Source organism: Carassius carassius, chromosome 29 (assembly GCF_963082965.1).
Source record: "Carassius carassius chromosome 29, fCarCar2.1, whole genome shotgun sequence".
Taxonomy (NCBI): domain Eukaryota; kingdom Metazoa; phylum Chordata; class Actinopteri; order Cypriniformes; family Cyprinidae; genus Carassius; species Carassius carassius.
Genome location: NC_081783.1, coordinates 12,262,572 through 12,334,660, shown reverse-complemented (window position 1 = coordinate 12,334,660; position 72,089 = coordinate 12,262,572). Strand labels below are relative to the sequence as shown.

General features: G+C 37.2%; 1 protein-coding gene and 1 long non-coding RNA gene across 2 annotated transcripts; both read left to right on the top strand.

The window, feature by feature from the left end:
- Positions 1 to 21,084: 21,084 nt before the first annotated feature.
- On the top strand, positions 21,085 to 59,493 carry LOC132109644 (fibroblast growth factor receptor-like 1). The gene is made up of 7 exons (XM_059515900.1): positions 21,085 to 21,326; positions 21,523 to 21,612; positions 44,279 to 44,551; positions 55,447 to 55,539; positions 55,741 to 56,019; positions 57,295 to 57,648; positions 58,200 to 59,493. The coding sequence occupies exons 2-7, from the start codon at positions 21,540 to 21,542 to the stop codon at positions 58,583 to 58,585; spliced, it is 1,458 nt and encodes a 485-aa protein (XP_059371883.1). The 5' UTR covers positions 21,085 to 21,326; positions 21,523 to 21,539; the 3' UTR covers positions 58,586 to 59,493.
- A 2,853-nt stretch (positions 59,494 to 62,346) lies between these two features.
- Positions 62,347 to 63,023, top strand: LOC132110128 (uncharacterized). The gene is made up of 3 exons (XR_009424592.1): positions 62,347 to 62,471; positions 62,573 to 62,637; positions 62,818 to 63,023. It is a non-coding gene; the product is annotated as an uncharacterized LOC132110128 (long non-coding RNA).
- The last annotated feature ends 9,066 nt before the right edge of the window (positions 63,024 to 72,089 follow it).

Sequence of the window (72,089 nt, the reverse complement as noted above, 5' to 3'; positions counted from 1 at the left end):
AAAAAACTTTAATGTCTTGGTAGTGACAAATGGCTTGTTTTATATTTAATTTAATTACATTAATGTTATAAGTTAAGATTTAGGCTACAATAAATATTTTAACTGCTACTATGAAAAAGGAACATTGCTGTAAAAAGCACCTTATCTGTAAAAGTGTTTGCAAACCAAATGTTATTACACTTTTTGTTCATATAGCATTAGGCCTACTTTTACTGTAGATGAAAAAAAGTGGTCAATACACTACTTATGAATGCATCATTAGTCTTGCGCATGACAATGCGATTAATTTCGATTAATCGCAGACAATAATGCGCTTGATCGATATAAAAAAATTAAATAGTTGCCAAGCACTATTAAAAACGAAATCCAGCGTTTATCATGCAGGATGTAATGTATAACGTGTAGGGCCATATGATTTCCGTGTTGTGGAAATCCAGTCATGAAAACAAAATTTACTGTATGAATAGAATGTAATAAAATTAGCCAATTTTTCGAATAATAAATCCAAAGTAGGTCAGTACGCTTGAATCAAAATGCAATATGAACTAGCGTCTGTGAATATTAAGCTGCAAAAAGACTATTTAAAAATGAGTCCTGCATATTCTGCATGTCTCCGTGTATATGATGGGCGCATACATACTGAAGCTATATAAGTACATGAAAACAAAATTGTCATTATATATATATATACACACAGAAAGTTAAAGGTCTCCACGGCCACCCGTCAAAATAAAAGTTTGGTTTAACTTGAAGAAACTGTGACAGAAATATTTTACTAAATGTAATGATAGTACTACTACTAATAATATAATTATTATAGAATTATATTATTATTATTATTTAATTAGAGATGTTTTGATTTTTAAGATCTAATGAAACCATTAAAATGGAGTCCAGAAAGGTAATTGAAAACAGAACTTGGTAAAAAAGGATTGTAAAAATTTAAAAAAGAGAAAAAATAAATGAAAAATAAATAAATAAAAACGAATTTGAGAAGAAAAAAAAATCCATAGGACTTTAATGCCTTAATGTAATTTTTGTTAAACTTTTAATAAATTACTGTTAAATTGTGTAAGTTTCATAATTTCATGATTTTGTTTGTTTGTTTGTTTTTGTTTGTTTGTTTTATTTTTATTATTATTTATAAAAATGTATCTTAACCATAAAAATGGATTTACATAAATCCTATAGCCTGTGACATTATGAATTCAGAATGAGCTGTGAATAAATATAGAAAGACAGAGTTTCACATCTGATATGTCTTACTCGCATTCTCTCACTGAAACATCTATGTTATTGGAAAGTACTTAGTTTTTTTAAAAATGAATGTGGCAGAAGCATTTGTGCGATGACAGATGTTGTGGCAGTATGACTAGAGAAAGTAGGTTTATAAGAAGTGTAAAAAAGAGAACATGCCAACAATGTAATAAAAATGTTTTTGCAAGATCTCTGCTTTTAAGAACAAAAATTCTAAATATATTTTCGAAGACCAAAAAGAAAAAAAAACGATGTTGTTTTGCTAGCTGGCAAGAGTGCTGTGTTGTTCTGTGACTTGGAGATGAATTTTGATTCTGCTGTGCTTTGTGACAGTTAGGTTCACAGCTGAACAATGTAGTTATGTGAGCAAGGTTAATGCGGATCAACCCTGTCAGCTGCTAATGCAGAAATATCGCTGTCTGTTTTTGGAATATTGATTCTCCTCTCTGTCTCTCAGTGATTATCACTCATCACACTTAGTGGCTGTCTTTACAAGTGCACTCCTACTGAGCCTGGCAGGTGACATTTGAAAATTTCTAAAATGTGCATGTGAGGAAACAAACTGCAGCACTTTTGTATGATAGAATATAAAGATACATTTTCAATTACAGCATGCGGGCTGTTAGCTGGATAAACATCTCTCTTGAGTGTCTGCTAGCACATTGGCTAATTAGCTGGTAGCTTGTTTTGGTGGATAGTGCACTTGAGCCCTCATTAAATGGGTCGCAGTTTCAGATCTTCTTACACAGAGGTCTTTTCCATATATTTGACCTCTGTGCAAGAATATGTAAATCTGTTACTGGCAGAAATCGGCTCCGTGCTGACGGCGTGGCTAAAGTTTGGCTTGGGAGTAAGCGTTCTTTGATGTTAATAAACTGTAAGCAGTCTCCCAAGGTCATTTGAGGGATGTTTTGTCCCTTGAGCACATTTATGGTCTAATTAGGTGTTGTTGTTTTTGTTTTTCTTTCTGACAGTCATCAGCAAGAAAACGTTTAAGAGGCGGAAGCCATGAAAGCCACGTTCGCTGACTACCTAGAGACATGAAGGGGCTGACGATGAGACATTTTATCTTTTAACATTACTTGCAAGGCTTTTTTAGAATATAAAGCATAATCATTTTACTTTGATTGTACACCAGGGTAGTCATTACTGTGGCCCTCTGGGAAAGAATTTAAGAACATAACCAGACAACGGCTGAATCATAACCGTTCATACATCAAAAAAATATATAAATAAATAAAATTTCGGAGCTAACAAAAAAATTAAATAAATTTAATTACAAAGATATATAAGAGGCTGAATCACACACAAATGCATGGACTATAAAACAATGAGAATGCACAGTGTACGCAGATTGTCCCGTGTAAACGTAGCAAACAAAATGACAGAAAGGTGCATTATGCTTTTTTTTCTGATAAATAAAAGAGTTTTTTGATGTTTGGTTGGGCTATAAAAATAAATATAAAAAATAAAACATTCTTTATAGGTGCAAACAAACTAAGTGATCTTATTTATATTCACATATATTTATAGTAGTGGTTCTAGCGCTACATTAACAAAGATACACTGAAAAAGAAATCTGGTATAGGATTTACTTACACCACTAAACAGTTTTGCTTTAGAAACTGCTAGTAAATTTCACAATCAATTAAAAAGAATCGCAAGTAACATGTTGAATTAAACATGAAATGTGTAGAAAGACTAAAATATTATTTTCCAATAATCTTTATTTAAAACTACAAAAAGGCGTACAGTGTCCATGTTTTGACAACATCTAAAATGTAAATTCTTGTACGTATGAACATTTTAGAAATATGCAAATGTTTGTGGATCTTAGTTTATTCATTTAAAAGTTATATTTAAAATAAATATAATTGAATTAGATTAAAGCCGTGCAATTTAATACATTTTGATAATTTAACACTGCAGTCAAATGTTTCATGAATTGTAATGTTTTACAGCTTTTACTTTTTGTGATTTTATGGTGATTAAATGAAGCAATAAAAAATGTTTCCCTTTCTTTCTTTCTATCATATACTTGTGAAATAAACAGTTTTCTAAAAACAAGCTAAAGGTTATTTCAAGGATAGATGGTATACAAACAAAGACTATACAGAAAAAGGATATAGACCAACATAACACAGAACTAACCACAACAATGACAAAAAGCTTATAATCAAAATGACACATCATTTGGAAGTGTTGCGTGTTTTAGGGTATTCACTACTTATTTTCGTCTTCCTCTTCCTAATAATAATATCAGCAATAATAAAGGTATTACAGGATTTCTCCATCAGTAAGGCTACCCACACGCTTTCCTTTGTACATCTTTAAAGTTGTACATGAATAAAATAATTGTTTATCGGTATGATAAAATTGTTGGTTTTGGTGTCTATTCATACTTAGAGAAAAAAAATTAGCTATACTTTATATATGAATACCTACAAATAACAATGAGAACATCCTAGAACAAAACACTGATTGCTTGTAAAATGAATCACATCATTGCAAGGCACAAGCACATGTACACGTGCACACAACATGCACATCAATACTCAAATGTATCTGCCACACATATTCAAAATGATTGAGTACTCATATGCACATCACAACAAAGGAGTGTCTCTGAATTGATTAAGGGCTCACCAGCATGAAATAAGAGATTAATTTGGTTTTGAGATGAAAATCACGGTTACCATAATTATGGCAGAGTGAGTAATGGAGTGTGTTGTGATTGGGAATTGCTCCACAGCTGCAGAGTACCTGCCAGATCTCTGTATACTGTCAAATCAACCTAAAAACACAACACACATCATTGCTGCAATTATGAAGTACGATCACTGTTATACATCAAATTATTCACTAATCCCTAAAAGGGAGAATGCGTCCATCATGTTCTTATTGGGTGTTTCCTTATAGACACTTGGTAGCTGAAGTAATCTTTCATCATTAGTGTGAAAAAAAAAACAAGTGTGAAGATTTGTTTGACACTTTACACTGAAGTATTCCAGTTTTAATACACGTTAATATCAATCAACAGCATTTGTGATTTTATGTTGATTACCACAAAAATTACTTTGACAAGTCCATTGTTTTCTTAGAAAAAATGGAAGTATGTAATTTACCCTAATTCCTGTGTTTTATTTTTAGTTTTTTTTTTTTTAGTTTATGGCATCATGTTGTCTTGGTAAAGAAGTTGTAAAAAGACCAAAGATTCTTAGACAAACTGTGAAACAATCACTCAAAATTCACTCTAAATCACAAAACTGACGCAAAAACATCAAAGAGTTCCAGAACTTTAGCCCAAGGTATTATTACTTCTACAAATCATAGACCTCCTAGGGTTAAGGAGGTAAAGTATTCATATCTGAAACCAGCTGAATATTCAAGTGTCTGAAACCAGCTGAATACTTCATTTGGTTTTATATTAGGAGAATCTGGTTCGTTCATTTCATTCTGGAGCTCTAAGGAGTAAAACTAACTTTGGCCTATACAGAAATCAGTGTTTGATTGCTAACAGTACAAATGAGTCAGTGTGACCTTTTTGTAAGTCAGAAGCAATGAATGACAAACACTTGACAGAGCGACACTGAACGGCCGTCGGGGAACAGTCCTGATGAAGGGGAAAGAATCTGATTTATAACTTGATTAGAGAGACTTATTCATCAAAAATCACTTTTATCTTGCCATTTTCCCAGAAAATGAATCGTCATTAAGATAACTGGAATAGAGAGTAAATCATTTCAATCAAATATAAATTTAGGTCGTTTGAGTTGAAATGGGGTGCGAGATATGGTTCGCTAAGTTAGTTTGTGTGTGTGTGTGTGTGTGTGTGTGTTTGTGAGTGCACACACATACAAGAGCATATGTGTGTTATGCATAGAGAGTTCAGGTGCTGAGTAGAAGAGAGGAGGTCACATTGTCCCAATCTAACAGCCATCAGCCTAATGTGCTATGAGACATCATTAAAAACCCATCCTAGAGGCTGTCAATCATACCACTAACGTGAACACGAGGAGGAGAGAGGCTTAGGGAAAGAGAGAAGCTTAGGGAATAGAAAAGAGAAAAGGAAAGTAGTTTCTGAAGGTTAGTCTCCTCCCCTTCACTTCCGGAGAAATGATAGTGTGATGGCTTATGGCTTGAGTGGGCTGATCATCAGTCCATGTGAAAGGCTTAAGCCACCATCAAAGAAACAGACCGTCTTAGTTCTGATCTCTCCATATTCACACAACCGCACAGTAGATGATTTTGTTCAGACCTTTAGAAAAATGTACTTTAGTGATAGCATGGATAAACATTGATGTATCAGATGGGAATGATACCATGCTATTTGATTTATAACATGTTTTAGAATGATTAGAATTAGACTATATTATTATTCTATATTCAGATTACTAACTGAATTTGCATCCATATACAGTAAAAAAAAAGTCATCATTTACTTACCCACTTGTCCATTCAATGATGCCTGTGTTAATTTATTTCTGCTGAACACAAAAGAAGATTTTGAAGAATGTTGATAACCAAACTGCAACTCAAAATGTATTTTTTCGAAGTATTTGGGAACAAAAACGTGGACCAAAGGAAACAAAACTGTTTAGTCCCCAGCATTCTTCAAATTATCTTTGTGCTCCACAGCAGGAAAGAAAGTCATACAGGTATACCATGAGGGTGAATAAATATTACAGAACTTTCCATTTTGGGTGGACTATAGGTTTGTGTCGTCACAACAGAGCAAGAAAAAATGGTACATTGTCTTTTTTTTTTTTTTTACTATATGGGAACCAGAGCTTCTGATGGCCACTGCAGTGACGCAAGGACTTTACCAATCAGCAGCAACTTTCTGTTAGTCAAAGCAACAAATTTGCATGACCTTAGACATGAGCGATCATCTACATTTCTGATTGCATGATTGCCTATTGAAATGAAAATTGAATTGAAATTGAAATTGAAATTACAATAATACAACGTAAATGTGACCTTTGTGGTCCATGTAAAATGTTTCATTAAAGACTCTTTTTTACTGTTGTCTCGTGTGTTGTCTTCAAGTGTAAGAGCTTACTTGCTAGTGATAAAAATGCTGTAAATTCAACAAAAATAAATGTATAATGACACTTTTCACACACCAATTGAAACTGTTTTCATGAAAGTAATATCTATTAAATGTAATCTACAAAGTATTAAATACAGTTAAATATGAAGGGTTTGTGTAATTTGCGCTCTTTTATTAATGGGTAGTGCTTGTTTTGTGTGATCCTTGGCAGGACTTGGAAAACTTGGGCATTTAAAAATAATTAGCTGTCCTTCTCTTTTTAAATGCCTTTGTAATACAGTTCATTAAATTCATTAAAACTGAGTCGGATTCAAAACAAAATGTCTATAAAGGTTTCAACGCTTCATTTTCAAAGCACTTATCACTACTGATAATGCAACACAGTGTGTGTATATGGTCATTTAAACAACAAATTTCTCTATTAAAAAAGAACATTTTAAATACTGGATTGTCTGAGGCCCTCGTTAATTTATAAACCTTTTGTTCTGCTTGGGAAGCATGTTGTAGAGATTCAGTACTAAAAAAGTTTAAGCATAGTAGAGTATATCAACCCTTATACTGCTGACATTGTGGACTATTTGGTTAGTTTGTAGAAGACTTAACAGGATAAAGGGTTTCTAGCACAAAACTTAGTTTTGTTTTGTGCATTGTGAATGCCAAAGATCATGTTTTGTTTATTTGTTGGCTGTTTTTGTGTTATTCCTCCATTGCACTTTCTAACGGTGGTCCTTAATTCAAGTTTTGCTCCCTGTCGTTAAAGTTTATCTTCAGCGTAATAAGATTTATTGAGTGTGTTTTATGTGTGTATGCGTGTAAGTGTGTGTCTGTTATAAGCTGATATTGGTCTCATTTCAGCATGGCTGCTAGGAGATGTCCACACTGTCACCTGTGAATCCCATTAACTTCTTATCATTCAGTGATTAATGTTTGCTTTCAGGCAGTACTGGGATTTTGATATCTGCGTTATCTGCTAAATCGCACAATATGTTGACATCTTCTTTGACATTCTAATAAACAAAGCAATTACATCTCTGTCAATCTATGTATTGCTTATGATGGCATCCAAAATGGTGATTGGTTCTGCTCTCATACTCAAACTGGCATATCATAAAGAACTTTGGAAGTATTTTGTGCAGTGCAGATGCAAGTGTGTGTATGTGTGTGTGGGGGCCAAGAGGCAGAGAAGGATGGAGAGACAGAGACCCTCAGCCATGGACTTTCTGGCATTTTAAAGGTCAACAATGACATCATTGATTAGAATCGTCTGGAGAACGCTCCAAGGCAAAGACGAGAAAATCTATGACGAATACTTGTGCAATGAAAGCCAGAGAATTTACATCATGTACTGAGCACTCACTTCTAAACCTATTACTGTCAGTGTAGATGGATGTGCAAACACTAAACATGAGAGGGATTAGCTACTGTTATGTTTTAACTGGCGAGGCAGAGACGAGAGCTATAATTAGAATGACAATTCCATGAATCACATAGAAATGCTTAGACATAGGAATTCATTAAGCAGGTGATGCAAATTAGCATGCCATAATTAGATGTTTGTCAGTCTAACTGACAGACCTGGTGATAAGTCGCTGCATATTAGATACTAAATGTTACCGCAACTCTCCTTTTAACCGGCATTAAATATTGAATGGAGTGGGAGGAATCAATTCTTACAAAAATTGCAATGATGTTATAAGATGTGGCGCTATATGGAACTTTATTATATACTGTACCACAGTGCAGTGTGGTTTAGTGTAGGGTGATATGATGTCATATGAGTTTAAAACAAATTCATGCTCTGCATTTAACCCATCTAAATTGCACACACACAGCAGTTAACACACATACAGTACATTGTGTACACACGCCCAGAGCAGTGGGCAGCCATTTATGCTGCGGTGCCCAGGGAGCAGTTGGGGGTTCGGTCCCTTGCTCAAGGGCACCTCAGTCGTTGTATTGCCAGCCTGAGACTCAAACCCACAACCTTAGGGTTAGGAGTCAAACTCTCTAACCATTAAGCATGGGGGAGAGAGCTTTAAACATTCTGGAAGATCTCTTAACTGATTTGTGAACTGGGGAGATAGTTCATGTGGACACCAAATTATGTTTATTGCATATATACCCTGTGATTTGAGTGGTTAATGGAAGAAAATGCAAGCTAATACATTTTTCTTAACTACAGATCAAACATGTAATTGCTTTAAAAGGTAAAGATATCTAAAGACCTTCATCTACTTTGTGTGTTTAAGAAACTGCAATCTTGCAATCTTGCTTTGGAAAAGTCAACATACAGTTAAGTAAAAAATAGAGTTTTGCAAAATTGAACTCCTATTTACAATTTATAACCACTTAGAGATTACATTCAAGATAATTTGTTATTATTTCACTGCTGAGATATATGTTCTTGTATGGCTGAAAGTGAAGTTGTATTGTGTTGTTGATGTTGTTAATGCCTAAAATGGTGAAGTTAAATGGAAAGGTGTTTTTTTTTTTAATTAATTAAGTAAAGTAAGGTAAGTAAATTAATTCCAGAAGATTTCAGAAAAATAAATTATGTCACATGAATAAATTATATTTTGAAAATAGCCTACAGTTTATTCAAAAATAAACTGTAATATAATTTTTATTTTAAATTGTAATAATATTTCATAATATTTTTGTCTTCACTGTATTTATTTATTTGTTTTTATTTATTTATTTATTTGATCAAATAAATGCAGCCTTGGTGAGCATACAAGACATTAAAGATAAAAAACAACTTTTAAGCATTAGGGTCTATATATTCTTTCTCTAAACTGGTATGTTTTATACATGCTTGTATGTAATTTCTATATATATAAGATACAGTACCAGGGTAGGTGAATTATCTTTTTCAGTATTCAAATAATAATAATAATAATAATAATAACTCTAATATGTCCACTAAGGCCATTTGTCCAATAATATCTCTTGGTAACACTGTCATTTCAATCATTATTTAAGTGTCAGCATCTAAATATAACTTTTTGGAGGGTCTACTTAAAGAGAGAACCATTACAACTGTATAACTTTCAAACTGTCTGGGGCTGAGTGTGTGTCCACTGTACTCTTAAACTAATTGAATTTTCACTGTAGATGATACAGAGCGCCTGAGAAACACAGACAAAGTAAGAATCTAACCGCTGGAGAAATAAGAAAGAGCTTTCCAGGCATGTCTCACTGCATCATACAGATATATACTGCACAGTTCAGTCATGTCTTTCTCTCTCTCTCTCTCACACACACACACACACACAAACACACACTCTTTCTCTATCTCTCTTTACGCAGGGTAAATTTAATTTTTGGAATGGAGGGGTGTGAGAATAGGCCATGTGAGCGGATAGGGTGATGTCGGGTGAAATGATGCAGAGCGGAAAGGCAGAATGGGATGGGAATTACAGCCGGACTTGGTAATGGGAAGCCTGGAAACAGACCAAGTTAATAAAGCCACCGGCACTCTGGCCCGAGCTCGAGAGTGATTCAGGCAAACTGCCCAATCCAGTCATTAAGCTGATGATACAAATGAGAAGCGAAAAAGGAGTGTGCTCGTGCATGTACGTGATTGTGTATCCTAGCGTTTGTGTGTGTATTAGACAGACACTGCGCAGCAGACTGATTGGTGCCTCTTCAGCGTGAAGAAGAATAGTCTTGATTCTGGCTCTTGTCCTTGTCTTAGCTTGTGCATCTCATGATTAAAACCAATTACACTCTTGAATCCGACTTCCTGCCCAACAACATACACAGTATCAAACTGTTTATATCGTAACGTACATAAATCTCACTCTTTTACAATGAGGAATTCATCTTCAAGTTTTTGTGCACGGGGCTGATAGATTGATTGATTGATTGATTGATTGATTGATTGAGTGATTGATTGGTTGATTGAACTATAAGATGTGTGATTTTCCAGGCTTTATATATATATATATATATATATATATATATATATATATATATATATATATATATATATATATATGTGTGTGTGTTTATTCTAAGCTTTATCATCTGCCACTTTAAATGTTCAAGCTCTTTAAAATTGACTCGATTAGTTCTAAATGTATTTATTGTCAAACTGAGTGACTCGAATGAATCAGCTGAGTGAATTATTCAATGACTCACTTATAAAGACTTGGGCCCAGTTCCCCAATAACGTTCACTCTTAGCGCGCTAAGAAGACATCGAAAGATATATCTTACCAAAGTTGTTGATGTTTCTAAGTGTGTTCCCCGAAGTGTCCCTTAGGAAGCTTCTTAGCATGCTGCCTCTTTCGTCCGACGTTACAAGAGCGCTGTCCAAAGTCAGGGTGCTGAATTAGTTGGCATCGATTGCTCATGAATCGATTTTCCACTTCACATGAAGGTGCATTACAGCGTTAAGAAAGACAACACGTTCTATGCAAATGAAACATTCCTCAAATTATTACAGTAACATTTATTTTAACATAGTTTAAGTTATCAGTAGAATATAGACTATAAATTAAATTATCAAATGGTCAGTAATATGTTCACACGATAGGCTATGTTGTGACGGTTAGACGAACCAGGTATCCCTCACTAATCATCCACCCTCCTTATCCCGTTGTGCCGCTTTTTGACATGGGTTTAACGACTTATGAAAATTATATAATACACTTTTATATTAATGGTAAGGTACTTTACAATCAGAATTTATTGGCAAGCAGCTGCAGATACTTCTGTTTAATGCGGTATTGATTGCAATTGGTTTATGTTTTTGATAAAAAACAACCTATCTACAATGAACAGAGAGAGAGAGAATTAGATACAAAATATGCTGGGGAAGCAACGTAAACAAGGGCACCAAGCTTCTCGTCAGGGAACTTGAAGTTTTGCTGGACCTTGCCACCAAGTCGAAGATCACACTCCTATGGTCCACTATAACCTGCATGTTTATGGTCGCGTATCCCTTTCGCGATATTTCCTCCCGATCAATCACTGATGGATTGGCGATAGGGATGAGTGTGCCATCCACCAGGATGTAATCCCCGGCATGGCGCAGAAGGGCGTTGGTGACTGTGTGGACACACCTCCACACCGAGGTCTTGATTAGGCCGTAGCCCTCTCCCACGACCTCGATGAATCTCTCTGTAGCAAAATAAATAAATAAATAAATAAATAATAATAATTTTTTAAAAAACGTAGCGCTGGGCTTCAGGGCTTAAAGCAGAATTCCACCGCGTTAGCCTGGCAAGCGCAGGTCTGGGAAGGTCCAGCTGCTCCACAATGAGTTGTCTTGGGAGGGGATTTTTTTTAATATAGCCACGTCAGGCAAAATGTTAAAAGGGCTTAAGTTTTGCCGAATAAAAAAACTGACATGGACTAAACGGCTCCGAGTCCAGCTCCGTCTTTTATTCAATACCAGGACATGTTGGATCGCTGCCATAGTTGGTCGCTTACTGGACACCACCATGCTTACCCATTTAAAGATCTTAGCCATTTAGAGCCAAATTGTTTGCCAAATTTTAATTATCAAAAAAATGATTGCCAATTCACTTTGATTACATTACGAAAAAGCCTAGGCCAATTACCACCTTATTAGTTCTGTAACCACATAAAGTCAACTTCATAAATAGGCCTGTATCCATTGCGAACATAATTTATTATGAGTCTTAAAAAATAACAGAAAATCATTGCTGAGCCACAAAATTGTCAACATACCATAGTTTGACTTGTACTTCGCTGCACTGGTTTCTAAAGACTGCTGTACAGTAGCGTCATGAGCTCAAATAACGCTAAGAGAGAGCTACGAATGGTCCAGACCAACCTTACGAAAGTGTGACTTACAGAAGATATACTTAGCATACGAACGTGTCGGGAACCGTGCCATAAGGTTAAGAGAGAGGTTAAGGAATAGGTTTTGGGGAACCGGGCCTTGTTTAATTCCTAAAGGAATCAGTATTTTTGAACATAGCATTTGAGCAGTGACTATTCAGTGACTAACCATAAATGGTCACTTGTTTTTACTTACTGGCGTAACAGTGTGATTTGCAGAAATGTGCAGGGTTTTTTTTTAAGTCAAAATGAGACATTTTAATAACATATTTTGTATTTTTTTTATATAGTGTGCTATCTGCACTGTTAAAAATTTATTGTATTTTTACAGGAAAATCCTGGCAACTAATTGCCGTGAATTTAAAGCAAATAATATACAAGAAACATACTGTTGATTTAATACAATAAAATTCTGTGTTTATACAGCAGTGTTGCTGTGATTACAGTAGCATTAATACAATAAAATGTTGTATTTTGTATTTTTGTCGTACAATCCTCAACAGTGGTGACAATCCCGAAATACAGAATTGCAGCAATGCATGCTGGGAGCCATGAACATGTTTTGTATGCTGGCATGAAACATGTCACCATTGTTGTGTTTCATACGCCAAATGTTGATGTCTGTGAGTTTATAAATAACCTAAAACATGTTTTAAACAAAAAGTTAGCAAAGACAATTTTTATACACTGTTAAACATCAGTGTACGAACCACAACAGTGTTTCAAATTACTTATTTTTAACAGTTGGTTCACTTAAACCATTTTAGTGCAGTCAGTAGGTTGCTATTAAAACAGACTTGCTGATCTGCTTTATATATGCAGAAATGTTTTTTGAAAACAACTGCAACTGCTGCAGAAAAAAAGTATTACAGCAAAAGTTGAGGGTCAAGAGCACAACTGAAGCAAACCCTTATATCTATGATGGTGATCTCAAAAAAACATTTTCAATAAGACATCAACATCTTAACCTCTGTGAATTCTCAATAAGAACTTCTGTAGATGCATGACAGAAATAAAATCATTCTGGTTATTATTACTATAAGTGAAGCTGGTAATGCTGTTTGTGGAGTTGTGGCTGAAGAAAGTTGTAGTTTGTGTTCTTATTTTTCCCTCTTTCTTGCTTGTTCACAGCAGCTGTTTGAATGACTGAGAGAATTTTGCAGGAACATTTTACTAACCTTAAAATAACATTATACTAATATGGAAACTGGACTTTTTCATGTTCAATTCAATTCAATTCAAGTTTATTTGTATAGCGCTTTTTACAATACAAATCGTTACAAAGCAACTTTACAGAAAATTATGTTTCTACAATATTTAGTAGTAGCTAGTAGTTTGTGCACGTTTGACAGGATTTTAGAAAAAAAAATAATAATAATAATAATAATACAAGACGTAGTCAGCTAGACGATGAACTATCAATATTATTAATTAATAGTAATTATACGATGCAGTCACACATGTAGCAATAATTGTTAGTTCTGTTTGTTGATTCAAGGTTAGCATCATCTGGGGTCCTCTGAGGGTCAGCATCATCTCTTCTCAGGTGTTCTGGATCCAGACTGGAGCTTGTGTAAATCCTAGTTACCACGGGATGTAAATCCCATGGCAAAACATAGAAATAAAATAGAGACATCATTAGCATAGCTGCTGATCCAACAAAGTAAAATTAGTTTAACCCAAGCTAAAGAATAAGAAATGCACATTTGATCAGATGCACCTACACTCACAATTTAAAAGATACATTATTCGTATGCTTGGTGAAAGAGATGCGTTTTTAATCTAGATTTAAACAGAGAGAGTGTGTCTGAACCCCGAACATTATCAGGAAGGCTATTCCAGAGTTTGGGAGCCAAATGTGAGAAAGCTCTACCTCCTTTAGTGGACTTTGCTATGCTAGGAACTACCAAAAGTCCAGCATTTTGTGTCCTTAGGGTGCGTGATGGGTTGTAGCGTGGTAGAAGGCTAGTTAGGTACGCAGGAGCTAAACCATTTAGGGCCTTATAGGTAAGTAATGATCATTTGTAACTGATACGGAACTTAATAGGTATGGTATGTTAGAAAGAATATGAAAGTACCAGTTTTATTGCTATCCCACAATGCTTTGTGGTGTCTGTATAACAATGCTTCTACAGTGTAGTTACAATAATATTACAGGACTGTCCTTCAATTTCCCATCATGCATTTGCATTTACAATAAAAAACCATGAATACAGTGTATTGCTGTAAAATGTATTGTAAAATTACATCAATTGCTAACAGTGGTATTATAAAAGCAGAACAGTCTGAGGAGCCATGCCATATAGTAATCATTGTCATGGTTAGAGGCACCTGGTGTGGTGTGTTTGCAGATGAGATAGGACTGTTTTATCTGATAGATGTACACAAACTGGCATCCAGCTTATGATTTTATGCACTGGGGATTTGTGCTCAGTATGGCTATTTGACATTTAGCAGATGCTTTTTATCCAAAGCATTTTTAATGCAAGGAGAGTCCCTCCGGAGCAGCCTGGGGTTAAGTGGGTTCAGCTATGAAAGGGGAGCTCAGCAACTCTTCATGTGACCTTTAGGTTACAAGCTCAGATCTTTAACCACTTCATTGCCTTGTAACAGAAGCCTTTTTGCACCCCAAACATTGTATTGATTCCCTTCCCCATGGCTGTTTTGTTCACCACATGCAATTGTATGCGGATGCATTCAGACATGGTAAACAAAGCTTTCTATTTTCATATTTAGTGCACTATAATTGTGTGTGTGTGTTTGTATCTTTGTGTGTAGGTGTATGTTTGTTCCTAGGAATGATTATATGGCTCTGATCCCAAATAATTTCCTGTTGTGGGCCTGAGACTGTCAGGCAGACTGATGATAACCCAATTAAGTTTCTTTTACATGTTTAGTTTAGTTTATTTGCCCCAGCAGTTGCCTGCCTGTTTATTTCACATTTTGTTAGACTTTAACATACAACATCTACAGACTGCTTAAGTAACTTACTCTACACATGCTGTCAATTAGATGTACAGAATTATGTTGCTTGACACAACCAACACCAAGTTAGTCTTAATTTTACTTGGCTGTACAAACCCATATCGAAGCTAGCTTATTCATTTAGATTTTTTTTTCAGCCATTCCTAATAGAAAATACAACATTTTGAGTGGCATAGTGCTCTCAGACAATGTAAATATGATTTTTCAAAGCTATAATAAAAGTATTTTTTATAAGAAAATGCTATACTTTCCACTTTGAATGTGCTCAATGTGTTACCTGCCAAAACTCCCAATGCATTCTGAGAAAAGACTGATGCCACAATGTTAACCTGTGAGTGATGTGTCAACGCTCACACAACACTGTTAAAGCTAAACTTTGTATCTTGCTGCTGCTGCTTTTGTCTGCATAGTCTTTCTGAAAGCAATTTTTTACTAGCTATGATCTTGAAAATATTTTTATCTTTCTTTGAATCTATGTTGTAAATGTTGTTCAGAGAAAGTTTTAACTCCATTTAAACCAAAAATAATGGGATAAACAGATGCAGTATTGAACAAGTTAAATTACACTTTTGTTACGTGTATGTAAGAGCCTTGCATTTAATGGCAGTGAATTCCAGCAGCTTTATACCTTGAAGTGAAATCAACAGATAACTGATGTTTTTTTGTTTTTTTTTTGTACTTGGTGCATCAGAAATGTTCAAAGGGGAAGCAACACAATGTGCTTTCAAGTATGCAAACCTGGTCTCCACTAGACATCCAAGTGATGGCTAGATCTTGGATCCAAAGGCACCACTGCACAATCATTTGGCCACCAGAAGCTATCAGGAGTGCATGAATTTGGCCAGAGTTTTGCATCATGTTTGTTATATTGCTTCAAGCTATGCAATGAGCCACATCGGCTCATTGGAAAAACATGCCTTATCACATGTCATGTTTCTTATCCAGACATATTATGATTACAGGGGCTCATAATTAATATAGTAACCATAGTGCATAATTTCGAACTTAATATATGTTGATGTTTGTATAAGCAGCTCCATACATATGGCTTTTCTGACATCTAAACTTGCTCAGTAGCTAACCTGATACAGCACTGCAGCGTTCGGTTATGAGTCCGGTTGCACTTTATTTTACAGTACGTGTACTTAAATGTACTTATACTGTTCTTACAGTATATTTATCTAAGAAAGTTCTGGTAATACAGGGTAACTACATGGGGTAGGGTTAGGTTTAGGGGTAGGTTCAGGGTTAGTACCTAGTTATTACATAGTTATTCTAATTACTATAATAAGTACATAGTATGTACATGAGGAACAGGACTGTAAAATAAAGTGCTATGAGTCCTGTGAAACACAAGTTGCTAAAAGACTTGTGCATGCATACTGAAAGGGCGTGGTTACTACAGAAATTATGTTTTTATCTCATGTTCGCTGTTTATTAACAGTATCGGATAGGTTTAGGGTAGGTTTTAGAGTAGGTGGTATGTTATTTTGAAGCTTTTAATACCATTTATAGGACATTTCATTTCTAAATTGTTGTGATATGTATAGCAACCAATTTAATAAAACTGCAACATTCATATTTGTCTTTTTCGAATGAAACTAAAATGCGCTTTTAGCGACACTCATTGGAAGTTCACTTTGAAAGTCACGAAACTTGCGAGAAGCAACAAAATATAATTTTATAAAAATGTGTCCACAAGCATATTTTTTTATTAATTCTAGGATGGCAGACAGATTGGTGGATGCATCTTTTGGTATGTTTTCAGTCTCACGTGACATTTTTTAAGGTGGAAGGAACTTGAGAGTTTAGACCAAGAGATCTCCACATTTTATTGTACATGGCCAACAATTTTGGGGGTTTTAAGTCATTCTTTAGCTCTATTTTCTCTTCATAATAAATGGCTTGAGGTAAAAACAGTTCATTATGTATTTATGATTTACAAAGCTATTAAGCTAGAGGACATTTGGTTCGTTGAGTCTCTGTGTATTGTGTTTCTGCCTTAGAACATACTGGTATAAATGACCAATTGTGTCACAATGGTTCACAAGCCTTTGGAAACCTCAACACAATGCTCCACGTGGACCAACAGTGCCATCTACTGGTGAGATGATAGACTTTAAATTGTAGATAAAGTCACCGTCTGCTGCACAATGTCTTTGCTTATTTTGCCCTGTTACATTGTCTGTTCATAAAAGATATTTATTTTGATTGTGTGTTTTCTTTAATTCACCTCAGTCTTATTGTTTTTTCTCTCTATGTCCATGTGAAGCCCAGTAGTGGAACACTGTCCATTACTGAATAAATTAATGATACGGTGAAAAAATGTTCATGCACAGAGAAGGGAAAAACAAGAGCATTTTTTCCACTTTTTTGGAACAAATGATTGCATATACTGAACATAGACAAAATCCTTGAGGTGTAAGATGAGCAGTGACAAGTGAATTATTACAGAAAAGACTGGATCGTCATGCTGCAGAGCGAATTTTAACATCTGTATCTCACCTCTCACCACTATGCATGTTCAGATGGCCCTCGTCACATTAAAGCAATCAGAACGAGCAGTTAAAATCGGCTAAATGCTACACTTAGTCCCATTATACAAACCAGTCATAATGAGTTTTCATAATGGAAGTGTCAACTGGAGAAAGAAAGTAAAATGGCCCACTTGAGTTATGCCAGCTATCAGGTCAAGCGCATGAAAGCTCTTGAGTTTATAATCACAGCACTAACTCCTGCTGCATGGATTCATGCACATTTGTGTATTTGTTGAGTGTTTTGTCTTTTTTGAATATACAATCATGATTGTATATGCATGAACGATGGAGCAGGAATGCAAGGGGAAGTGATACAATACAGCAAACAAGAGGGCACATGGAAGTTGAAGTTAAGGACAGTTTAAATGTGAGTGAGAAACCTTCTTCAGAAACTGTGGTTCAGAAGTTGAAAAGCAAAATGGAAGGACTTATCAGCCAGCGACTCTCAACATGAGGTAGATCATTGTTATAAGGAAAGGAAGGGTGTATATGGAGGACACAGGAGGGGGTTTGTTGGGGTTGAGAGTAAAGCTCTGTAAAGTTCAGATTTGCCTTCTCCTCTATCTTTCTTCTACTTTCTGAGGGACAGATAGAGACACCTGTCACCTGTGAACCCAGCATGTGATGCTAAGACTATCTAAACTATGAGAGTGGCTTCATCTACCAGAAGTGACATATATTCCACTGTCTTTTTCTTCCAACTTTTAGGTTTTAGGACAACTTTGATGAAAGGTGTTGATGCACTTCAAATGGTGACTGCTGTGTGTGTGTGTGTGTGTGTGTGTGTGTGTGTGTGTGTGTGTGTGTGTGTGTGTGTGTGTGTGTGTGTGTGTGTGTGTGTGTGTGTGTGTGTGTGTGTGTGTGTGTCAAAAATGTCCAAATGCAGTATAAACGTTTTATGTTTCAGTTTGGTTTAAATGATGAACAGCGTATTAGATTCAAGTATTTTCTGTTTGTCTGGACTTTGCTTTTATACATGCCCAGAAACACACTGCAAAGATTTCAATCTTCAAGTCTCTATTATCTGCGCTTCAAATATCTTAACCTGATTTACCCTGCATTCTCTCTCTTCCTAGTGGCTCAAGCGGAGATACGTGATGCTTAGATGTTTTTCATGCTTTTTTCTCTCCTTTGATTTATTTATATTTACAAATAAATGCTTCATTGTGGGAGAGAACATTTCAAACCATCTCATGCCATTAGTAAGTTGTGCACTTTTAAATGGTGCAGAAGCTCCTGTTGTACTCACTGCCAAGGCTACTCATTCGCTACATCACAAAACATTGGCTCACCTAGCTCGCTTAGAAAGATGCCTTTGCCTGATGATTTTCAGCTGCTGCAAACTAAGCTTCTCTCAGGTGGTCTTGGTGGGAACACCGTCCATATTTACCAAGCCTGTGACAAATTGGATCCGTCTGCAATCAAACCTAAAGTTATAAATGCTTTCAAACAGCTCAAATTATTGTGTTCTCTGATAGTTTTGACATTTTCCTTTCAGTGTGTTCAGTGCTGCATTGCCACAGAGTTTCAATCGAACATGTCAGGAGAGCAGACAGTTCCTTTCAGCCAGTGTCTAGTTAGCCTCGTGCGATTTGTGTTACTGAAACACCACTGAAAAGCAGATTAAACACCATTGTAACAACACCAGAAAATAGAAGAGAGTGTCTGTGTATGAGTGTGAGTGTGTATGAGTGTGTTTGTGTGTAAAGTGCTTAGCCATGCAAGCACTTGCTGAGAGTCATAAAACTCCAAATGCAACTTTTGGGTGATCCAAAAAGCAAGAGAAGAAAACTGCATGGGACCAGAGAAGAAATGAGCCAGACTCTCCTATGGCTACAAAGCACTGTTAAATCACCTCCCACCATCAGACTAAAGAGTGGGTGGATGCTGAGGACATCTTCATCCCAGATATCTGAGCAGGACTGCCAGGGGGCCACGGGGGTGGTTGGAGACCTATGTGAGGTTTCTCATCCAGCGCCAGATCGCTCTGGGAATCCGCATCATGTGGATGGGAAGGAGGAGAGGAAACCGTAAGCCCCCCAGGAGCTTCTGCACACCACAGAATCTCATTTTTGATTCATGAAGAGGTTGCAGTGACATCAAATTGCACAGCTACGGAGATAGAAGTGGAACGAACCAGTTGAACATAACAATTCTTGAAAAGCCAGCCACAGCTGTGGCATACCATAAAAGGGCATTTGTGAAAATCCAAACTGCAGTCAAAACACCCTGAATCAGATCAAAAGGATAGTCCACCCAAAATGAAATCGCTGCCATAATTTATTCACCCCTCATGCTGTTCCCAAACTATATGGACTTGTTTCTTCTTCTGTGGAACATAAAGGAAGATAAACAAAAATAAGGAATACACTTGAAGCCAGTGGTCACCAAAATTGGTTGCAATATTCTTCAAAATATCATTGTGTTCAGATTAAAATAAATACAGGTTTGAACAGGCATGAGGGTGAGTAAATAATAACTGCATATTCATTTTTGGGTGAAGTACTGTATACCTTTAATGTTTTTGGTGTTTGTTGTTTAAGTCAATATGTCAAATGATTCAAGTAAGTTGTTTTGCTGTAGCCTACAACCCACAATGGAATAAAGAAAACAATTTTGGTCTTGGCCTGAAACATTAAATACTTTTAACTGTTTTATTTTAGTATCTAAGCTCTTCAGGGCGCTCAAGGAATATAAAATATAATGTATTTGGATGTGAATAGAGTCTTGATGGCGGTTAGAGACATCACACATACTTGGAGCACCATCTAGTGGTTGAGAGCTGTAATAAAATATAAGCTCTGCCTAAGAACATGCTTCAGAGATGGATGTGCTTTTATTAGCATTGAATCAGGTTGAATAAGTAGGCCAAGAAGGGTAAGAAAGTAAAAAAAAAAAAATAACACACAACATGGCTTACCTTTAAATAAATATAAATAATCAGTTGAGTTGAATTTGCATTAAAGGGAAATGTTTTACTAGGAAAACGAGACAAGACTGCCTAACCATCAGACACTGCAAGTTGTTTTTTAACTGATTTGCTGAGATGTTTAAAATGTAGCAAATGCAGAGTTATTAAAAATAAATAAATAAAAGTATTTAGTATGAAAGTCTTTAGCTGGATCGAAATTTGCTGCTTGATTGCAGGTAGTCATAGTATAACAGTGTCATTGGAGAAAAATGTTTTTATTTTGTTTGTACTACTTAAATTATTTAGTAGAAAGAAAGAAAGAAATAAAGAAAGAAAGAAAGAAAGAAAGAAAGAAAGAAAGAAAGAAAGAACTTTCAAAACTGTTTTCTGAGTTTTATTTTTTCTCTAACGGTTATGTATGGATTGCCGTGGCTTTACCCCTGCACAGGTGGAGCAGTGTTGGCATCTGTGCGCATACAGGGGGCGCTCGTGTTTAATTTGTGCCGGTCTCCAGCTGTTGGCGTGGAGGAGCGCTGCTGTGATTCACAGCTGTAGATCTCGAGTTCTCTCCACGGTCAGGGATGCTGACGGGTCATGTCAAGAGAAGAGGCGAGTGGAACCTAAGTACTCCTCAATTTTTCTTCTCCTGGACAGAATACTAAAAAATCGGAAGACGTTTTAAAGAAGACCTGGCTGCTCAAGAGTGTTCGTCTCCATCCTTCTATTAGAAACTGATTAACTCATAGGATTCAATTACTTTCGGCGGACATGTAAGTACTCAATACCCCAGCACTACTTTCATAAGGCTCTATTTACACCTCATTTACTTTGCAAACGAACGCCTAAACGCGACGCGACTAACGAGCTCATGAAGAAAGCTGCTGATGTGTTTTAGTGTATCGCGTCGTAGTTTATAGGCTGTGTAGTATAAGACTCCATCGTTATGATTCTCATGGTTTCTTTTAGTGGCGGGACATCATAAAATGTTTCCAGAGAGAGGAAGCTGGACTTTTTTCACTGGGGTTTTGATCGTGGCGTTATCATGTGAAGCTAGAGGTGAGTCATGTTGTCTATTATCAATCTTTTATTCATTCATTAGGACATAATTAGAGGACGTTTCCTTTGACACATTCCTTTGATACAGAATACGATAGCGGTATAATGCTGATTTTATATTTTTGGCTCACAAATAACATATTTCAGTGTACCTTTTAGAGGATCATTATTTGTATGTTTCACTTTTGCCTCTTGAACTTTTGTTCTGTCTAAACTTCTCTGAACTAAGAAAGAAGAAGTGTCCAAAAGTGTTCAAATATGATCACAAATACATCAATAAATCACATAATGTTTCAGTATTTTAGGGGTTTGAAGGGTTATACACAGGTTTTTAGTGTTTGTTTGTTTGTTTGTTTGTTTGTTTGTTTGTTTGTTTGTTTGTTTGTTTGTTTTTAGGGGGGGGGGCATTTTGTCCTGTAAAAACTTGCAATATAATTTAACCTTAATTGAAAGTATTCAAATACATTTTAATACATTTAAGCAATAATCTGTAGTGATAAATTCAATGTACTTTTTCTTTTACAACACTTAAAACTGACAATAAAATTGTGTGGAAATTATTAGTTAATAAGTATCAATATTAGTTATTGTTATAACTGATTGAATCAAAGATGCTATTGTAGCATTAAAAAAAAAAATTACAGTGCTACTGAACCAATTTTAGTTTGCTACGAGGTCACGACATTAAAAAGTGACCTTTTGCTGCCCAATTTGTTTATTGACTACTTTAAGCACGTCAGGGAATGGGCCGGCCGTGTTTACTGACACAGCAGACTAACCGCAGTCATTCTTTTGAAGTCTCACATCTATATCTGCACTGCGGTGTCTCAGACCAAACAAGAGGTCCCTGTTCCTTGAACTGTAACAGAAATGTAGAGGTACATAATTCAGTGTTCCCTGCCAAGTTGAAATGAAATTTACATAAATCAAAGTCTAACTAATGACACCAACTGTGCAGGAGATTGCGTATCGGAGAGTTGAGTGAGAAAGGTGTGGACCTTCTCCACATGTGCCATCACCCTGCTGGGAGCCCAAAGGACATTTTACTGCCTCTCAAAGGAAATAAATGAGTGTGTTTGAAAGAAAAGCCATTTCTGTGGGTTGTGTAATATCTAAGCTCATCTTGTATTATTGCAGATTAAAATTCCTTTACAATTTATGCTTTGACTCATACTGGGATTCCAGACCTGTTTATCTTTTATGGTGGCTTAGCCATTTATGGTCTCATTTTTGTCACTATTATCAGAAACAACATTATTTGGTCTGGCATAATAAATGCTGGATGAGTTAACTGTGGTATTTACTCTGTTAAAGGTGATTACTATTATTGCGCTGATAAGAATGCCAGGTTATCCCACAAGTCAGAGCCTGACCTCTGCTAAGTAAACAATCCATTGTCTTCTTTGTTTATTGGTCCATTTGTTGACTCTATCCCTCATTGTGTGCTATGAGCACTTCTTGAGGGGTGGGTTCTCAATCTGTGTTGTCCTTGGATTGCTCTTCCTTTTCCCCTATCAGCCATTCTTGAAATTCTGGGCCCCAGTTTCCCCACTATCTGAGTGTTAAAAGTAGGGAATAAAGGAAACAGGAATAAGATATATGGCATTTCAGTAAACTGGCTATACAGTGGTAGCTGAATGAGATGTAGGTCAGTGGATTTTCTAAAACAGTGGCATTCTTTAAGCTGTAATATTCAATAAACAATTAGGAAAAGTTTCAGGAAACTCTTTGTGCTTTAATAGATTTTGTCAGACACAACTGCACTTGGTTCATTTAAGAGAGTTCATTGTTGGGTAAAGTGACTATTATGTTGTGGAGAAACACAATATGGAGCTTAAGGCAAGACAGTTACTGGATATGTTTCTAATGACATTTTGGCACTGTGTGTTAAGATCATTACTGTGTGACAAACACTTGTATCCCTAGAATTCTGGAAGAGCATGAGGTCTGAAATCAATTTATATCATCTTTCATATCAAATTCTTACATTTTAGTCTTTTAAATCAGTTTTTGAATCTATAAATATGAAATGGTAGGGGGGAAATGCAATGATTTGCTAATTTTAAATATATAAGTAAACCACTAGTTGGTGGAAGTATGTGATTGTCTTAATGAGTGAGTCATTGAGTCATTAATTCAAATGATTCATTCAGTTGGCTGGTTCATTCAAGAATGAAGCAAGTGTCTGGCTGCATCCAAAATCAAATACTGTCTTATAGGTATACTTTTCTGAATAAGTATTTACTTCCTGACCACAAAAAGAATATTTTCTATATAGTATGAATGCGTGTAGTATGATTGTAATCTGGAAGTACTACATTCACCATGTTCATCAGTTGCGTCACATTGCTGCCATTTCTGAATCCTCTCCCGTTGCCTGTAGGGATATTGTCCATCGTGTGCACAGTTTAAAATCATGTCGAAAGTTGTAGGTTATGGGTATTTTTGCTTACTCTTGTATTACTTTAAATTTGTACACACTTATTAAATACTGATTTTCTACATAGTATAAAGGCTAGTAGGGATTTTGGATGCATCTCCTGTCTTTATAAATGGGATTTGAACCATTGAAGCTGTATATTCAAAAATGCTGAATCATTCAATAATGGAGCAGTTGCTCAGAGACGCACGACTATTTATGCATTGTAATGAGAACCTAATGAGAATGCATTGTATTTCAAACGAGTCGTTTGTGTAGGTTTTGAAAAGGAATTTCTGTTAAATAAAATATATCCTTTTGAATTGAACTTTGAGCTTTGTAACTTTGCAGATCTTTTTTATGCTCGAACAGCAACATTACAGACCAACTAAAGTTGAAAAAGTGAAAAAATATAATAGGACCCCTTTAATATTTACTACTCATTTTAACTTGCATAAAATCAATGTTACTTTTGCAATCAACCTGCCAAAGTGGCTAATGGGAGTGACCGTGCTACATGCCACTGCTAAAATCCACCCGCATTTGGTGGGTGTTATTGTCAGCATATTTTGATGTAGCAACTGCAGACCATGAATCTATGATGTAAGGCACACAGGAGTGTTTTTGGGAGGCTGTTTGGTTGTTCCTTACTTGTACACATACTTGTTTGTCTTTTTTTAGCAGCATCTTAGTTGATCTATGCTTTAAAAGCCTGCTGAATAGCAGTTTGATTTAATCATTATTAGAATATATTCCTTTGTGTAATTCATATATTTATATAGTGTAATCTATAACTTAGACCAGAGTTCTGTTATTCTGGTATTTCTGTCGTTATCCAAATAAAATGTGAAAATACTTATATTTACATAGAATATTTCAAGAATCTGATCACAGCTTGGATACGTGTGTACACTAGTGTAGGCTGCTTGCTTTAATCTGAAAACCTCACTGGTTTCTATGAGTATGGACAGCTCAGATTGGCATGACCCTCCTCCAGCAATCCTTACACACACAAACACAGCAGTCAGCTCAGACAAAGTGTGAACACAGCAGTTTGAGAAATGCTCTTGCATCCCTGTTCTCTCGTGTGGTCAGAATATTTCCTGTTTCTCACTAACTTTCCTGCTGGTGGAAAGAAGCTGCCTGCTTTCTCCCAAGAAAATGTTTGGGTTCCTGTGGCACGGTGCCTGGCTGTTATGAGCAGCGCAGCTTGACATTTGTCGGTTTTTTTGACGTTTGTTCTGATCTGGCATATGATTGCTGCTGCAGAGCGTATACTTGAAGTTGAAGCGAAACAAACCGTGTCCATGCTAATAAATATAGCTCTGATTTACACACTCTACCGGTTGTAGAGTTCGATGAAAGACAGAAATGTGTATCCAACAGTCGCGGCAGTTACCAGCTGTTTAGAGTGGCACATGTATCAAAGGCCTGGATTGTGTTCTTTAAACAGGTCAGATACGGTAAAACGTGGTATATTTGCAGTCACAGGAACATCAGGAAAAGGGTTTCTTTTTTTCGCTCCTCTCAGATATTTAAATCAGTTCCAGACTCTGGGGTTGTAAACAGGAGATGTTGGCCCTCATGCCCCATTTACCTCAATGATCTACCTTTTAAAGTAGAAATAGCTTTGATAAGAACAGGGAAAACAGGCTTCAGTTATGCAGCTCTCCCTTCAGCTGGTCTCTCAGCAGGTGTCAGGATCTCTGGGTTTATTAGACAGATAATGCAGCTCTGCAGGCGGGCCCTGCTTATCAAACAAATGATAATGGATCAGCTCTGTTGGAGCCATGCTGTGTCTGTGATCTGCCTCTGCAGGACAACAGTAATGCAGGCGTCAGTCTCTGGCTGCTTTGGCCAAGTTACAGAGAAGCCAAATGCAATGGAAAAGCATAGGCTGCTTAATATGCTTTGTATGATTTGTCGGCCTGTGCTTTAGTTTAATGCAGAATATGAATTTGTTGTTTCAAATCTGCATCCCTGTATTATTTCAAAAGGAGAAATTTTTGCAGAATATGAAGGATGAGCTCTGAAGAAATGACAAAAAGCACCATAAAACTTGTAAACCAAACATGTTTCTAATTAAATTTTTATGGGTCTTAAACATAAACGTGCACTAACGTTTGATGCATCTCTGTAAAGTAGCACATCTTTGGTGTAGTTCTTTTATAATGCCTTCTTATAGGTTCTCTATAGAATATTTATTCAAATAACTTAACTTGCATGTTACTATAAGCACATTTATACAGTTTCAGTGAGCTACACTTAGGATTGAGTTGTACATATTCCTGTGTTAGAGAAATTATGTACTTGGCACAGAGTTGAAAATGCCTAAGGATACAAACAGCTGTAACCAGAGCTGCTCTTATCTGCCTGTCTGTCTGTGTGTACTGGAGACAGAGTTATTGTCTGTCTGTCTGTCTGTCTGTCTGTCTGTCTGAAAGAGCTGCAAACTGTATCAGTTAAATGCAGCACACTTGTGAAAAAAAATTAAAACAAATAAAACACGTATGTATATGGAAATGTCACTATTTAGTTCTTTTGAGGGGAACATTATGTGTTTGCATGCATGTGTACATGTGTTTCCAATTTGGCCAAGTTTTAGAGATAATTATGATGTTGACTGAGGTGATTTCACTATTAACACATTTTTCTGCTGAAGTTTGTCTTGCCACAGGAAGTGAGCATTGTTTAGTGTACCTATGTGGCAGCTGAGTTTTTTTTTTTAAAGGATTATTTGGCAAATACCTCTGTCTGCGTGTGTGTATGTGCACACACATGCACATGTGCGTGTGTTCCTTGGCATTGTAAATGCTGAACAAGTTAACCAGCACATTTCAATCGGGAAATAGTGCAGTTGTTAAATTTGAACATGATGTTCATAACATCAGGTCCTGCACTGAGTCCAAACACACACACACACACACACACACACACTAGAACATTAATGTCAGGACATCATGAACCCAGTCTGGCAAAAGCTGATGCTGTATTTTATCCCCTATTTTTTAATCTGAGATGAAAACCAGAACCATTAGCCCATTATTCTCCTCTGAAGTCCGAGGGCTTTTCTTTGTAGTTTGTGATCTATGTTAAACGTGCGCTCACATCACAAAAGCCGTCGGTTTTGTGGGTGAAAAGTCAGTTTACGTAAACAAAGCGGCTAATGAGCTGCATTTGTCGGTGCTGTATTGCGTCGACGCGGCTCTTTGAGTGTCGGTATTTATGGAGGAGGCATTAAAACACAAAGGAGGCGCGCCAAGCCTTTGAACATTTCTTTTTATAATCTGAGTTAAAAAGTTTCAGCGATTGAATAGTTCTGGGAGTTCTGTTTCTTCCCCTTCTTTTCTATGTACCTGTGACATACCGAGCTGGAGTGTTTGCACAGGTGGGAGAGGGCATCTCGATTTAAATGAGAGATTGAGAGCTGCCATCCCACCTTTGTTCTCCCCATTCCCGCGGACTGAGCTTGTCGGAGCATTGTCCTCGTGCAAGACCAGGCCGATGCCTTCGTCATGTGCAATTTGCTGTGTATCGGCGGTTCACTGTTTCGATACAGGAGGCTTCTTGGGAATTTCTTTATCCCTTGTTTAAAAGAAGGATTAGCTTGTGTTTTACAGGATTACAGGTGTCCAACACAACAAGGATCAACTTCAGCTGCGAGAGATGCACTTCACTGTCGAAAAGCGAATCCAAGATCTCATGTTGTGAGCTCTAGCATTCCAGGACAGAAGGGCCTCTTTTCCAATAGATGTTTTTAATGTTCTCTCACACTTATTGCTAACTTGGGTGCACTTTTCCTAGGGTCATTGCTATAGGTCAAAGGTCAGGATGAGGTCAGGAAAAGCACAGAGAGCAGGAATATAAACAAAGATCAGTGGCCTCGCGTTTGTTTCAGCATCTGGGAAATAAAAGCAAAGATAAAAGGAATAGGGTGAACTTTCTGTGTTCTTAGTGTAACGTAGGGTGAGATGTGATTAATAACGCGAGCTCGGCAAATGCGTTGTGTGCAGTCTTGTCTTTTTGTGAACAGCTGTGTCTGCTCTGGCACGCGATTCTGTCAGTGTCATTGCAACAGCAGTAGCTCACGCTGCAAGGCATAATTTAATATATAAACACTCATGAAAAAAGAAAGAAAGGAGAGAAAGCAATAGAGAAAAAAAAGAAGCAGCAAAAAGAGAGCCAAATCAGGATTAGAGGCTTTGCGTGTGATGGCTGTCGGCCGGGATTTTTGACACAAAGGCCGTGCTTAATAAGCAGGTGCTCATTACAGTGCTGGAGACCAGGTTACTCAACATTACCCCCGAAACCCTGCAGAGCTGTGGGTCTATTTACGAGGGCGGGTTTGGCACGCTGCAATGCCCTTCCCTGTGGTCCAAATTTCTGGTGGTCCATATGAGGAGGAAACAAATAGGGAATGCTGTCTTACACAGAAGAAATTGGAGATGCTGTCCTGCATTGGGTTTCTGAGGTTGTTGGATCACATCCTCACTTTGGGGGGGTCTTAAGTACTGAATAATAAAGCAGAAAACTGTCATAATTTTAAAATATTGTAGAAACTTAATTTTCTGTAAAGATGCTTTGCAATGATTTGTATTGTAAAAAGCGCTATACAAATAAACGTGAAGAATTTTAGAGCAAAGATAAATAACCAAGATAAATCTCAGATTAGCTCTGTATCCATAATGAATCGTACTATATAATTGCAGCCCACAATGAAACACCAGTCATGCTTGAATAAGGCATTTTTTTTCTGTATATACGGTAGCAGTCTATGGCTTGAAACCATTGGCTATAATCTAACATCTCCTCCTTGTAGATCATTTGGCTAAACTGCAGACTGGAGCAGCATGGCAGCTTGATGACAGACAGGAACACTTTAGGTGCATTTACAGTCATGGATGCTACTTCTCATCTCCAGCTCTCAAAATATCTCTGTCAGGGTGAGGGTTTGGCGAGCTTGATGAGACTGGGCAGTCTTGAACCAGATTCCCCAGCTGGCAGTTTAAATGTCAGGGGTTCATCTGAGATCCTTGGCATCAGCCCCTTTCTAGCAAATGGACTTAACAGGGTTATTATCGTAAGCTCGAGTAAAGCTATTGTAAATTTAACTAAACTAAACCGGTCCTATTATTATATTATATTATATTATATTATATTATATTATATTATATTATATTATATTATATTATATTATATTATATTATATTATACAGTAAAATAAATTAATTAACTGTTTTTAACATTATTAATGATAAAAATGCAAATCAGCATATTAGAGTGATTTCTGAAGGATCATGTGACACTGATGACTGGAGTTGTGATGCTGAAAATTCATCTTTGCATCACAGGTATAAATTACACTTTAAAATATATTAAAATACAATATATATATATATATATATATATATATATATATATATATGAAGAGTTTGGTTCCAAAATGCAATAAATCCATTTTGATTAATTTGAGTAAAAAAATTGTTTAGCAAGAATGTGGAAAGATGAAAACCACTATTTTCAAACTTTCACATAGCATCTTTAGGTTATAATAACATAAATAATTTAAATCCAAATTTTTATTTTCAAAGATTTATTATAAAATTTTATAATTTTTTCCCCAAAATGCAATAAATCCATGATACTTTTTTTTCTCAAAATGCAATAAATCCATTGAATCAATATGAAAGTTTTTTTTCAGATTGACAGTGATGAAAATGCACTACATAGTAAATTAATCCACATATGACAGCCTCTGAACTTGGTCAATACTAATCTTATATACAGGCACTGAGCTAAAAATACATCCATCAGTCATCATTTCCAAAATTAATTCAACGGGTCATCTTGTTAATGCTATAAATTACAGCAATAAAATAAAATTTCATCATGAACAAGAACAAGAACATGAACAACATCAACATCATATTTCCTCGGACAGCACGCCAAATACGCGTACCATACCTCAGCTAATTATATGTAAGCGTCGACTCGTGAAATGCATCTGAATAATTTATATCTGAAAGCACATTATGGAGATTTACTGGTACTATTAATCACAGAATAGGCTTTACTGACGAGATGCGCAATCAAATGCAATTTATCGTGCAGCCCTTGTTTGTGGATCACAAAGTACAAAGTAAATAAGGAAAACTAGGATGTCGGGTGTATTCAAAGCACTGCCATTAGAGCAGGGCTGTAGTCAAGACCACCTTTGTCGAGTCCAAGACAAGTCCAAGACCAGGACTAGTCGAGTCCAAGTCAAGTCCGAGTCCAAAGAGGTTCGAGTCCAAGACAAGACCGAGTCCAAAAAAGTTCGAGTCCGAGTCAAGACCGAGTCCAGGACAGGAAAAAAAAATCTTATGCATGACATTATCAAGACTTCGGGTTATTATTTGTTGATCTAAAAGCAAAAACAGTGTCACAACACCCAGGATTTTTAAGTATAGACATTCCCCTTGATATCATATAATCTATTAATCTAAAGAAAACAGAATGATGATATATAGTAATACCTCATAATAGCAGTGTTAGAACTGATATACAAACACCAACCCACTTCTGTTACCAATGCTAGGTACTAGTACTGAGCATTTAAGCAACTAAATTACAATATCGCTTCACTGCAGATGTACAGTAGTGTAGAAAAGAAGTGACCAGTATTACAGAGGGGGTACACTCTGTAATACTGGTCACTTCTTTTCTACACTACTGTACATCTGCAGTGAAGCTATATTGTGGTTGGTATATATATATATATATATATATATATATATATATATATGGTTCCCTGAAAAAAATATTGTATTGTATTATATTGTTATTTGGACGTGGGTTAATAGGAAAGACATTGTATTTTCAGAAAACATTCAAGTTTGGTTGTAGAACAACAATGAACACAGTGTAATTTAACATATGTTATTTTTATTTGAGGACAAACTGCAAAATTTTAAAATAAATTCATCAGGTGTTTCAGAAATTCATAAGAATAATTTTTTCACAGTAAACTTAACAGTACAAGCATTTGTACAACGGTGTATTCTTCAAAAGCTTTTTTAACATGAACTATAACAAGAAAAACAAGAAAAATCTGAGTAAATTATCAACTTTTAGAGTGTAGCATTCTGTCTGCAGGTGAGGTAAGTAAAACTATTCAGTTTTACAAAAGTGTTTTGTTACACTTGAGAAATATAAGGGAGGAGAGCATATTATAAATTTATGTCCAAGAACATTACCTTTATCTTCTGCTATAGCAGAAGACGTTAACATGTTATGCTATGTTAGCCAATGTTAACGTTAACACATAGTCAAGGATTAGCAGCTCCAGCTCTGCAGTTAATTTACCGCGATGTATGATTCCTCTGCAGGTGTCTGACGAAGTTTGACGTTGTCCCACAGGTTTCCGAATTTGTTGCTTTGCAGAATTTGCAGTCTGCTCTGTGTTTCTTTTTAAGTGCAGCGCTGAGAAATTCCTGGTGATTTCTATAAGCAAATTTAATGATGGCAGAATTGGCGGACATTCTCGTTTGTGTGTGAATCAATGAAAATGAACGTTAGCAGGGTGCAGCACGCAGATGCAGAGCGTACCGTGCGAAGATAATCTAGTGTGTGATTGGTTATTAGTTTTTTTTTTTGTTTTGTTTTGTTTTTTTTGTGATTGGTCATTGGTAGTGATTGGTCGTTCGGGCGGATGATGTGACGAAAAATAATATTTTAATTAAATTCGGACGGGTGAAATGGAAAAATGAAAATGAAAAAAGTTTAATATGTGTGCTTACTGTGAACATAATAAAGACACCTGGACTCGGTCGAGACCAAAACCATATTTGGCAAGACCAGTGGCCGAGACCGAGACAAGTCCGAGTCCGAATGACAGCGAGTCCAAGACCATAAAAAACCGGTCTCGAGACCGGACTCGAGTCCAAGACCGGACTCGAGTACTACAGCCCTGCATTAGAGTGCATGGAATGGTGCACTGTGATTGGTTGTTACCGTTTACAGTGCATGCAATGGTGTACTGTAATTGGTTGAGCGGATATTTCGCGTTCTCCAAAAAAGGGAGACTGGCATTGGTCGCGGTTTGGAAAAAAAAGGGAGAAAACATGACTTAATAACCCTGAGAAAATTGCATTTTGCGTAAAATTTAAAATGTACTCTTCAGTACCAACCAGTTACAATACTGATTTAGGCAGAAACTCAGGTTTTTATTTTTGATTTTTTTAATGCCGTTTATCACGTTTTGGAGCCAAACTCTTCATATATTTAACAGTTTTTACTGTATTTGTAATAATATAAATGTAGAGTTGGTGAGCATAAGAGCCTTTTAAAAACATTTCAGAAATCTTATCAACCTCCAAGGATTTGAAAGGTGATGCATATTTCAAGTTTGAACGTAGCATTACAATAACAACATAATTTGCAAATGCAAAACTAACAACCTGTTGGTGCTTAATTTGGTAAGATGTACAGAAGGTCATCAGAATTAAGACAATGTGAGACCATGCAGCCTGGGCTGCGCTGTGTTTAATTTAATAAATGGATCAGTGGATGACGGGCAGCTGCTCTGTGTCCTCTTCAGGGCACAAAGAGCAACCCATAACCCACAAGGAAGTCTGTGTGGAATCGCACACATGATGTCAGACTTCTGCAGTGCCTTATTGAGTTAGCTTGGCTCCAGAGGCAGCAGTTGGTCGAGGTACAAAGTCTGGCTCAAGATCTGATTACACTCCGTAGAGAGACAGCTGTGAGCAGTGGCGATGACGGAACCACAGCTCTGTGTTCAAATAACCAGAACTAAAAGGAAGAGGTGTAAGTGAACCTGTTTACCTAGCAATCCTGTGTTTGTATCAGTGTAGGAGGCTCTGTGCAAACAGCATCAGGCCTCAATCTCTGCCCATTATCTCTCTTCCTGATAAAATAGTTACATTCCATTGCCAAGACCAGTGCTGCAATGCTTGGTCTATCTGTCTCTATCACTGATCACATGCTGAGTACTATTGCAGCTCTCCTCTCCTTTTGCAGGAGATTCACCATAAGAGAAGATAAAGCTGCTGGGTAGATCACATGAGAGTGGTAGATCAAACTCTAGATGACCTGGCAGAAGCTTGGCTGCCAGTGCTGTTTGTATTTTTCATAGAGGAAAAGAGTGTTATGGCAGAAGTAGGGATTCACGATATTGTATTTTTGCCGATATCCGATATGCCAATTACTTTCTACTGAAACCGATATATAGGTTAAAATGTTTAATTTTGGTTTGTTTTTAACAGTAACCTATTTGTTAGAATAATTATATAATTAAAGAATAATTAAATAAACAATAATAAAGTTATTTTATAATGACAGTACACTGAAGATCTGAAATTAACTATAAACAAACTTTGGGCCCTATTTTAACGATCTGAAACGCAAGTGTCAAAGCGCAAAGCGCAAGTAACTTTGTGGGCGGGTCTCGGCGCTGTTGCTATTTTCCCGGCGGGATAAACGGCTCTTGCGCCAGGCGCAAATCTAAAATGGGTTGGTCTGAAGTAGCTTCATTATTCATAGGTGTGGTTTGGGCGTTACGTGAAATAAACCAATCAGAACATCATCTCACATTCCCTTTAAGAGCAGGCGCGCTTGTTCTAAAGCGGATTCCTATTATAACGGCGGATTTGCCAGACGCGCGCCAGGAGCGGTTCACAGCCAAGGAGAGCAACGCTCTCGTCAGGGACGTTGGGGATGGAGAAACCCACCCAAAATAACATCGGTTAAAAAAAAAAATTTTAATTATTTTTTTTTTTAAATCTATCTATCTATCTATCTATCTATCTATCTATCTATCTATCTATCTATCTATCTATCGTAATAATGTATGATTTGCAAAAATGATAACTGCTGCTTCTGTGTAGATGAGAGAATCGTGCGCGTTGTGCACACGCTACATTGATTAGGCTATGGCCAAGCATGCGCCCTTAAAATAGCATATGAATAACATGCGCAACGCGCCACTGACTTTAAACTATTTTTTCCTGGTTAGTGGCGCAATTGTTTTCTAAACCTGCAAAATAGCATGAAGGAACGTTTGCGCCGGAACACGCCTCCTTTTTTGCGCTGAACCGCCCAGGGAGCGCAAGTTCATTCCCTAGTTTAGCGACGTGCTTCTGTGGAGGGAAAAGCGCGCTTTGCCCGGGTGCAAAATAGGAATGACACATGCGTCGGTGTACAAAGTCAATTGCGCTGGGTGCAAGATAGGGCCCTTAATGTTAATCACTGCATTTATTAATGTTTTTCTTCAGAAAGATGCAGTGGTAACCTTAACATTTTATTCTGTTTTAACATTTGTAAATGGCTTAAAGCGAAAGAGTTGCAAAAATTTGTTTTAAAAAATAAAATATTAAACATTAATGAATAAACCGGTATATATAAAATTATTTCATTTAAGTGTCATGTTTGTGATTTATTTTTATTTATTTTATTTTTTCATGTAAGCTATAGCCTTTGACCTTTAAATCAAAACATACTCATGATTTTATGGTATCGATTGCTGCCTTGTTTAATCAGAAACAGAATTTATATTAATTGTGTATTTTGCTTTTATTTTATTAAAGGTGGGCCAACACAGCCCCCTTCGGAATTAAAACTCCTTACTAAGCGGCCATTCGGACCTGGGGGAAGCTGCCGCTGCACGTGCTATTACAGTTCAATCTATTGCTGTTTCTCAAATGGAAGGCTGCATCCTACATTGGTTACATTTGCAGGCTGCATACCTCATCAAGCCTGGTTTATTTCAGTTAAATGAGCATTACATTTGCAAGTAATAAGCAACAATTTACTCTTAACTGAGAATTATGGTAAAATATATAACATATGTATAATATATAATATATGTTCTTTATGACATATGCAGCCTACAAATGCGACCTCCAGGGGATGCAGCCTTCCGTTTGAGAAACGGCCCAAATCATGCACCGAACGTGTCATTCTGCACGTGCATTCTCTGTTTAAATGCAAGAGATCCAAAAAAGTGAATCCAATTTAGGCAAAACTTTGCTTCAAGAATGAGCCACAATAATAACGTGATCTAATCGCACTGTTGACAATCTAATCGCTAGCACACCCTGAGCACATGTGAGTTAATGTATTCCTCTTATCGGCAACACATATCAGCATAATTTTTTCATATCGGGGCCGAAGCTGATATTTACATTTAAAGCCATTATCGGCCGATTCCGATATTGGTTCGAAAATATAGTGCAATATAAAAAATATAGTGAAAATGTTTTCATCACAAATTCGGTCTAACGTTGTTGCAAACCTTTACTATTTAATATCTTTTTATACTATTTAATATATTTTTGAGATTTTGTCCATACGATGAAAGTCAATGGGGTCCAATTTAGCTTGGACCACCAACGTTGTTTAAAATATTTTCCTTTGTGTTCTGGAGAGGAAAAAAAAAGTCATACAGGTACTTTTTACATTTGATCAATATTATCATATTAATAAAATTAGAAAAACAGTATAATTTAAAAGGTACAAATAAAAAGATTAAAAAAAACTGTAACTAAAATATTAAGTAATTTATACTTGAACTTGAAATTTCTAAAATGTATTAGTGCTGTATGTGTACACTACAGTTTAATTTCTTTTAAAGAAGTTAATGACATTTTATTCAGCAAGGGCACATTAAACTGATCAGAAGTGAAGGTAAAGACTTTTACATTGTTACAAAATGTTCCGTTTTAAATATATTCTGTTCATCAAAAACAAAAACAAGAAGGTCATGGTTTTCACAAAAAAAAAATATCAAGCAGAACGAATGTTTTCAACATTGGTAACAATAAGAAATGTTTCTTGAACACCATATCAGAATATTAGAATGATTGTGAAATTGAAAACTTAAAAGCAGCTGCTGAAACTCCGGCTTTGCCATCACAGGAATACATTTGCATTTGAAATATTATAATAGAAAACTGTTATATTGAATTGAGCAAATAAGATATCATGTAACATTAACCTTGATTAATAAATGCAGTTAAAGTGTTATTTCTATATTGTTAGTTCATCATGCCTAATGCATTAACTAATGCCAACAAATTGAACATTTTTGCAATAGTCTATCAGAATATGTATAAGTTAAGCTACAGGAACTAAAATGCTATTACATGTTTTATTCAGTTCCTGCTGAACATTTTTAATATGCGGTCATAGGCTATGTTGAGCAGATTTGTAACAGTGTCGGGTGATTTACCGCTGAAATAATCCCCGGAACCGCTGACAGAAATGTGCAGCGCGGTCTCTTGCTCTCATAAAGGGTCGGACTGTTTGGATGTTGTGTACACGTGTCCTTTGACAGCAGCAGTTAGTTAGCTGGCTGCCATGCCTGGACTGTTCATCCAAGTCTTCAGTGTTACTCCTGCACCTTCCTCTCTTACACACTGCCTTCTCTTTCTGTCTTTCTCGCTCTGTCTTGGCCTTTGATATTCATGTCACTTCCTCTATTCTAATCATTTATCCATGCAACATGCTGTCAAGCTCTGTTTGAAGCTCTCCGTGTGACACCAGTGATGTTCATCTAAAGCTGTGGAGGCTGCCCAGGCTTCAAAGTACTTACACTGTGGTCTGTAAGGCCTGTTCATAAATCCTTTGAGAAAACAAAAAAAACATATCAATATGTCTGAGACAAAATGGGCCAGTGAAGGAGTGCATGCTTGGTAGCTAGTAATCCTTAGTTTGGTCTTCTTTTGACGTGGAGACAGTGGAGAGCTGTAACTGGTCATGTGTCTAGTCCAGTCTATAGACCTAGACAGAAATTAGTGATTCATATCAGTGTAATCATTTATTGTACAGTCGGGCAATAACTGTGTATACATTTTTATGTAGCATCAGTCCATTGATCTTGTCTTCAGTGTTGTCTTGAATGTGGTAAGGGGGTGTTTTTTCTGGGAGGTCTGTTAAAAACACATTGTATGTGATGCCTGCACATGGAAGCAAGATGATGATTGCCTTTCTCTCTGTTGCTCTTTGTCTTGCTCTCATCTTCTTTGTCTAGAGATTCAGTATTCATAAAAGTTACCAATAGTGTGACGTGCACATTAGTGGTGCTTAATCTAAATCTGTTTGCATGATAATTATTATTTTAGAATGCACAGATATTGGATGGAAAAGTTGGGTTTAATTAGATTAGACTGAAAAGTGTTGCTAAAATAGTTTTCATGAAGTATATTTATAATAGCACTTAACTCTGTCAAGCATCCTTTTTTTTTTTTTTTTTTTTTTTTTTAAATTCACATACTCAGATTTTTTTATTATTATTATTATTATTATTGGATTTTAAACTGATGCCAGAACGAAGTACACTACCAAGGCTTTATTTTATTGAAAATACAGTAAATATAGTAATATTGTGAAATATTATTAAAATGTACAGTAGCTGTTTTCTACTTTAATGTATTTTATTCCTGTAATGCAAAGGTGAATTTTCTGCGGCAGTTAATTCAGTCTTCAGTGTCACATGATAATTCGGAAATCATTTTTATATGCTTGAGATTTGATACTTAAAAATATTTTTTGTGATTATTTATTTTATTTTATTTTTTTATTTTATTTTTATTTTATTATTATTTTTTTTTTTGCTTAAACCAAAATGCACTTTTCAGGATTTTTGAAGGATCAAAAGAACAGCATTTAATTTGAAATATAAATATTTTGTCTCAGAACATTATAAATGAACAAGTTCATCCACAAGTTCATCCTTGCTGCTAAAAGATTTATTCATTATTTAAAATAAATAAATGAATAAATTTTACTGCTCCCAAACAGGTAGTTTATCTAGAAAGGCAATATGACAGTAGTAGGTATGGCTGGGCAAGATGGCTCACCAGTTGATCCAACAAAATCAATAACTGACATCAACTAGTTTAGTTTACGGGGAAGTCGTGGCCTAATGGTTAGAGAGTCGGACTGTCAATCGAAAGGTTGTGAGTTCGAGTCTCGGGCCGGCAGGAATTGTAGGTGGGGGGAGTGCATGTACAGTTCTCTCTCCACCTTCAATACCACGACTTAGGTGCCCTTGAGCAAGGCATGGAACCCCCAACTGCTCCCTGGGTGCCGCAGCATAAATGGCTGCCCACTGCTCCGTGTGTGTGTTCACTGCTCTGTGTGTGTGCACTTCGGATGGGTTAAATGCAGAGCACAAATTCTGAGTATGGGTCACCATACTTGGCTGAATGTCATGTCACTTTTTTTTTCACTTTTTTTATCTAGATTAACACACACACAAAAAAAATGTTAGCTTTAATATTATTTTTAACTGTTGTGCTACAAAGAACATGAGTTTAGAGATGCAACTTCTCCAAAAGTGTTTTAGTGTACTGTGATTTAGCAAACGGTACTGTCTGCATGCAAAACAACCAAGCCTTACCTTAACCTCAAATACTTAATATTCTGCCTAAAAAGACAAAGACACATATATGGGCTGAAATGTGTGCCACCAGAAACTGTATTTGAATTGCTAAACTTGAATAATTGCATTGAATAACTGAATTTGAATAACATAATTTGAAAGTTCTATGTTTAATTTGAATCATTGCATTGAAAAACTGAATCTGAATTGTATAATTTGAAATTGTATTTATTCAAAAACTGAATCTGAATTGTAGTCTAATAAAATTTGTCCAATAAAATTTGATCCTCACTTAAAATTAAACTCTCCATATATCTTCACATTCACATCTCACAATTCAGATTCAGTTCTCAAATTCAATTTCAAGTTACTGAGACAGACATCCGGGTAGTTGGAGGATGAAGGAAGAGCAATCGAGCACAGATCGATAGATAGCGTTCATTGGCGCACAGGAGCCAATCAGAACCTACGTTTTGAAGCATAGTACGTACCCACCATGAAACAAGGAAGAAGTGCTTGCCTTGCCGACTGACTTGACCACCATGGATCCGGTGTGATAAGAATTTTTATTTTTAAATATGAAAGACAAGAAAAGGAAAGTGCTAGTATTAGTTGGTTAAGTGCTGGCGAAAAAGATGAGTCTTTAGATGTTTCTTGAAAATGAGTAAAGACACAGCTGTACGAATAGAGATCAGGAGGTCATTCCACCAGCTGGGCACAGTCCAGCAAAAGGTCAGTGAGAGTGATTTAGAACTTTTTTGGGATGGCACCACGAGGTGTCGTTCACTTGCAGAGCGCAAACTTCTGGAGGGCACATGAGATTTAACCATTGAGTTTTGGTTTGTTGGTGCCGTGCCAGTGGTCGTAATAAGTGTAATAATTAATTATGTTGTTATATATGGTTTTGCTTACAGGCAGTTAATGTACTGTAATTACTGATTGTCTATTATTTAAGAAACTATTGTTTTCAAAGAAAATCATACAGTAATTATCACACTATTTAAATTATGATGACAGAAATTACAATTGTAATTGACCTTAACTCATAACACAGTACATAAAATAGTACATTATAATAATAATTCTACTGATTTTTTTTTTTTACACATAAATTGTCAAGCAATATGCACACTATCAATGTAATCCATTTATAAATTTTTCGAAATACATAACATTTCAAAGAATCTTTACAGAAAGACATACTGTTGTGTCTATATGGTCAAAAACACCCTCACTATTTTAATAGTTGGTGCTAAATGATTTAGTCTTCATACATACAGCAAGCAAGCCATAGGCAACAGTGGTTAATAAAGAAAAATCTGCAAGATGTTGATAATGGAGTAAAAAACCTTTGGAGAAACCAGACTAATCAAAAACACTGGGGACCAGTTCTCCTCTGTATATTCAGTCTGAACATTTGGTACAATGTCAATAGTAGTTAACAGTGTTACTGCATTGATTCAGCTGTAAGGTTAAAGGTTAATTGTGCCATGTACAGGCAGTAACATTGTTTTCTCTGTGGCCCAGGTGATGCAGGCAGTGTTAGTGAAGAGTTCTAAGGTGCAGTCATCCATTAATGAATCCTTGCTGTTTTGCTGAAACTGGAAACAGTTCATCCTACAGTATGTGAAGTCCATATTGGAAGATTGGGGAATCATCAGTCTCAACGTAACTCGAGAGTGTCTCGGGACAGAGTTTCTGTGGTAAATAAAAATATAAAAATGTTTAGGAACTGTAATATAATAACAATAATTATTTCCTCTCTGCCGGTGTAATATACAGTACAGTATGCTGGAAGACTTTCTTGACATCATGCAGAACGGGGTCAGAAGACATCAGAAGCAGGAAACATCAAAAATCATTGTTAACCGTAGAGCATCGGTTTACAAATCTTTCGAAATCAAGTTATGATTTATGTGTATGTTGTTATAAAAACAATTAAACAGACATAAATGTAATCTGTTCAACTCAGTCTATTTTGCATTCAAACATTGCTTTAAATTCTTTCACCTGCCTCTTGTTTCTCAGAAACTGTGGTGTATGTACGTGAATTATTCTTTCTCTATTGTGTGTTTGCAAATTTGTGCCATTTACTTTTTTGTTGCTTCTGTAGGGTCATCGCTTACAGGTGATCCCTGGATTCTTTGACATGATATGAGGTACTTGGCCCCAAAAGTTTGAGAGGCTTAGGTTATTTACATTTGAAGGAGAATATAGAAGCGTACAAACCTAGAAATGCTCACTTTTGTTTTGAAGTTGAAGGAATGAAGTCAGCTTTGCTGAAACGACAAAACACAAGTATGAAATATAATGTAAAATTAAAATGTAAAAATGTGTACAATAAAGTTAAAAAGTGGACTTTTGAGAGAAAGCAATTTTGCTATGGTCAGGACTAACTGATCAATAATAATCATATGGGAACAGTGACAACCAAAAAAAAAAAAACCTTTGTACTGTTGAAAATAAATGTATATCACACAGCACAGTCAGCCTTTATGGTAACAGCTCAGTCAATTTAAAAAGCATTAAATCTAACTGGTCAATGCATTAATCCATTGGTGGGGAGACAGATGCTTGGAGGGATATATCTAACTAAAATGCGACAATATATTGACATTTTTTTATTGACTAAAAAAATATACTAAAGTTTGATGTTGGGCACTGGGCCCAACAGGACCATGGGAAGGTATTGCATCTGTGAGCAAATATGTTGAATTTACTATTTCTGAGTTGTCTCCTTGTAAAAACATAGTGAGACATACAGGCTTACTACTCTCTCTCTCCCTCTTAGTAAGCAGTACCCTGACAATGACAATCACGAGGAGTAGTTATCGTAAATAATCACGCTGAAGACATGACCAGTCTACTTGGCGGCAACAACATTTTCACCGGAGGAAGAGGCAAATGCTTAGAAATAATAAACGCCAAGCAAAGATGTTGTTACCAGAGCTACATTACCACAAAAACGTGGGATAATAGCTACTGTGTTTGCAACATCTCGAGAAAGATGTAATTTCCCCCGTTTCTACAAAACAGCTACACCATTAAACTAAAGATAGTTAGATCGTGAAAAAAAAAATTGTCATTACCATATTTGTCCCAGGCGGATCCATGGTGGTCAAGTCAGTCGGAAAGGCAAGCACTTCTTCCTTGTTTCATGGTGGGTACGTACTTTGCTTCAAAACGTAGGTTCTGATTGGCTCCTGTGCGCCAATGAACGCTATCTATCGATCTGGGCTGGATTGCTCTTCCTTCATCCTCCAACTACCCGGATGTCTGTCTCAGTAACTTGAAATTGAATTTGAGAACTGAATCTGAATTGTGAGAAGTGAATGTGAAGATATATGGAGAGTTTAATTTTAAGTGAGGATCAAATTGTATTGGACAAATTTTATTAGACTACAATTCAGATTCAGTTTTTGAATAAATACAATTTCAAATTATACAATTCAGATTCAGTTTTTCAATGCAATGATTCAAATTAAATAATACACTTTCAAATTATGTTATTCAAATTAAGTTATTCAAAGCAATTATTCAAGTTTAGCAATTCAAATTCAGTTTCTAGTGGCACATATTTCAGCCCATACACATAATCTCTCTGCACACAGTGTGGTTATTTTCACCTCATGTAGGAGATTTCTTTTGCCACCCTGTCTGCCATCAGCTTCAGCCAGACATGTTTTTTTCTGTATGGGGCATGTGTGTGGCCTCAGTCATCTTTTGTCTTTTCCACTGTTATGGGCAATATTTGTCTGTCAGCACGTATGACGCTTTACATCAAAGCTTTTTCGGACAGCTTAGACACGGCTCTGTGACAAATAGTTAGCAAGCATGATGGATGGAAGCAATTTTAAATGACAGTCCCAGGCTTTCTTCTAATGCATTCTTTATCAAGTGCGTGATGTATGCTGTGTGTGAAGCGTGGCCTGTGGACAGAAAGGCAATGAGATATTTCAGCTTCTGCTCAATGCTATCCACCAGGTTGTTTTAATATCCTTACGCAAACATTCAAGAGCTACCCTCTTATTTTCTATTCATTCAGCCACCAGGTTCATCAGATCTATCTCACATGGCCCATGCAATCCATCTCCTCTCTGCTGGTGAATAGATCCATTGTTTATTCAAGGAGCCCACCAATTACATTACATCTTCATTATAAACACACAACTGTTTTCCTTTCCAAAGCCTCACAAATGTTTATTAAGCCACCAATAGCTTTATACACTTACATTTGGAAATTCATCTAACATCGACTTCTCTCCAGCTGTGATGTTCATTTCCACCTTTTTTCTGCTCTATTTCCAGAGAGGAATTTTTCTGCCATTCTCGGCCCTTCTCAGTCTAACATTCTGGAATTTACTGTAATTTAATTCCAGCGCCAAAACAACCTTTTCTTTTCCCTCCCGCGTGTTCTCGTGGCACTTTCCTGGATGGCAACCAGCATCTTCAGGTTAAAACACTTCACTCCAGCAGAGAGACTTGAAGGGAAGTAGGGAAAAAAAGAACGAAAAAGTACATTTAGGGCCAGTGTCATTTTTCAGTTTATAATCTTGGTGGTTCTCACAGCAGCTGCTAGAGCAGCAACAGGATGTGACAGTACAAGGCATGAATGAGATGTGCCTTCCAACGTACACACACACCAGTGCAAAGGAAATGGAAAGCAAGTGCTCATGGGAGTCTTCGCAAGCTGCAAGGAGGGGATGAAAAGGACTTTGTACATGCAAGGACAGAGATTCCCATAAGATTCTTATGCTTAGCTTTCCCCTTCATAATATCTCTTTGTGGGGTTAGATGTATTAGCTAGAGTAAAAAAAGAATTATAATGCCAGAAATTTTGTGCCCATGACATTTCTGGCAGTGTTGTCTTTGTGCTTATTGTGCCATAACACTGGCAACGGAACATTTCTGGCTAGGGCACATAAATCTTCACATACTGTACATTTCACATAGCATGAGTGTGCCAGCAATAAATAAATAGAACCTGCTGTTACTGGAACTGGAACTTTACATAATATATATGTAGCAAATATCATATATAAAGCAAATTGGTATTAAGTTCTCAAAAATAAAAATTAAATTTTTTCATTTAAAAACTTTTTTATTAAATTATTAAAATTGTTATTATGAATATGTTTATTATTATTATTATTATTATTATTGCATTAAAGCAAAATGCACCAAAAAATACAAACAATAATTATTTTTTGCAAAACATTAATAAATAATTAAAAAAAGGAAAATTAAAATGTATAAGTTGTTTATCAAACATATATTATATTCATATTATTATTATTATTTGCATTAAAGCAAAATGCTATATATATATATATATATATATATATATATATATATAAAGAAAACAGTGTTTCTAATTTTAAATGAGTGATGAGCTGTCTTTGTTTTTTATTTTCTGCCATTCTCTGAGGTCCTCTTATAACGTTATCAAGATTTTTACATAATTTTTTTTTTTTTTTTTATTCTGTTTTTAACCCCCCCCCCCCCCCCCCTAATCAGAACGGTCCTTGGAAGTAAACACCCACTTCTTTGAATGGCTAATAGTTGTGAATGTTCGACAGCATAAAATCCTCATAGATGGATGCTGCTGTGATTTACGTTCAAAATGTAACTATAAGCTGTTTTTAGACTAACAACATATTTTGGATTCTGAAACTTACAAAATATTTGTATACAAATTTACAATGACCTCTTAGTATGTCAAAAGAACAAGGGAATTGTATCTCAGTACATGACCCCTTTAATGTACACTTAATGTGTACACTTACATGTTAGGTATGTGGTTATAATTTGTTATTCAAATGCACATGCTATACTTTTACTTAAGACGATGTTTTTTGCTCCAGGTCCTCCATGGGTGAGTCGTCAGGTAGAGGACAGACAGACAGCAAAACTGGGACGCACGGTTCGACTTCCATGCCCAGTGGATGGGGACCCCCCTCCGCTAGTCCTGTGGGTGAAGGATGGGCGGAACGTGAACCCAGGCTGGAGCCGCTACAAGGTTCTGAAGCAGAGTCTGAAGATCAAAGAAGTGGAACTGGAGGATGCCGGCGTGTACATCTGCCGCGTCACCAATGGATTTGGCAGCCTCGCCCTCAACTTCACACTCATTGTAATTGGTAAAGACTGCCTCCCACGCCATACACCACAACCCTTTATATCTCAGTTCTTTATACTTTTGCTCACCCGGAGCATTTGTAGGCCACATCACTCATCCAGGCATAATCAAAACCTGCACCGTTGCACACGCAAAACGGCTTAAGGTAGTGTTTTAGGGGGTTAGTGACCCAGCTAGACATATGGCATCTCAAAACAGCAGAGCTTTCAACTGCAATCTCAAAAAGAGCAGGGCAACTTTCAGATGCCCTCTCAAAAGGCTAATTATGGCACAGAAAAAAGCAGTGGAGTTTACGTAAAGCTGCTCCAAAATCATATTTGACAAAACTGACATGACTGGCAAGGTACTTTAGAGCAAGCATGGTTTCATGAACGTAACATTAACTCCAAAAGCACAAGAGAGCATTGTGCTGATGGAAATGTATGACTTGTTAGCATTTGTTGGAGCATATGGCACTGATGCCGTCTTGCTTTATCAAATCTAGAGAACAAAGAATGGCTTCATGTCGTTCGTCACACAATACCTGCAGTTGTTTATGTAGGCAGTAATTTAATACCAAGTTTGTACTTTTACCCGGGTAGTGGAAGCTTTTTTGTCCCACTAGAAGCTGACAGGCAAGGAAATTAATACATACCTACCTGGATGGATGGAAGGAGAAAGAAAAAGAGGTGTAGAGGCACGTAGATATTGTTAGGCAATGGGGGGTGGGGTTATGTTCGAGCGTGTGGTTCTCACTTCTCCTGATGACTGTTGAGGGACTGTGGGGCAGTCGTTTCCTGCCAAAACGTCCTGTTCAGGGAGAGGAGACAGAGACTACCTGCCGCCTTCTCTGCCATAAATCTGAACTGGTCCGGTGAAGTTGAGAGGCCTTGAGGACCCAGAAGCCCTTGGCTCTTCCTGTATAGCTTGCCACATTTGGGGAGCCAATCGAGGCAACTAGTGTGTGGATGCAAATTATGATTATTCTGCTGTGCGAGGCAGCTTCTTAATTGGTTCCCTCCCCTTGATGTCTTTGCTTTGGGCCTCCTGTATGGGGAGTGATGGCGGCCTGCTGTTTTCCTGTTTCGTCCCTGAGAGCTCTGTGGAGCTCAGAGTTATGGTGCATTGGACTGGTTCACTCCCTTTGGAATATAGTTGCAGAGTTTACTGAAGTCATTAACTGCAATGACCAAAAGCCCTCGAACAAAAGGCCCATTAGACCCTCCTGCTGCACTGTTTGAGTGTTTAAAGCTGTGATTTTTGCTGAAGGGAATGACAATGTTAGTTAACCAGAGAAGTGTTAAGAAGCAGCATTGTTTAATGAAGATTAGTTGACCCTGCAGCTAAAGAGTTAAAGGGGTATTTTACCCAAAAACCCACCCTTTTGTTGTTCCAAAACTGTATGACTTTCTTTCTTTTGTAGAGCAACATTACAACATTAGACTATACACTTTACAATCTTAGACTACAAGTTCTTTCATATTTTATCATTGCCAGCAATTTTTTTCTATCTGTTATAATTTGATGATTAATCATGATTATTTGTATTAGCTTTATTTATTTATGTATTTATTTATTGCTGTATATTGAGCTCTTGTGTGCTGTTTTTATTGACATGCATGAAAATGAATGGTTAAAATAATGAGCAGAATTTTCAGAATATCTGAAAAATAATATGCATTTAAATGTCAGTGTGAATGAAAAAGTAATAATACAGTTGTTTAAGGTGGGTTTTTGGCAACTTTACAGCAAAAGCCCAAATGCAAAATTACCTAACAGATTTTTTTTAGAGATTAACCTTTTAAGCAGCTACTTAATGTAAATTAATGTTCACCAAAAGCACAACAGGGAAACTCCAGCCACGACTGACTGCATCAGGAGCTATTGAATTTGGGGACATTCAATAGCACCTGTTGTCATCAGTGCAGCTCTAATCTGCAGCAGGATTCGCACTCATGGCAAGCATGGGCAGAACCATGCCCTCATATTTTAATGTGCGTGCAATCTATACCCCACTTATTTCCTCATGTCTAATTTTAACTTTCAGTTGATATTCTGCCCCTGTCAAACCAGGCAGTTGATGGTTTGGTGTAATCAGTTGGCAATAAACCTAAGCTGAGGTATCAACTATAATTTAAGCCTTCAGTTTTTCCTGACCACAGTCACCAAAAAGTCTCTGTGCTTTTTACATGTGTAAATAGAAACACTTTTTTTTAATCATGTCTGCAGTTGTGCATGAGAACAACAACTTGAGTTTTAAATATAGACAGAGATTAGTGCAGCTTTACAGCTTTAAAGCATTTTAACGGGATCTTTAACTTGCTCTAAAATGTTGCTCACATATTCAGTTCTTTTTTGCAATCTGGCACAGGGAACTCTGGGAATTTAGGTTTGTAAGAATGGCATATTGGGCTTTAAAGGTCACAGAGAAGGTGATGTTTACTAGAAGGTGTTAGAAGAAATGCTTCACCACCATCTCCACTGACCACTCTCACATTTACCAATGTGTTAGGGAGTCAAATCAGTCTCTATGTCATAAACCGCTGTACTTTAAAATGTCCCACAGCACCTGGGCCTCTCTCTCTTTCCCACACGGTGGTCCCAGACCCTGTACCCCTGCTGTTTCTAAAGAGCTCCACACACTGTCAGCATTGTTTTCTCACAGCTCTGCTTTGCAGGAGTCCAGGGCGAGGGAGATTTTACGCTTTTTTTCTGCAACATAATTGTCTGTATTGTTTAAATATATGTTGGATGTATGAATCTGTGAGTGGAGTAGAAGATCTCGAGTTTGCCTCCAAAAGTAACAGACTCTGCTCACAATTGCACTGTTGTAGAGTCCTGGTTCCTGGACATTGGCTCCCTCTTGTCTGCATTTCTCACCTATCGTATAGAAGGCCGTACTGTGTACGTACGCAGTGGAGGGAGATTGTGGTTTGTACTCAGACGGTGGTTCGGGCTGCCTGTTTTATGTGGGGACTGGTGGAGAGCTTCCTGCAGTGGCCCCTTGTTCTTTGTTTGCAGGCCACAGTTTACATGTGTTGCAGTTTAGCCAACGTCCTCCTCACCTAAATGGACAATTTTATCAAAATTACACTCGTAAGTCAACCCAAGACTGCAAAGGGACGCCTTAGGTGGGATAAGGGAGGGGCGGGATGTTTGGGATGACGTGGATATGCCTTCCAGTCTTTGGGTCATGCCACCTTGGCCAGGATTGGCTTGAGTGGGAAACACAGCACTGACGTTCATTCATTCGAGATGATTTGCTCATATGCTTTCCCGCTGTTGAACTCTTACACAAGCTCTTTTCCATTCCAATAGACGTGCGTTTACTCATTTAACATGGCTGGTCTGAATGCAGAACAGCCTCACTGCTGGAGTATTTATATTTAGTCTGATTTACGTCTATTTTCCACGACAGCTCATCTTTTGGGAAATGCTTCTCTCCTATTTAAACAGTCCAAGGGGGAAGAAACATAAACTGGGTCTTTTATAAAGTTATAAATGATATAATATTATAATAGTTATATATTATATAATACACAATTTAAATAATACAATCTCTCTCTCTCTCTCTCTCTCTCTCTCTCTCTCTCTCGCTCTCTCTCTCTATACAGTATATATATATATATAGAGAGCGAGAGAGAGAGAGACACACACACACACACACACAGTTGAGGTCAAAAGTTTACATCCCCTTTTCAGAATCTGCAAAATGTTATAATAGTTGAATTTATAAAAATGACCCCATTCAAAAGTATGTACACTGTGTTGTTACCTGAATGATCCACAGCTGTGTTTTTTATTTTTTATGATAGCAAGTCCCTTGTTTGTCCTGAACAGTTGAACTGCCCGCTGTCCTCCAGAAAAATCCTTCAGGTCCCACAAATTCTTTGGTTTTTATGCATTTTTGTTTATTTGAACCCTTTTTAACAGTGACTGTATGATTTTGAGATCCATCTTTTTACACTGAGGACAACTGAGGGATTCATATGCAACTATTACAGAAGGTTCAAACAGTCACTGAAGCTCTAGAAGGAAAAACCATGCATTAAGAGTTGGGGTTTGAAAACTTTTTAAATTGTAGATCTTGGTAAACTTTACTTATTTTGTCTTCTGGGAAACATGTAACTATCTTTTGTAGCTTTGAAGTGCTGTACTAAATAAAAAAATATGATATTAAGGCAAAATAAGACAAAAGTTTTCACTCCCGACTCTTAATGCATGGTTTTTCCTTCTGGAGCATCAAGTTAGTGTTTGAACCTTCTGTGATAGTTGTGTATGAGTCCTTCGGTTGCCTCAGCATGAAAAAATGGATCTCAAAAGATCTCATTGTTGGAAATGGTTCAAATACAGAAAAATACTGGAAAACCAAAGAAGACTCGTGAAAAACTATTACTAAACAAAAAAACACAGCTGTAGATCATTCAGCTAACAACACAATATTAAAAATCAAGGGGGTGTAAACTTTTGAGCGGGGTCATTTTAATAAATTCAGCTATTATTTTGTCTTGTGGACTTTAAAATTAAACATATTTTATGTGAAATATCTTATTCAGGTCAGTACTAAATAAACAATAGCATGCATTTTGTTTGATACCTCTTATTTTGGTAAAATAATTAACATTTTGCATATTCTGAAAGGGTGATGTAATTTTTGACCTCAACTGTATATATGTGCGTACATATAAATTGTCCTTCCATAATATAATGGCTTCAAAAAGGTACTCCTTTTCAATAATTCAGATGGTTTGTACCCTACTGGCAATCATAAGAAAATATAAAGTGATTAATGATAAAGTGATTTACAAACAATTTATTTATGGATTTTTATAATGAAGTAATAAAAAAAGCAAAAATTATGTAACAGGGTTGACACACTAAATGGACATGGGAGTTATATAAAATCTTAAAGTATAAAGAGAGATTATAGCTAAATACTAGCTTTTATTTTCATGTATTTTGTTTTCCTTGTGGATATTTTTGAATATGCAGGGTTTTTTTTACACATTGATGTATATGAGAGACACAAGAAGCACACATTTTGTAGAATGACTATTAGTATTTTAAGAAAAGACTAGAAGAATACAGTAGAATTTATTTATCTGTCAAACGTATCATAAGAACAAACCAAAATGCTTTTAAAGCTCTACTTTGATCATGTGTCTCTCTAACACTGATGAATTTCGTAATTCTGATTACTTGTAACGTGACACACATGGAGCTTCACAACTTGGGCTCCTAAGAGCGTGTTTGTTGTATTTCTTTCATTGTAGGGAAATAAGCTCAGGCAAGTTCAAAGAACAAACACATATGGACACAAATGAATTCATGCTTGTGAGTAGCAGAAGAAAAGACATGGTTGAAAAAAGGGAAAGATGAAAGGATGCTTGATGGAATTGAAACCAGTCTGGACTCACATGAAATTAAGCTGAAATGGCACATAAGAGTGAGTTCAGGCGAAGAAGTGAGAAGCATAACTGAGAAACAACAGTCTTTAAGTTTAGCAGCAAAAGGGCATAAAATAACCAAAGAAACAGTTTCTGCTGATTTAATCTAAATATAATTATAGTTTGATATAATAATGTAGATTGTATTTTATCATTCCTTTATTTAGATACTTTGTTTTTAAATTACCAGTTCAACCCTATAGTGGAGTCCAAAGTATAAAATGGAGGGTTAATATATATATATATATATATATATATATATATATATATATGTATATATATATATATATATATATATATATATATATATATATATATATATATATATATATATAAAGAGCTTAAAGAAATATTTCTTATTCATTAGATATCATAATGCTTAAGATTCTACACTATATCTTGGTCACTAGAATAAAAAGGAGGAAATATGACAAAATAAATTTTGAAACTCAAATTGTATGCACAAAATCTGGGGATGATAAGATTTTGTTTTTGAAAGAAAGTCTCTTATTCTCACCAAGGCTGCATTTATCTGATCAAAACTGCAATAAAAGCAGTAATAATGTAAAATACTATTACAATTTAATAAGTGTTCTCTGTATTATTATATATTTTATGATTCCTTTAATGAGAAAGCTGCCATTATTCCAGTCTTCAGTGTCACACAATCTTTTAATATCGCTCTAATATGCTGATTCGGTGCTCAACTAACATTTCTTTCTTTTATTTTTATCACTGTGCTGCTTAATATTTTTGTTGATATTTATTCAAAGTTCAAAAGAACAGCCTTTTTTATATAGAAATCTTTTGTAACATTATAATGTCTTTACTGTCATTTTTTATCAATTTAAATTTGTAATCCCTGCTTAAAAACAATTACTTGTTTCTTTGTTTAAAAAAAAAAATCTGTCCCCAGATTTCAACAGTAGTGTATAATATGCATATTAAAATAGAACATTGAAAAAAAAAAAAAAAAAGGCTCTCAGATGTTTAGACCCCACTTTATGTCAAATTATAGCATCCAGTAAATGCACAAAATATTTTGACCACCCTGCCTTTCCTTCTATGCACAGTTTAAACCAGAACCTAATCACATCATGGCTTTGGTTTCATGGCGTACAACTGAGCCTTCTTTGAGCTGCAGGGGGAGCAAAGGTTTTAATTAAACTAAAAGGATGCAAATTACCCACCTTCATCAGAGCCACATTAAAGGGCCTTTCATCCACCTCATTAGAGGGGCCAGAGGCTGGGCCGGGCCCTTTGCAGGATGCTCCGGGCCCACTCCACTCACAACAGAGAGGAAAAGAACCTGGGCACATTAGGTTTGGCCAATTTCCTCCTGGGTCTCCATACTACTGTTGCTGCAAACCACTTATGGCCCCATAAAAGATACAAGGAGACTTCTAATTACCCTTTCTCCTCTGCTTCTCTCTGTCTTTCCCTGCTGTGAATCAACCAACAGTCTCTAATTTACCTCTTTAGTCAGTGCATAGAGATCTGCCAAATATACAAACTAAAATGAGGTGTATGTGTAAATCTAAAAAAAAATGGAGGTACCAGATCATATGCTTAAAAACATGAAAGCTTGCCTACATTACCCATCTGATATGATTTTCTTTTCTTTTTTTTCTTCTTCTTTTTTTTTGGCAAGAATAAGCACTTGCTTTTATAACAGCTCAGTCTATTGTTTAGTATTTCCCTCTCATCTCTCTCCAGTATTTTTGAATACATTTGAATACATGAAAACACATAACCATGCTTCTTTCAAGAAAGATTAGAGCTCTGTAATGTTTTCATCAGGAACAAAATGATTGGAAGAGCTCAAAAGAACTGGAAAGCATTCAAAAAGTGCAACATGTAGCCGATCGGTTCATACCTTTTCCATCCTTATGGAACTTCGTGAGAACTATAATCCCACCATAGTAAACAGCATTGGCAGAGTTTTCCTTTGATTTACAGGAACAGACATGGTTTTAGTTAGTGATAGGCTATAACCTGAAAAACACAGCATCACTCTCAGCCAAACAACAATCTTCATTACGTCTTTGATTGAAAAAAAGGTAATGAGGCCTTTTTCCTTTGATGTTTATTTTATTTAGATGTCGCTGAAAATCAGCAGAAGTCCGCTTTCTACTCCATGTTTTGCTTTGATTTTTTTTTTCAATCATGTGGAGCTCTCCATGACAGATCTACAGGAATGTATGTTTGCTCACACAGGTATGAATGGAGAATGAACCTTTTTGAAGGCACGGTTGGAAAAAATGTTAACACTCAGTCCACATGAAGATCATTTGTAAGTTGAGCTGCGGGGCTGCATGTGGACCTCTCTGAACCAAACCCTCCTTTAAGCAGTCCTCTCTTTGAGCGTATCTCTATGGGGCTGCAGAGGAAAAGGAGCTCCCTGTACTTCAAAACTTCAGAGATCCTTTTCTGCTATTTTCCTGTCCTAAATGTTCAAAAACATCTCTGAGAGTATAGGTGAACTGTGAATTGAATCCATGAGAAGCATGCATAGTAATACCCATAATGCCATACAGCTCCAGAATCCCCTGTGAGGAAGAACCTGTATTTTAGACACCTGTTTAGAGAACTCGCCCCTTCACATACCAGAGAACAGGGAGTCTGGGGTCTGGCTCTCAAGTAAGACTACTTTAGTCCACATAAAGCTCCGCTGATTCCACTCTGCTGGTGCTGAATAGAGCGGCAATGGCTTAATTTTACACCTACACCCCGGGGCCAAAGGTAACAATGGACTAAAGGCTGGTGAAAACACTTCTGCTTGCTTTGGCCTGGTTGTCTGTGTTGAACATGCAAGGCCTGTGCTCAGCATATGAGGCTTAGCAGGAACAAAGGTGCAGTGCTTTACTCCAAAGCAGCTATACACACAGCCTCAGGACAGCAAAAACTATAGAAAGAGAGTTTGAAGGCTTTCCCAGCTGAAGAGCCATTACCAAACTTTCATTTATTTTATTTATTTATTCTGGACAGAATAAAACATACAGTATGGCAATAAAATGAAAGAAAACAAAACTCAGCTTTGCCATAACATGAATTATTTAAAATGGTATTCAAATATAGTGTAATCTTTTAAATTACTAATTATTATTAAAATGTAGAATTATTAAAATGTAGAAATGTAGCCTTTTAGAGTGTGAGGCGTCCTTCAAAAAATGTAAAAATCAAAATTATTTGAATGAAAATATATTTCCTTTATATTTAAAGATTTGCAAGACCATGAAAATGGAAGTGAGATTTTTTTATAAAGGTTTTTATATATTTTATGCACTTAAAGAATATAAGAATATATGTAAGTATAACATTTTAAAAAAGATCTACTAACCAATGGTAGCAACCCTTTTTTTCTCTCACCATTTATTGATAGACTTTTATTTTACATTTAATAATAACACCAAACAATGTATATGATATCCAAATATTGGTACCAATCATAGTGACACTGCTGTAAGCTTTAAACTCTGCATCATTTAAGGGGGAACAGCAACCTTATAAAATGTTTGGTTTCGCTTATTCCTCCCAAGTGAAGAACTAGCTGTACCATCTTTTAAATTACTAATTATTATTAAAATGTAGAATTATTAAAATGTAGAAATGTAGCCTTTTAGAGTGTGAGGCGTCCTTCAAAAAATGTAAAAATCAAAATTATTTGAATGAAAATATATTTCCTTTATATTTAAAGATTTGCAAGACCATGAAAATGGAAGTGAGATTTTTTTATAAAGGTTTTTATATATTTTATGCACTTAAAGAATATAAGAATATATGTAAGTATAACATTTTAAAAAAGATCTACTAACCAATGGTAGCAACCCTTTTTTTCTCTCACCATTTATTGATAGACTTTTATTTTACATTTAATAATAACACCAAACAATGTATATGATATCCAAATATTGGTACCAATCATAGTGACACTGCTGTAAGCTTTAAACTCTGCATCATTTAAGGGGGAACAGCAACCTTATAAAATGTTTGGTTTCGCTTATTCCTCCCAAGTGAAGAACTAGCTGTACCAAGCACTGATGATGCTGGCTGAACCGAATTATGGAAAATATTCATAAGGCATTTTATTAAGTAGTTTCATCACCTAGCCATGTGAGAACCATTTGTTGCTAGTGTTGATTCATGGCTTGTTGATTTGGGATTGCTCAGAATAAGTAATGTTGTGTACATAAAGATGTTGTGCTGGGTTCATGTACACACTTATGTGTGCTGACGATCCGTCCGCTGTGGATTCAGGGAAGTGAGAGGGTTCTCTGTGCATTCCCGTGAGCCAAGCCAGAGAAATTCATCCCAAACAAAGCAGGGCTCTCAGCTGTGTCTGCACAGTTTAGGTTAAAGTCAGTTAATTGGTTTCCTGTCCAGGGTTAAGTCAACAGGGTGTTGTGTCTTAAACAGTGTGGAAACCGGAGAGAAGCAACAATATAACCGTGTTTGTTCACCTCCAGCGCACAAACCCCTCTAAAATAATACATCGGTTCGGCCTGGTTATCGTTCCCATGGAGTTCTGAAACGTCACCATTTCCGAAACAAAACAAAATCCTTTACACACCTCACAGTCCACTGATCTCAAAGTGAAATCGCTTGTTTTTTGGCACAGAGGGGTTCTGTTGGCTCTCATAGCACTACAAATAAATCTCACCAAGTGTTGGCCTTTGCATTGACCCGCTCATTCAACATGATTTACATGACACCATTTGCAGGCATTAATAGTGGCTATGAAGATGAAAGAGCTCATATTGCTAGAGAAACATCTGACCGCTGATTTATGGACCAATATCTGAACTATCCTTTAAAGTATGCCTGAGATCATGGGGATTGTTCAGTTGATGAGTTAGACCGGGGTGCTTAAACAAGTTTCAGTGGTTTCACTTATGCTTTAAAAAATGAAACATTTTCATACTGAATTTAATCCATTAACACTGAAACAAGCTGACATTTAAATTGCTCCCTGCATAGCAGAGATGTGCCTGAAATCATTTGTCAGCAAGTCTTTACAGATAAAATATAAAATATTTTAACATTTTAGTATTAAAGGTTTTCAGCATTAGAGAACAAAAATAAATAAATAAATCTGACAGTTTTGGACGCTTAGGTAACATTAAAAAAATATTATACGTGGCAACTGGAAACAATACTGCATTTTTTCCCAGACATTATTTTGAGATTTTTTTCAATTATGTGTTAAGTCAGTTCACTGCAGTTCACCACTTTGTTCGAGATTTTGTTATCCAATGCAAAGATATTCATGAATTTTTTATATTAGGTTTAATTTTCTAAATACTTTAAAAGCCATTGTATATTTGAATGTTACAGGTAGAAATGCACAATGATTCATTTAAAAAAATATTTTTCCTCCACAATTCCTATTGATTATTTAAATAGGACGCATGATGAAAATCATAACAGCAAATACTTCTCATGATTCTTTACTTTGAATCGTGTCTTGCAGATGATGCAGTTGTGACTCAGAACCAGCCTCCGCCAGACGCAGAAGAACCTAACGCAGATCTTACCCTGCAGGACCCTACCGGAGAGCCATGGGGTAAGCATCTGATACACACTCTCCTCATCTTTCACTCCACGTTACTCAACACATTAGGTCATCAGCATGGGCCGTGTCTGTGCCCGCGTCCTTAAAGAGCTTAAGACGGTTTATTTCATCACTGCTGTGTGACTACCTAACAGAATATGTTTAGTCATCCAGCCATAACCTCATGCTGTAAATGTTTTATTTCCTCCGCAGTGAAGCCACGCTTCACTCAGCCCACAAAGATGCGCAGGCGTGTGCTAGAGCAGCCTGTCGGCAGCTCGGTGCGTCTCAAATGTCAGGCCAGTGGCAATCCAACACCGGTCATTACATGGTGGAAGGACCAGAGCCAACTGCCCAGTCCTCACCAGAGTAAACGACCACAGTGGACACTGACTCTGAAGAACCTGCAGCCGCAGGACAGTGCCAAATACACCTGTCATGTCTCCAATGCAGCTGGCCATATCAATGCCACCTACAAAGTGGATGTGATTGGTGAGTTTGGAAGCCAAAGTTTAATAATATATCATTTGTAATATATATATATATATATATATATATGTATATATTACGTTTTATTTATTTCATTTATCATTTTTAACCTAACAAATTTATTTTGTGGTTTGCTATATTTTTTAATAATAATAATAGTAATAATAACATTTTATAATAATTTAGATTTTTTTTTTTTGTTATCCAATGCAAAGATATTCAAGATTTTTTTTTTACATATGTCTTACTTCTCTAAATATTTTGAACTTAATTTTAAATAATATATCCATAGTATATTTTTTGTGAATGTTTTTTCTTGAAAAATTTATGGTTGTAGCCTATTTCTTAGTCATTACGTTCAGTATTATAAATTATATATGTATATATATATATATATATATATATATATATATAAAACATATATTTGAATAGATTTGTTAATAATATATAAATTATAAATAATTATGAATATTATAAATTATATCAAATAAAATATAAATAAATATGTTTTATCTTGTAAAAAAAGGTATATATTTTAAATTATAAAATGTTTTGCAATGTTTATTGATATGGATAGTTTGAAGATGACAGAAAAGGATTAGCAGAATATGAAGAAATGTATCAGAACATGTTGCGAGCCAGACTTGAATTTATTTTATGCATTAGCACCATGACTCATTAAGTATTCAGTATGCCATGGTTCCATCCACTGTTTCTGTTTACCATTACACCATAATCAGTTACAAATATGATATGCATAAGCAAGGTGCGATTTGTGAAAAAGAGGGAGGTGCTTTTGAAAAATTTTATGATTTTTTTTGTATACGACGGAAACTTTATTTAGTGTGATCTCAGGTTAATAAAAACATTGTAGGCCTACGTTAGGCTTATTAATTGTAAGGATTTAATGTGCACGGTTATTAAAACAACAAATATAGACAAAATGAGCAAAGACCACAACAGAGCTTTTTGAAACTCCGAATCAGTTAAACTATTGCGTTGCAAAATCATTCACTGTTTCGAAGCGTTCCACTCGGATCGCAGATCACAAATCATTTGATTCAGATCGGGACAAAGCATGTATCACGAATCATTTAATTAAGATTGGGATGTCACAGCGGGTTTGCGGGATGTTTTTATCCCCATCGGGAAAAGTAATTCAGGAGAGGCAGGGATGCATAGACCAGAGCAAATCGCACCCTGTGCATAAGTAATCTCATGTTAGTTTAGACAACATTTTCAAACTGCTTTTAAGTTTTCAGTCTGTTTTCTCCACAGAACGAACCAACTCCAAACCCATTCTGACTGGTACCCATCCTGTTAACACAACTGTGGAGTTTGGTGGAACAGCTTCCTTCCAATGTAAAGTCCACAGTGATGTAAAGCCTGTGATACAGTGGCTGAAGAGAGTGGACCCAGGCACAGAGGGGCGTTATAACTCCACGCTGGAGGTAGGAGGCCAGCACTTCGTGGTGCTGCCCACTGGAGACGTGTGGTCCAGACCTGACGGTTCCTACCTCAACAAGCTGGCCATCGTCAAGGCACGCGACGAGGATGCTGGAATGTACATCTGTCTAGGAGCGAATACCATGGGCTACAGCTTTCGCAGTGCCTACCTCACTGTTCTCTCAGGTCAGCTCCTGGAATTCTCCCTCAGATTTAGGTGGATGATAAAAGACTTGGTAAAAATTATGGTAAAAAAAAACTGTTAATTGGTTCACTGTAAATTCCCTTACTATATACTGTGAAGGACTAACTTTTCATGTATTTTACAGTGAAATATTATTAAAGCTTTTGATATATATATATATATATATATATATATATATATTCTAATTAGTTACATCAGGGTATATGTTACTTCATAAGTTGTTAAATAAATTATCATTGGTTTATTTTAGTGTCAAGTTTTGTATGACACTATGTGTCTTCACCCTAAAGAAAAAAGGTACAAAAGCTATCACAGAATATATTATATTTATATAGCTAAATATCTATATTATGGAAGGATGGATGGATATATATATATATGTTTTTTACTCTGTTTTAAAGTTTAATTTGTAAAACCTAAAATGTTGCTAACATATTTTTATGGGAAAGTTATAGCAAACAAAGCTGCCATTTTTACAGTTCAGTGTAGTAAATCAAATTAGAAGTAATTAAATGCCTCTGTTTGTTTGCAGATCCCAAGGTGGATAAGGACATCATTCCCCGCCACATCAGCCCCGGTCTTCCCTGGCCGCTGATCATTGGGATCCCAGCTGCTGCCTTGCTCATCGTAGGAGCCATCGTGCTCTGGTTGTGCCACAGCCGCAGACGCCAGAGCGTTTTGCCTCCCCGACCGACAACCTATCGAGACCACCACATTCCAGACAAGGAGCCCAACACGGCCAGCGGCATCAACCCTGACCTGCCCAACCAGAGACTAATGGGAATGGGGCCCCCAGCTCTCAGCGGTCCGCCAAAGATTTATACCAAGGTCTACACAGACATGCACACTCACACCCACACACACTCCCATGCACACATGGAGGGAAAAGTACACCAGCATTTCCATTACCAGTGTTAACAGGTTACCATCATGTAACCCATGCTGCTGCTTCCTCTGTTCTCATGAGCTAAGGGCCACCACTCGAGGACCACAACCGTACTGTTCTGATGGAGCCCATTTACCTTGAAATGTCTCAGGTCAAGGAAAATGTCTCACACTCAGTAGAGCTGCAGTGGACCTCAGTTTTCCTTTAGGTTTTTCGGAGTTCAAAATCGAATAACACTGAATCACAGCAACCCGTGCAAGTGCTAACAATCCAAGAATACTTGGACCTTTTTGCTATCTGAAAGCCAAGCATTAAACAGGAAGTAGAGCAGAGATATTTTATATTTGGAGAAACTGTGATGATCTGTGTCAAGCATACTGGTGGCCCTGTTTACAATGTGTTTTATCAGTAAATTAGTAATGATGTGTTTTTTTATTTCTTCTTCTTCATGTTTTTGTGTATTGTATTGTGAAGAAATTATGCAAGGAAATGTCAGGGAAAATAGATGGATGACTAAATGGAAAGAGGGAAAGGGCTTTTGTTGTATTACCATTAAAAGGTACTTTGTGTGTATGTATTCAGCTCAGCTTTCTAATAATTGCAGTATTACATAACGTACGATCTCTCTTTGTCAATTCAGTCTCTCTGTTAGCTAATTACAGTCGAGGAAGCTATTTTATTTCAAACACATTGTGTATCATTTCAACTTACAGATGAGCTATAAACATAGCCTCGCTGTTTGATGATGATATATTTTAAGACTCCACCAAAAGCTAATTAGCAGGGTCTTTAGAAACCCCTTGTGAGCCGATATACAAATTTAAAATCTATAAATGTGACATGTTTATCTGAGATACTGCATGCTGCGATTTAACTTTGGTGCTCATGTAAGTGTATTTTAATCATATTTTTGTAAGAAATAAATCATTCTTTTATTTTGCCTCATGCGTTTACAGTTTGACCCCCAAAAGCTTGTGTATTTTCTGTGGGAATTGAACATTGGATGCCACCGCAGTGGCTGTTGACTCTCCTCACCCTCCCTAACACGGCCTCAGACCACTGTTAGTTCAACAGGCTGAGGAATGCAATGAGAAAATCAAGTTATTCTTTTCGACACCAGGAAAGGAGGGAAATATTCCCAGCAGGATTTGATGGGTATTAATATTCGGATAGGGTTACAAAGAGGGGGCTACAGTTCTTAAGGCTGTTTCCTCTGTGTTCCCTGTGGATGACAAAGGCAAGAAAAACTCTCCGGCAGCACCAAAAGCCCCAGAGGTGAGCGCTGACTGAGCACTGGACATCTGAACTTTTCCAAGAAAAAAAAAGGAGAAGGGGTTAGTCTGTTTAAATGTAATGAATCAATTGTGTGAATTGAGGGACTGTCATTACCTGCCAAAACAATTTTAGGGTAATATGGAAGAAAAGGCCAGGCTGCCATCTAGAGGCCATAATTAGTGTTTCCACTCAATGTGCAATAATAGTGCCTTCTAGTACTATTAATACTTCACCATAAATGTTTTATAAAACAGTCTCTGAGCTCAAACTAAAATCAAGTAAATTTCAAGTTGAGATGTATACTATAGGCATCTTTAATGTGATAATTACATGGTTAACTACAGTTGATTACTCTAAATTTATCTCAGTTCATTGATCTTCAAAGTGTGTGTGTGTGTGTGTGTGTGTGTGTGTGTGTGTGTGTGTGTGTGTGTGTGTGTGTGTGTGTGTGTGTGTGTGTGTGTGTGTGTGTGTGTGGCGATATATTAATGTCTGTCATGTTTTCAAGCTTTTCATTTTGAAAGCATGCAACAGCAGCTGACACTTGTTTCTGTCTTTGTGAATATGGTGGGTAAAACCATGCTGTTTTTGTCAGTGGTTTAGTAACCACACCAAAATAGTTTGTTTTTACTCTAAAAATAAAGTGCTAATAAAATGTTTCTGTGACTGTTACAATCTTTCTCACAAGCAGAAGCAAGTTTTGTAAATGTTCGCAAATGGTTCAAGCGCAACTTTTGAAGTTATTTAAAAAGAAAACAACAGAAAATGATTTTTCATTATTATAATTTAAAAACATTCCCTGACATTGTTATTGTGCTGTATGTGTAAGGGACTGAGAGACTGTTAGAATGTTCATATAATTCAAGCAATGAAAAAAAATCCAAATATAAGTTGTTATGTTTTATATTCATTGCACAAGCAATGCACTTTTCTGAATATCAGCACATGTGCTATTAATGATATACAACAGTACATAGAAACACGGTGGTTTCTTGAACATGACAATGAGTTCACTTTAATCAAATGGCCTCCACAGTCACCAGATCTCAATCCAATAGAGCAGATTTGGGATGTGGTGGAACAGGAGATTTGCATCATAGATGTGCAGCCGACAAATAAAATCTGCAGCAACTGCGTGATGCTATCATGTCAATTTGGGCCAAAATATCTGAGGAACGTTTCCAACACCTTGTTGAATCTATGCCACGTAGAATTAAGTCAGTTCTGAAGGCAAAGGGGGTCTAACTCATGACTAGTAAGGTGTACGTAATATAAAGTGCATGGCTAGTGAGTGTAGTTTCTATTTATATGGTGTTTTTGTGTTTGTGGTCTTCTTGTGCTGTGCTACATGGTTTTGCATATCATACTTTTGTATCTAAAAATATCTAAAAATAAAGCACCCTTCATGTTAAGACATAAAGAACACTCCTCCTTTTTGTGGTTTTGATCTGTCCTTTGACAAAGCAACCATTAAAATCATGCCTTCATTTACAGAACCTTCGGGTTATGTTTAGTACATTGGAGTTATTGATGTCATACAAAAGAAAAATGCATTATTATTATTATTAGATTTGTAGAAATTATTATTTGACTCTGATACAGCTAATAGTCATGTGATGCATACATGATGTATGAAACATTACAACCAAAATAGAGTGAAATAAGGAAGGGATTCAAGTTTTATCTTAGATTTGGACATCGACGCATCTTTAATATGAGACTTTTCTATGTACTTCTGCTTTCGAGCGTTGTTTGTAAGTATCATCTTATAATGCTTTAGATCAAAAGGAAAGCAAACTGGGGATTTAGTTGTTGTAAATAGTACATTTAGAACATAATGGTTATATTACAGTTTGGTATAACGGTTTGACTGAAACTTTTTTTGGCATGAGAAATCACTTCCCTATAAAGCCAGTATTTTTTTTCTTTTCAGGCTCTGAGGACAGCAACAAAGGTAAGAAAAAATTTCACTCTAATTCTAGATAAACAATATTTGTGATATATATATATATATGTGTCACACACCTGGACTTATTTTGTGTGTTTTTTCCCCTGTGACCCAGTTTCTGTCTTCCGTGTGTGGTTTTGATTAGTTCCCAGGTGTGTCTAGTCATTTCCCCATGTGTTCCATGTCCCTGTTAATTTAGTCATGCCATCCACCTGTGTTTCCCCAATTATCCCTTCTATAAAAGCCTTGTCCTTTCAGTTCTGTTTTGTCGGGTCAACTCGTCTAAATGTCAACTTGTCTACTTGTCACCTGTTACTTGCCACTTGCCTCTTGCCACCTGTTATTTACGACTTACCTTGTTTATGTTTTATTTAATAAATCCTTGTTTTGTTTATCCCTCGGCTCCGTGTTCCTTCCAGCAGCATAAGCCGTGACAATATGCACCATAGATGATAGATTGACTTTTTAAGCAGTTTTCCATCTTTCTATGTAATACAATTGTTTTGTGTGTATGAAGCTAGTTTCATCATTTCAATCATATATATATATATTTTTTTACATCTCAGATTATTGTAATGGAAACATTTACATTCCTATCATCGTAATTCTCTGTGAAGCATTGCTGCTTTCTTTAGCTGTAAATGTCTACATTATCTGCATGACAAGATATAGAGACTCGTGCCAGAACTTTTACAGTATGTATCTTTTATTTTATTACCCCTACAAAATAAACTTCATTAGTTATTATAATAAAAAATTACAATAATTATCATATGCTATTTTGCCTCTTTTTAAGATAATTATATTGCTGTCTGGTGTAGTCGTGGAACAGCAAATGAGCCTGAGCAATCAGATGACCAGGTACAGTTTAAGCACATGCAAGCTTTTATTATTTACAATTTTTGTTTTCAAAGATCTTTCCTGCAAGTATTAGATCGTTCACCTTTAGAAGTATTTCATATAAAACAATTATGAAGTATGAACAAGCATAATGTATTTATTAAATCGATATACTGAGAGATATACTGTGTTTATTTGTAGGTTCCAGACGACACATTATACTCGCTGAGTGTTTCCAGAGACAGAGAGTGTGAGGAACGAGCAGAAGTGAACCCCAATGAGTGTGTGTACTCTGCTGTGAAAACCTAGAAAAGATTAGACCTCATCAAAAACGTAATGTCCTCTTTCTCTCTGTTATTGTTTTTCATTTTTGTTTTCATTTTCATTCAATCTATCTGTCATTTATATTTAAGCAGATAAATAGAGATGCTTGTGAACTACTTTCCCAGCACAAGAGTCAAAGAGCTGAAGTTTAGTGGATTGTTTATTGTAGAACCACCTTTAGTGGACACTGATAGTAGTTTTTGGTTGTTAATTAGTTGCAGTAGTTTGCTCTTGGCATCTGAGTTCACTGTTGGTTATCAGCTGGTGTCTGTATCTTTTGGCTAAATGCAAATGAGCAATTAACACATTTCTGTGCGATATGTGTGGTTACATGAGAAGCATGCACTTTAAAGAAACTGGTTGCGTAAGACAGTTAATTCATATACCTGTCAATTTTGTGGTCAAGAAAAAAATGTAGTAAATTATATTTACTAAATAATATTTTGGAAGGATTTGGAATTCTATATTAACAGAAAAATGGAGTGTAAGAAAAACTCCAAATGTTCTTTTAAATATAAAAGAACAATTTATATTTGATGTAATTTTTTTATACAAAAAACGAATGTAAACCAAATTTTGCACATTTTATAAATGACTTTAAATTATGTAAATTTCTTGGAACAAACAAAAAAGCACTGAAAACATCTAATGCTCTGAAATCATTGAAATGTATTTATTTTTTAATTTAATTTTTCTCTCCCTCTCTATTTTTTTCTTCTCTCTGGCAGCTAATGTTAATTTGATTACGCGAGTATGTAATTTCATGTTCTTGTGGCATTTAATTAATAAATCATAAAAGAAAGAAAGAAAGAAACCGGTTGCTGTCAGCAGTTCAAAACATAGCAGATGCATTTTTCTATTGATTTAGCCTTTGTGTGATGTAGGATTTAATGTGATGTACATTTTGTTTTGTTTTTTAATCATATGTCTGAAAATTTTATTTCATACGGGCCAGCGCAGAAATTAATGTACTAATGTTGTAAATTTACAATTCAACAAGTTTGTTTAACGTGAAATGTTATGTATTGTGACTGAAATGCTCATATTTTGGTGACAATAAATGGTTAACAGCACAAGGTTTGTCGTTGCCTGCAATCTCAAAGCTCACCTTATGAGGGCAGCAGAACTCACTCATTTTAAAATGGTTGAAAAAACGATTTGACTATATTTGAATATAATGAGCTGATTCTTATACTAAATTGTAGGCTAGTCTTACAATATGATTGTGATTTTTTTACAAGTATTACACTAGAGATTGGATGGACAAAGGTAGTAAAGATATGGTGATAGCTACTAAAATGCATTCAACACTTTCTGTGCTTTATCAAGTTTTCTGAGCATTGTCAGTTTTTGCCCATGAACACAGAAAGATCTGTCACATCAGATGAACATCACAGCCTCCTGAAGCTCTCAGATGGCGGCTCCTCTCGTGACTTTGTTCTTTGAATCTGCTGGATGACTCAGGATTTATATGCTTGACCCCAGAGCTGCCCCAGACGTGACAGTCAGTGTTAGCATATGCATTACCGACAAGCCAAAATAAAAGACAAAAGGCCACCTAGTCTCACAGTTTCATTTCTGCTTTTTCATTTATGCACAGTCTGTGATATGTGCGAGCATTATGGAGCAGGGTTAACCCTAACCCTAACACTCATGTTCTTTAATGTCTGTTTCACAAGTGAGACTCAGGAAATCCCTTACATGGACAAATGCATCAGATATCATATGCTTTGACTGATGAAACATGGACTGTTCTCAACCCTTTAAGTGCTCCGTAATGTCCATGTCTCGTTTTGGATATGAATAAACAATACGGTCATAATAGACCTATCTTGTTTCTTCGTCCATGTGCTCACACAACCAAAGCATGCACACAGAAAAAAGAGATTTAATGCATCTGATCAGTCAGATGCAGGTAAAATGCATGCGCTCTTATTTCAAAGTTGTTGTTAGTGTTGAGGTTATTTTAGCTTCGTACATTTAATTTAACTGCACTGTTAAAGAGGGATTTTTACCATTCAACTGAACTATGTGCATGTATTTTAGACACATTGTTCTTGTTCCATCCATGCAATATGGTAAGACCCATTTTAGGAGTTGGCAAAATTACAATTTAAAATCAGAGCATAGCTTACATACACTAAAATACTGAAACGCTTATGATGCTGATTCAAAACAACAACACCGGTGACTGACAGTCAAACAAAGTGCGGTTCGAACGGTCCTCCCCCACAGCTGAACTAGAAGTTTTGATTGTTTTTTTTTACCCGAACCAGACCTGTCTGTTATTGGCTGAAGCACAGGGCTCCACCCTAGGATTTTGAAAAATGCCAGTTAAAAAATGCCAGTTCGCTCTGTATCCATCAGCGCCTTCTTTGTCTATTTTTGTCACAGTGTCTGGGTTGTGCTCCCTGGGTTTCCACTAGGTGTCCTCCTTTCTCACGGTGTCTGTCTCCTTATCACTTCCTGTTCCCTTATTTGGTCACCTTCCTCCTGTTTAGTAATTGATTGTTCCCCACCTGTCTCCTGTTCCCTCATTATCCTTCTGTGTATTTATACCCGGTCTGTCTGAGTCTGTGTTACGGAGTCCTTGTTTAATGTTCCTTGTTGAATGTTAATTCATGTCCGTCAGTTCTTGCCCTTGCCTTGTCTTCTTGTTTGTTTTATGTTATGTTTGGATATTCTGGTTTTGACCCTGCCTGGACTAACACCGAACGTGACAGAAGGACTCCGTCTCACAGGGAACCAGCGGTATGTCGTTTTTCCGTTCCCCAGCCAAGATGGCGGAGCGGCGAACCAAGTACCTTCGGTTGATCGCCCTCCGCCAAGAGGGCTATGAAGTGGGGGCCCTGGCTCAGGTGTTCTGGTCCCTGGCCGAGGGCATGGGCTACAACGATGCGGCCCTCAAGGACTATTTTAATGGCGGGCTGGATGATCCAGTGTCTCAGGAGGAGATGGCGCAGTTAGAGACACTCGAATTCTGGGAATTTGTGCGCTACCTGCAGCATCGGTTTCGGTGGGATGCCCCAGCCGCTTCTGTCTCTTCCGGCGGGGTGGTCGTCAGCCCAGCACCACTGCCCAGGATGGCAACCAGCCAAGCGCCACAACCCAAGATGGCCGCCAGTCCAGCACCACTGCCCAGAATGGCTACCAGCCAAGCGCCACAGCACAAGATGGCCGCTAACCCAGCGCCAATGCCCAAATTGGCCACCGCTCCAGCGCCACAGCCCAAGATAGCCGCCAGCCCAGCGCCAATGCCCAAATTGTCCACCGGTTCAGCTCCACAACCCAAGATGGCCGTCAGCCTAGCGCCACAGCACCAGATGGCCGTCAGTCCAGCGCCACAGCACAAGATGGCCGTCAGTCTAGCGCCACAGCACAAGATGGCCGCTAACCCAGCGCCAATGCCCAAATTGGCCACCGCTCCAGCGCCACAGCCCAAGATAGCCGCCAGCCCAGCGCCAATGCCCAAATTGTCCACCGGTTCAGCTCCACAACCCAAGATGGCCGTCAGCCTAGCGCCACAGCACCAGATGGCCGTCAGTCCAGCGCCACAGCACAAGATGGCCGTCAGCCTAGCGCCACAGCACCAGATGGCCGTCAGTCCAGCGCCACAGCACAAGATGGCCGTCAGTCTAGCGCCACAGCACAAGATGGCCGCTAACCCAGCGCCAATGCCCAAATTGGCCACCGGTCCAGCGCCACAGTACAAGATGGCCGCCAGTCCAGTGCCACAACCCCAGATGGCCGCCAGCCCAGCACCACAGTACAAGATGGCCACCTGTCCAGAGTCATGGCCCAAGATGGCTGCTTGCCCAGCACCGCTGCACAGGATGAGAGTCTCAGCTGACCCTCTGGAGTCGAGTCCAGTCCCAGTTGACCCTCCAGAGTCGGGTCCGGTCCCAGTGGACCCTCCAGAGTCGAGTCCGGTCCCAGTGGACCCTCCAGAGTCGAGTCCGGTCCCAGTGGACCCTCCAGAGTCGAGTCCGGTCCCAGTGGACCCTCCAGAGTCGAGTCCGGTCCCAGTGGACCCTCCAGAGTCGAGTCCGGTCCCAGTGGACCCTCCAGAGTCGAGTCCGGTCCCAGTGGACCCTCCCGAGTCGAGTCTGGTGCCAGTGAACCCTCCCGAGTTGAGTCAGGTGCCAGTGAACCCTCCCGAGTCGAGTCAGGTGCCAGTGAACCCTCCCGAGTCGAGTCAGGTGCCAGTGATCCCTCCCGAGTCGAGTCAGGTGCCAGTGATCCCTCCCGAGTCGAGTCAGGTGCCAGTGAACTCTCCCGAGTCAGGGCTGGTCACCGCTGATCCTCCAGAGTCAGGGCTGGTCACCGCTGATCCTCCAGAGTCAGGGCTGGTCACCGCTGATCCTCCTGAGTCAGGGCTGGTCACCGCTGATCCTCCTGAGTCAGGGCTGGTCACCGCTGATCCTCCTGAGTCAGGGCTGGTCACCGCTGATCCTCCTGAGTCAGGGCTGGTCACCGTTGATTTTCAAGGACTGAGTCAAGTCACCGTTGACCTTCAAGGACTGAGTCAAGTCACCGTTGACCTTCAAGGACTGAGTCAAGTCACCGTTGACCTTCAAGGACTGAGTCAAGTCACCGTTGACCTTCAAGGACTGAGTCAAGTCACCGGTGACCTTCAAGGACTGAGTCAAGTCACCGGTGACCTTCAAGGACTGAGTCAAGTCACCGGTGACCTTCAAGGACTGAGTCAAGTCACCGGTGACCTTCAAGGACTGAGTCAAGTCACCGGTGATCTTCAAGGACTGAGTCAAGTCACCGGTGATCTTCATGAACAAAGGCAAGTCACCTCTGATCTTCATGAACAAAGGCAAGTCACCAATGATCTTCATGAGCAGTGTCAGGCCAGCACCAATCTTCTGGAGTCCAGTAAGGACACCAGGGGATTACCAGAGTTTCGTTGTCCCGTTGATCCAGCCGCACGGAGGTCTGCTCCTCCTTGGGGGGCTCTGGTCCTGACCACATGGCTGTGGTGGTCTTCTGCTCCGCCCTGGGGGCCTTCCGCCCTGACCACACGGTTGTGGGGGTCTTCCGCTCCGCCCTGGAGTACTCTGGCTTCGTCCACAAGGACGTGGTGGTCTTCTGCTCCGCCCTGGGGGGCTTCCGTCCTGACCACGTGGTTGTGGTGGTCTTCTGCTACGCCCTGGAGGGTTTCCGCCTTGACCACAGGGGTGGGGTGGTCCTCTGCTCCGCCCTGGGGGGCTTGTGCCCTGACCCCACGGTTGTGGTGGTCTTCTGTTCCGCCCTGGTGGGCGCCACATGATGTCCTTATGGATTTCTGTTTTGTGTTTCTTGGTTTCTGTTATGTTTCTGTCTGTTCCCCTCAGTGAGTCTGGCCCTCTGTCCCTCCCCCTGAGCCTCCACCTGTCCGCCTCCCTCCTGGTCTGTGTCGTGTCTTGTCGTGGAGCGTCTGGGAGCCGCTCCTTAGAGGGGGGGTCCTGTCACAGTGTCTGGGTTGTGTTCCCTGGATTTCCACTAGGTGTCCTCCTTTCTCACGGTGTCTGTCTCCTTATCACTTCCTGTTCCCTTATTTGGTCACCTTCCTCCTGTTTAGTAATTGATTGTTCCCCACCTGTCTCCTGTTCCCTCATTATCCTTCTGTGTATTTATACCCGGTCTGTCTGAGTCTGTGTTACGGAGTCCTTGTTTAATGTTCCTTGTTGAATGTTAATTCATGTCCGTCAGTTCTTGCCCTTGCCTTGTCTTCTTGTTTGTTTTATGTTATGTTTGGATATTCTGGTTTTGACCCTGCCTGGACTGTTTACCCCTTTGGATTACCCTTCAAATAAAGGACTTACCTGCAATTGGTTCCCTCTCCTGTGTTATCTGTAACACCGAACGTGACAATTTTTTAGTTGAATACTCTAGTTGTATTCTACTCGAGTAAAAGTTAAAGTACCACAATTTAATTATACTCAAGAAAGTAGAAAAAAAAGTAAAAGTATTGTAACGAAAGTATTTGTAATTAGTTACCTTCCACCTCTGCTTTTTATCAAGACCTACAACACATGCAACATTTTTTAAGTGTGATGGAAATGTTACGCCCCTTACCATACTATGATGCTCTGTGTCCTGGCGCGATGAGACAAAACCAATAAAACCCATTACAAAGAAGGCATTTGTTGCATCCAGAGGGGACATAATTATTGATTATAATGAATACTGTCTTTTTACACATTGTATATTGAGCCGCATAAACATAAAACCCATGTCTGCGTTTGTGATCGGAGAACTTACAAACAAGCGATACTCTACTCTGCTCAAAACTGGCGTTTGAATCATCAGTGGCAAATTCTTTGAATATGTAAACGTACATACAGACTGAGTCAGAAGCACCAGACTGTCCTTGCAAAGTTGGACTTGCCCCACTTTATAGAAACAGACACCGGCATGATGGGCTACTCTCACATGAAACAGTCCTCATCCTCCTTAAAATGTGTTGCACACATCTGAATATTTGGGTTGGATTGTTCTGGAACAGTGTTGTAAATACAACTTAACCACTGATTTCTAGTTATGTCCTCTTTTGGAAGGCCAAACAAAGTAGTTTTGCTTTCACAATGAAACACACGGCATCTCCACGACATGGCGGTGGTGGCAACAGTGAGAATAAAAGTTACACCTTCTTTCTTTGCATGAACATTAGGCTGGCGTTATGCAAATCTTCCCACATCGTGACGTGGACATGTGGGGGTGTGTTAGAACGAGCCGTTTTAGGAGGGTGTGGTTGACTCTCTTTGGATTTCAGACTTTAGTCTTCGCAACTTTACAAATAACTTTTTTTTTTTTTTTGGTTTGTTAGCCTTTGATTCTTCTCAGTGAGGCAACTTGGCTTACTAAAATTTAAAATGAACAGGTTAAATTCATATGCAGTCTCATTCTGGATGGTAAAGAAATCTTGGTAGTTACAATAATAGATAAACATTTTTTTTGATAAATGTTCTCATTTTAGATTTTAAAGAACATATTTTAATTTAGATTTACAGAAAAAAAATTGCAACATGAGCATAGATTAACATAGAATGGAAACTTCTGGTTGTATTTTAACTCCTTTGTCACACCTTGAACAATGACCAATGTGTGCTAAAGGTTCTGTTGCTGGAAGAACAGGAAGCTCGAAGCAAATGCACGCGTTATACTAAATGTCTCAAATGTATTATCGTGCTATACAAATTATGTTTGTCCAGATTATCCAGACATTTGTGGTACTTTATCTTAATATATGTAAGTGACATTTTAACCTGAAAAATATTTTATTTAGAAAGCAGCAATACACGGGTTTCTTGTATACAAACAATACCGGATGCGCGCACATCCAGGAGGCAGAAAACCGCTATCTGTTATGCCGAGTTCAGTAAAAGAACATTGTAATTAACGTAGATTTCGCATTGTTTGTAATTTCTTGTTGACTCAATAATAAATTGCAATTTCAGAGTTGGATCTGTTTGTTTGTGTTTCATATTAATATATTATTAATATAACATTATGTAAAACGTCCAACTGTTTACGAATCAAAATCCGGACATACTGTGATGCATGTATGAATTATCATGTTATACTAAAGTTAGTAATGTAAGCCTCTATAGAGCCCGAATTTGCTTTTATATAAGTTAACCACCACCACCTAAACCATTTACTCCGGTACGAAGAGCGCGGGTCTTTTGCCTCTTGGTTGCGTGCGCAAGCAGTGATGACGTCGCCGAGAAATCCATGTATAGGCTTTTAAAAAAATACCATTATGCATTTTAAGTCAGTGGCTTGTTTTTTTAAACTTGGTGTGAATGCTTTTGTTTCTTTATTTCAGATTTTACTCACTGTACAGTTCTTCATCAGCCTGACTCTATTATCCCAGTTGACCTCGGTGCCAATGTGACTTTGCAGTACTTTTTTGCAGAAAACTCCAGCATGTATGACATGTTTTGGTACAAGCAAATCAAGGGCCAGCAGCCATTTGCTGTTGTTAAGGCGGGAGCTGTTGCTGATCCTATTTTTCATGAAGGATATATGAACACTAGCTTCAATGTCAATAAGGTCAAAGAAAAGACTTTCTCTTAGTGTCATTAACATTAGTCACTGGGATGAGGCGGTCTATTACTGTGGAGTGGAGATTTTCTTTGATACTGAGTTTGAAAATTGAGTATTTGTGATGTTAAATATATCTTTTTAACTCTACAGGTGAGTTCTTGTTTTATGAGCTGAAAACCTAATAACATCGAAACTAAACCAGATATATTTGCATTTCTTAAAGGGTTAGTTCACCCAAATAGCAAAATTATGTCATTAATAACTCCAAACCCGTAAGACCTCCGTTTATCTTCAGAACACAGTTTAAGATATTTTAGATTTAGTCCGAGAGCTCTCAGTCCCTCCATTGAAACTGTGTGTACGGTATACTGTCCATGTCCAGAAAGTTAATAAAAACATCATCAAAGTAGTCCATGTGACATCAGAGGGTCAGTTAGAATTTTTTTGAAGCATCGAAAATACATTTTGGTCCAAAAATACCAAAAACTATGACTTTATTCAGCATTGTCTTTTCTTCCGTGTCAGATAATGAACGAAAGATTGACTCGTTCAGGGGTTGGGAACAACATGAGGGTAAATTATTAATGACATAATTTTGCTATTTGGGTGAACTAACCATTTAAGTTTAGCAGTGTGCATGTAAGAGTGATTTTAAGTCATAAAATTAATAGTAACTGTTCTGTTTGTTTTGCAGCTTCAAATCCAACAGAGAGAGATTATCGTTATCAGTCGTTATCTTTTAGTGCAACATTATTGGAATATCTGCCATGTGGATCATATGTCTGTTAATCAGGATTAAACAACAAAAGGGTCTGTTTTCCTTTATTTTATATTATGCATCACATAATCTACAGTATATATTTTTAATACTCTTCTGCACTCCTGAAACCTCAAATGATGTATCTGTAAATTGACCAAATTTACAAAACTCATAACATTGTAGAAAGAGTACTGTCATTTGATAAGAATAGGTATAAAACCACTGTTTATGTTAACAACATACAGTAAACCTTATATTTGCAAGTGATGGCCTTTCAAAAATAACTGTTGATTATTATTAGTTAAAAAAGGCAATCCTCAGTCACTGTTAATCTAAATTAATGTATCTT

Coding starts and splice junctions, on each gene's coding strand:
- LOC132109644 (XM_059515900.1), top strand. CDS start 21,540: ATGTTTCCAGAGAGAGGAAGCTGGACTTTTTTCACTGGGGTTTTGATC. Junction 21,613..44,278: donor GTTATCATGTGAAGCTAGAG/GTGAGTCATGTT, acceptor TTTTTGCTCCAG/GTCCTCCATGGGTGAGTCGT. Junction 57,649..58,199: donor CTACCTCACTGTTCTCTCAG/GTCAGCTCCTGG, acceptor GTTTGTTTGCAG/ATCCCAAGGTGGATAAGGAC.